The sequence below is a fragment of the Ranitomeya imitator genome, chromosome 1, assembly GCF_032444005.1.
Source record: "Ranitomeya imitator isolate aRanImi1 chromosome 1, aRanImi1.pri, whole genome shotgun sequence".
Taxonomy (NCBI): domain Eukaryota; kingdom Metazoa; phylum Chordata; class Amphibia; order Anura; family Dendrobatidae; genus Ranitomeya; species Ranitomeya imitator.
The window spans coordinates 393674635-393735582 of NC_091282.1; the positions used below are offsets into that span (position 1 = coordinate 393674635).

The window sequence follows — 60948 nt, forward strand, 5'->3', positions numbered from 1 at the left end:
CAGTTAAAAAATTAAATTTAACCCCTTTACCCCCAAGGGTGGTTTGCACGTTAATGACCGGGCCAATTTTTACAATTCTGACCACTGTCCCTTTATGAGGTTATAACTCTGGAACGCTTCAATGGATCCTGGTGATTCTGACATTGTTTTCTCATGACATATTGTACTTCATGACAATGGTAAAAATTCTTTGATAGTACCTGCGTTTATTTGTGAAAAAAACGGAAATTTGGCGAAAATTATGAAAATTTCGCAATTTTCCAACTTTGAATTTTTATGCAATTAAATCACAGAGATATGTCACACAAAATACTTAATAAGTAACATTTCCCACATGTCTACTTTACATCAGCACAATTTTGGAACCAACATTTTTTTTTGTTAGGGAGTTATAAGGGTTAAAAGTTGACCAGCAATTTCTCATTTCTACAACACCATTTTATTTTAGGGACCACATCTCATTTGAAGTCATTTTGAGGGGTCTATATGATAGAAAATACCCAAGTGTGACACCATTCTAAAAACTACACCCCTCAAGGTGCTCAAAACCATATTCAAGAAGTTTATTAACCCTTCTGGTGCTTCACAGGAATTTTTTGAATGTTTAAATAAAAATGAACATTTAACTTTTTTTCACAAAAAATTTAATTCAGCTCCAATTTGTTTTATTTTACCAAGGGTAACAGGAGAAAATGGACCCCAAACATTGTTGTACAATTTGTCCTGAGTATGCCAATACCCCACATGTGGGGGTAAACCACTGTTTGGGCGCATGGCAGAGCTCGGAAGCGAAGGAGTGCCATTTGACTTTTCAATGCAAAATTGACTGGAATTGAGATGGGACGCCATGTTTCGTTTGGAGAGCCCCTGATGTGGCTAAACATTGAAACCCCCCACAAGTGACACCATTTTGGAAAGTAGACCCCCTAAGGAACTTATCTAGAGGTGTGGTGAGCACTTTGACCCACCAAGTGCTTCACAGAAGTTTATAATGCAGAGCCGTAAAAATAAAACAAAATTTTTTTCCCACAAAAATTATTTTTTTAGCCCCCAGTTTTGTATTTTCCTGAGGGTAACAGGAGAAATTGGACCCCAAAATTTGTTGCCCAATTTGTCCTGAGTGCGATGATACACCATATGTGGGGGGAACCACTGTTTGGGCACATGGGAGGGCTCAGAAGGGAAGGAGTGCCATTTGAATGCAGACTTAGATGGAATGGTCTGCAGGTGTCACATTGCGTTTGCAGAGCCCCTAATGTACCTAAACAGTAGAAACCTCCCACAAGTGACACCATTTTGGAAACTAGACCCCCTAAGGAACTCCTCTAGATGTGTTGTGATAGCTTTGAACCCCCAAGTGTTTCACTACAGTTTGTAACGCAGAGCCGTGAAAATTAAAAAAAAAAATCTTTCCCCCCAAAATTATTTTTTAGCCCCCAGTTTTGTATTTTCCCGAGGGTAAGAGGAGAAATTCGACCCCAAAAGTTGTTGTCCAATTTGTCCTGAGTAAGCTGATACCCCGTATGTTGGGGGAAACCACCGTTTGAGCGCATGGCAGAGCTCGGAAGGGAAGGAGCGCCATTTGGAATGCAGACTTAGATGGAATGGTCTGCAGACGTCACATTGCGTTTGCAGAACCCCTAATGTACCTAAACAGTAGAAACTCCCCACAAGTGACCCCATATTGGAAACTAGACCCCCCAGGGAACTAATCTAGATGTGTTGTGAGAACTTTGAACCCCCAAGTGCTTCACTACAGTTTATAACGCAGAGCCGTGAAAATAAAAAATCTTTTTTTTTTCCCACAAAAAATATGTTTTAGCCCCGAGTTTTGTATTTTCCCAAGGGTAACAGGAGAAATTGGACCCCAAAAGTTGTTGTCCTATTTGTCCTGAGTACGCTGATACCCCATATGTTGGGGTAAACCCCTGTTTGGGCACACGGGAGAGCTCGGAAGGGAAGAAGCACTGTTTTACTTTTTCAACGCAGAATTGGCTGGAATTGAGATCGGACGCCATGTCGCGTTTGGAGAGCCCCTGATGTGCCTAAACAGTGGAAACCCCCCAATTATAACTGATACCCTAATCCAAACACATCCCTAACCCTAATCCCAACAGTAACCCTAACCACACCTCTAACCCTGACACACCCCTAACCCTAATCCCAACCCTATTCCCAACCGTAAATGTAATCTAAACCCTAACTGTAACTTTAGCCCCAACCCAAACTGTAGCCCTAGCCCTAGCCCTAACCCTAGCCCTAACCCTAACCCTAGCCCTAACTCTAACCCTAGCCCTAATGGGAAAATGGAAATAAATACATTTTTTTAATTTTTCCCTAACTAAGGGGGTGATGAAGGGGGGTTTGATTTACTTTTATAGCGGGTTTTTTAGCGGATTTTTATGATTGGCAGCCGTCACACACTGAAAGACGCTTTTTATTGCAAAAAATATTTTTTGCGTTACATTTTGAGAGCTATAATTTTTCTATATTTTGGTCCACAGAGTCATGTGAGGTCTTGTTTTTTGCGGGACGAGTTGACATTTTTATTGGTAACATTTTCGGGCACGTGACATTTTTTGATCGCTTTTTATTCCGATTTTTGTGAGGCAGAATGACCAAAACCAGCTATTCATGAATTTCTTTTGGGGGAGGCGTTTATACCGTTCCGCGTTTGGTAAAATTGATAAAGCAGTTTTATTCTTCGGGTCAGTACGATTACAGCGACACCTTATTTATATCATTTTTTTATGTTTTGGCGCTTTTATACGATAAAAACTATTTTATAGAAAAAATAATTATTTTGTCATCGCTTTATTCTCAGGACTATAACTTTTTTATTTTTTTGCTGATGATGCTGTATGGCGGCTCGTTTTTTGCGGGACAAGATGACGCTTTCAGCGGTCCCATGGTTATTTATATCTGTCCTTTTGATCGCGTGTTATTCCACTTTTTGTTCGGCGGTATGATAATAAAGCGTTGTTTTTTGCCTCGTTTTTTTTTTTTTCTTACGGTGTTTACTGAAGGGGTTAACTAGTGGGCCAGTTTTATAGGTCGGGCCGTTACGGACGCGGCGATACTAAATATGTGTACTTTTATTGTTTTTTTTTTATTATTTAGATAAAGAAATGTATTTATGGGAATAATTTTTTTTTTTTTTTCATTATTTTGGAATAATTTTTTTTATTTTTATTTACACATTTGAAATTTTTTTTTTTTACTTTTTTACTTTGTCCCAGGGGGGGACATCACAGATCAGTGATCTGACAGTTTGCACAGCACTCTGTCAGATCACTGATCTGACATGCAGCGCTGCAGCCTTCACAGTGCCTGCTCTGAGCAGGCTCTGTGAAGCCACCTCCCTCCCTGAAGGACCCGGATCCGCGGCCATCTTGGATCCGGGGCTGGAGGGAGCAGGGAGGTGAGACCCTCGCAGCAACGCGATCACATCGCGTTGCTGCGGGGGGCTCAGGGAAGCCCGCAGGGAGCCCCCTCCCTGCGGGAAGCTTCCCTGTACCGCCGGCACATCGCGATCATCTTTGATCGCGGTGTGCCGGGGGCGGTCCGTGACCGCTCCTGGCATATAGTGCCGGATGTCAGCTGCGATAGGCAGCTGACACCCGGCCGCGATCGGCGGCTCTCCCCCCGTGAGCGCCGCCGATCGCGCTGGACGTACTATCCCGTCCATGGTCATAGGGTCCCACCCCACATGGACGGGATAGTACGTCCGATGTCAGAAAGGGGTTAAATAAAATACAAGAAATAAAAATTCTCAATAGTTTGTAAAGAAATTAAAGCCTGTAGGACCTATACTGAAAGGATCAAGTGACGACTGTAGCTTTAAAACACTATTTTTAATAAATTCTATTTTTTAAAGAAATTCATGAATAGCTGGTTTTTAGTCATTCTGCCTCACAAAAATCGGAATAAAAAGCGATCAAAAAATGTCACGTGCCTGAAAATGTTACCAATAAAAACGTCAACTCGTCCCGAAAAAACAAGACCTCACATGACTATGTGGACTCAAATATGGAAAAATTATAGCTCTCAAAATGTGGTAATGCAAAAAATAGTTTTTGCAATAAAAAGCGTCTTTCAGTGTATGACGGCTGCCAATCATAAAAATCCGCTAAATAACCCGCTATGAAAGTAAATCAAACCCCCTTCATCATCCCCTTAGTTAGGGAAAAATAAAAAAAAATGTATTTATTTCCATTTTCCCATTAGGGTTAGGGCTAGGGTTGGGGCTAAAGTTAGGGTTGGGGTTTGGATTACATTTACGGTTGGGAATAGGGTTGGGATTAGGGTTAGGGGTGTGTCAGGGTTAGAGGTGTGGATAGGGTTACCGTTGGGATTAGGGTTAGGGGTGTGTTTGGATTAGGGTTTCAGTTATAATTGGGGGGTTTCCACTGTTTAGACACATCAGGGGCTCTCCAAATGCGACATGGCGTCCGATCTCAATTCCAGCCACTTCTGCGTTGAAAAAGTAAAACAGTGCTCCTTCCCTTCCGAGCTCTTCCGTGTGCTCAGACAGGGGTTTACCCCAACATATGGGGTATCAGCGTACTCAGGACAAATTGGACAACAACTTTTGGGGTCCAATTTCTCCTGTTACCCTTGGGAAAACACAAAACGGGGCAAAAAAAAAAAAATTTTGTGGGAAAAAAATATTTTTTATTTTCTCGGCTCTGCGTTATAAACTGTAGTGAAACACTTGGGGGTTCAAAGTTCTCACAACACATCTAGATAAGTTTCTTGGGGGGTCTAGTTTCCAATATGGGGTCACTTGTGGGGGGTTTCTACTGTTTAGGTACATTAGGGGCTCTGCAAACGCAATGTGACGCCTGCAGACCAATCCATCTAAGTCTGCATTCCAAATGATGCTCCTTTCCTTCCGAGCTCTGCCATGCCCTCAAACGGTGGTTCCCCCCCATATATGGGGGTATCAGCGTACTCAGGACAAATTGGACAACAACTTTTGGGGTCCAATTTCTCCTGTTACCCTCGGGAAAATACAAAACTGGGGGCTAAAAAATAATTTTTGTGGGAAAAAATTTTTGTTTTAGTTTTACGGCTCTGCATTATAAACTTCTGTGAAGCACTTGGTGGGTCAAAGTGCTCACACCTCTAGATAAGTTCCTTAGGGGGTCTGCTTTCCAAAATGGTGTCACTTGTGGGGGGTTTCAATGTTTAGGCACATCAGTGGCTCTCCAAACGCAACATGGCGACCCATCTCAATTTTGCATTGAACAGTCAAATGGCGCTCCTTCGCTTCTGAGCTCTGTCATGTGCCCAAACAGTGGTTTACCCCCACATATGGGGTATCGGCGTACTCAGGACAAATTGTACAACAACTTTTGGGGTCCATTTTCCCCTGTTACCCTTTTTTAAAATAAAACAAATTGGAGCTGAAGTAGATTTTTTGTGAAAAAAAAGTTAAACGTTCATTTTTATTTAAAAATTCCAAAAATTCCTGTGAAACACCTGAAGGGTTAATAAACTTCTTGAATGTGGTTTTGAGCACCTTGAGGAGTGCAGTTTTTAGAATGGTGTCACACTTGGGTATTTTCTATCATATAGACCCTTCAAAATGACTTCAAATGAGATGTGGTCCCTAAAAAAAAACGGTGTTGTAAAAATGAGAAATTGCTGGTCAAATTTTAACCTTTATAATTCCCTAACAAAAAAAAAAATGTTGGTTCCAAAATTGTGCTGATGTAAAGTAGACATGTGGGAAATGTTACTTATTAAGTATTTTGTGTGACATATCTCTGTGATTTAATTGCATAAAAATTCAAAGTTGGAAAATTGCAAAATTTTCGCCAAATTTCCTTTTTTTCACAAATAAACGCAGGTATCAAAGAAATGTTACCACTATCATGAAGTACAATATGTCACGAGAAAACAATGTCAGAATCACGGGGATCCATTGAAGCGTTCCAGAGTTATAACCTCATAAAGGGACAGTGGTCAGAAATGTAAAAATTGGCCTGGTCATTAACGTGCAAACCACCCTTGGGGGTAAAGGGGTTAAAGCACATAAAAGTTAACATATACCTAAAAATGTATGAATTTTACTCAGAGAACGAAGTCCAGCATTTCTTGTCAAAATTATAAAATCAAAAACACGTCTCCCGATATCTTTAGTAACTGATTGCGTGCCTGGGCTATAAATATAATTATGTAATCAAGCAAGTAAGATCGCCGAAAGTTCCAGAAACCTTGAAAATTATTAAAAACTTGCAAGTGTATCCACAATATTGGCCACTAGTTTAGACAGTACATAAGGGCTCATGCGGTCTATAGAAAGGCTGGGTGTGGGCTCATATTGTCTATAGTGGGGCTGTGTTCGGGCTCCTACTGTATATAGGGGACTGCGTGGGCTCTTATTGTATACTGTGGGCATATTATGTAAATAGGGGGTGTTGGTGGATGCGGGATGTGAATGAGAGAATACTTAATTCTCCTCAATATTAACTGATACAATATAAAATAATCTAATCAACATAATATTAAGCAGAATTCATTTCAGCTGATTGGCTCAGCCTCCACAACAGTCACGGTCTCTCATGTGGTCCCTCAGGAAAATCAATTGCCCACTCCTGATTTAAAATGTTAATGCATTTTGGTCACAAAAATGCACAGATTCTAACATTTAAGATGAATTGCATTGTTGAATGACGTATGTATTACTTTTTGACAAGATTAGTATTTTATAACATGCCTACTTCGTGACCAGCAGTTAGAGGTCAGTGGCCATACCATGGTAAGCATGCCAACCCCTCATTCCTCACTCACACTGCTGACATTTTCTACACACAATTTACATTAAACTGTAGTATGAAGTAGCCGCCATACTTACTAGGTCTCCACTAAAAGTATAGGAGCTGTAGGTCACTTCTGCCCAAGGGTGTAAAACAGCACCACTGATGAGCGAACATGCTGGGATAAGGTGCTATATGAACATGCTCGGGTGCTAACAGTGTCTTTGTGGTGCTCGAAAAATATGTTTCGAGTCCTTGCATGTTTTGTGGCTGTCAGAACAGGCAATCCATGCATGTGTTGCAGTTGTGAAACAGCCGCGAGACATGGAGGTGTGGGGACTCAAACATTTTTCGAGCACATTGAAGACACTTGGCACACAAGCAAGCTCGAAAAACGCCTTAAGGTACCTTCACACTGAGCAACTTTACAACGAGAACGACAACGATCCGTGACGTTGCAGCGTCCTGGATAGCGATCTCCTTGTGTTTGACACGCAGCAGCGATCTGGATCCCGCTGTGCCATCGCTGGTCGTAGCTGAAAGTCCAGAACTTTATTTGGTCGGCGTGATTCGTCATGTTTGACAGCAAAAGCAACGATGCCTGCAATGTTTTTTCACAGAGCTAACAACCAGCAAGAACGATAAGTGAGTTACGCCGTTACGTCACTGGATCGCTCCTGCATCGTTCTGAAGTTGCTGTGTTTGACATCTCTACAGCGACGCTCCAGCGATCTAGTTTAGGTCGGATCGTTGTCTATATCGCTGGAGCGTCGCTAAATGTGACGGTACCTTAATACGAGCATGTTCGCTTATCACTAATCAGCACTTTTCCATTCAATGAACTGCAGAAATCTTAAAATGGCACAGATTCCCAGGACCTAGTCCATCGGCCAAGTCACTAATCTGTAGCCACTACAGGAGCCTTGGAACTGCCTTCTACTTCCCGGCATCCACAGCTCCTCTTTTGTTTAGCCGGCCTGGTGCAATGTCATCATTGAGCCATGACACAAATGCTGACAGGACGGTGGTGGCTCTTAGGGCTACTGTCCAGAGGCCACAGATTAAGGATAAGACCGATGGACCAGGACCTGAAAATCAATACGCATCAACTTTAATCAGTTTTGGTTGGGCATTTTTTCTTTAAATAAAGGGTGACCGGATTAGATGAGTTGGACCGCACTAGAACCGAAAATACCCTTGTTTGCACAATCCCTTAATAGGAGTAATAATTGTAGTCGAGAATTGGAGAAGAAACTTTTTTTTCCAGAAACAATACCATGCCTTGCCAATAAAACCTACAGAGGATCAGGAGTATACTCTCATGAATATAGATATAAAGATAGAGCCCAAGTCTTTAACTTATAGTATCAAAAAACAAATGTTTATTTAACAAGGCTCATTAACAGTACAAAACGGCTAAAAGCCAAAATACAAAAGCACATGACGAGAGGATAGGGGAAAGAACTCACATAAATACATACATTTATGGGTTTTTTGTGTGTGTGTTCTTTCCCCTATCCTCTCGTCATGTGCTTTTGTGTTTAGGCTTTTAGCCGTTTTGTACTGTTAATGAGCCTTGTTAAATAAACATTTGTTTTTGATACTATAAGTTAAAGACTTGGGCTCTATCTTTATATCTATATTCATGAGAGTATACTCCTGATCCTCTGTAGGTTTTATGTATTAGTTTGGAGTCGCGGTAGCGCTTTCATGTTTTGGTCCCGTAATTAGGACCATAAACTATTAATGTATCTCCAGTATGTCAGTCATTGTTAAACCCATGCCTTGCCAATAAGTTGTGTTTTCTGAAAGTTTCTTGCAAAATCAGACCCTATTTTGTCTCCCACACAATGCTACCCAACTATGGTGGGAAAAAAACAAACACAAGAGAGATATTGGTCATGAAGTAAATCATATCCACACTTTAATTAAAGCTACAACGGAGCAGAACAGGAGTATAATATGCCTTGTTTATTATGTATCATGATCAGAGTTAACATAAAAATCAAATGCATATTATAAAATGTATGTTATCTTCGTTGAAGGAAAAAAAACTTCACAAAATATATACCTTATGTAAGAGAAAAAAAAAAACATTTTGAGTCATAGATATTCCTTTATATAAAAGCAATATATTTTTCAGTCAAGAGTCTTGTTACAGTTATAAATACAAGATATACACAGCCTCTCGGTAGGGAAAATGTTTCTTACAAATATCTACATATAAAACATTAAAAGCGGCGCTCCGTTAATGATGTTTTATTTACTTTTAATGGTCTGTGTCTGTTTCAGAAAAATACATGTACATCTGTATATTTTCATCCAACCACTCAATCTTCTCAAGAAAAGCAAAACAAAAGAAACAAAACAAATGCGACAAAGTGTCTCAAGACTGAGCTATAAAAAGAAAATATCAATCTGTATATCTCTTTCATCAAAGCAGTGTAGGAAGAGTTTCTTATATGAAGGCTATGATATGTGTCCAATGCACTCTACATAGCAGTTAAGGCTGGGGTGTAATAAATGAGGTGACCTTAATATCTGGACCGAGAATACGAAACTACACATGCCGGGAGCTCCTGGCATCCACCTGGATTAAGTAGGAAGTCTTCCTAATGGTGGTTTCGCACATAGCTTTTTCAGGAGACCACGACCATCAAGTTTGTGATGCAGTCAGAGCCAAAACCAGGAGAACATTCAAAAGGAGAGAAAATTATAAAGAAAGGACGTACAGTTGTGGCCAAAAGTATTGACACCCCTGCAATTCTGTCAGATAATACTCAGTTTCTTCCTGAAAATGATTGCAAACACAAATTATTTGGTATTATTATATTCATTTAATTTGTCTTAAATGAAAAAACATAAAAAGAATTGTCCTAAAGCCAAATTGGATATAATTCCACACCAAACATAAAAAAGGGGGTGGACAAAAGTATTGGCACTGTTCGAAAAATCATGTGATGCTTCTCTAATTTGTGTAATTAACAGCACCTGTACCTTACCTGTGGCACCTAACAGGTGTTGGCAATAACTAAATCACACTTGCAGCCAATTATCTGTCAATTATTATCTGACAGAATTGCAGGGTTGTCAATACTTTTGGCCACAACTGTACACTGCTTTCTTGCTGGATCTAATGCTAGCTTTGGCACAAAAAATGCATCAAAAACTGCAGTGGAGTATTCCCCAAAAAAGTTCCTATGTGAACCCACTCTAAATTAGGAATGTTGTCATAATAATGGCTATATCAAAGCTAAAGGTAAAACACAACTAGGCTGAAACCACATATGCAGCTTTTAGATCAAGTGCATCCAGCAGGAAGGCTGGCTTTGGCTCAAAAAATGCACGTCTGACTGCAGCCTTTAGGGGGTTGCCCAGCTTGAAAAATGGGTGCATGGGTATGTTCTCACAAATGTGTATGCAGACCAACTGCCGTCTGTGAAAAACAGATCAATGTTAGCCAAAGTGGCCTACTTTTCACGTGGCCCTCAGCATGCTCTAGAAAGGTCTAATTTATGGGCCAGACTAGTGCTTGTGAACAGCAGGCAGCACCTGGACCTGTGGATGGGTGGAGGGAGCTGCTGATGTGACTTGACCAATAAATTATGTGGCCATGTAAATTTAGCCAAAGGCTTATACTTTACTAATATACTTAAAGGGGTATTCCCATCTCCAAGATCCTATCTCAATATGTAGTAATTGCACGGTGGCGCAGTGGTTAGCACAGCAGCCTTGCAGCGCTGGAGTCCTGGGTTCAAGCCCCACTAAGGACAACATCTGCAAAGAGTTTGTATGTTCTCTCCGTGTTTGTGTGGGTTTCCTCCGGGCACTCCGGTTTCCTCCCACATTCCAAAGACATACTGACAGGGAATTTAGATTGTGAGCCCCAATGGGGACAGCAATGATAATGTGTGTAAAGCGCTGCGGAATATGTTAGCGCTATATAAAAATAAAGATTATTATTATTATAATATATACGAATATTTACGAATGTAGTATAGTTCTTCTGATTCACTATTGCTTTCCCCATGTGCAGGCATTAAGCAGCTTAAGTATCCATGATTACGACCACACAGCCAACACTATATGAGTTGTCATAACCATGGATAACTAAGCAACTGCACATGGGGGAAGCGACACAGCGAATTAGAAGAACTATACCACATATAGTTGGAGGTAGTTCCTATTATTACCATTACTACATATTGGGATGAGATCCTGGAGATGGGAATACCCCATTAAATTAAGAAAACCGTCATGATTTTCCAAATATCAATTGCTCCATCCTAGGTCCTAAAGAGACTCCTGTGTGGGCAAATCATCAGTGCCGTGTTTGAACGGTGGATTCATTTCAGTAGCTAAGCCAGCCCCATTCGCTGTCCCAGCTGTTTCATAGACAGAAAGGGCAGGTCTAGCTATAGAAATAAGGCAGTCTCCTTAATGCACATCAGTGGTGACGAGAGGACACTGGAAAATCTCTTTACGTGAAAACAAGGATGGAAGTGAAGCAGGACCGACTCTGATGTCTTGAGATTGGGGCACCTTTATTTTTTTTTTTTAATCCAACTATATTAATATGTTTTATCCTTTAAGCATTTCATTTTCCAAGCTGGACAATCACTTTAACATGACCACGCAACCCTTATATTCGATGCACACTAATAGCATTTGAGCATTACAAATAATATTTTATTTTCAATGTTCGGTGCATCATCAAAAAAGAAAAATTTTTTATAAATGTGCGTGTATTATATATATAATACAGAATGTGACCTGGTTGAACATGTGTCAGGAAGAAAGTGGCTTATGTTTGTATGTAACATAGAAGAAAACTGCCATATAAATATTCGCTAACTACTCATAACTTCACTCTTCTTTCCATTCTTTTATTTTTATATATACATACAATTTTATATAACGATTCTCTGTGCAAATACTCGCCTTATGTGACAATGAGGCAGCTCGTTCCGATCCGTCGAGGTTACTTAGGACACAGCACTGCTAGCAATGCCTACTGCTCTACTACCGCACCGCCCTAGCAGCGTGGGCCTAAATATTTGGGGTGCATGATTGATTACAGAGAGGTGGTTTGGGGATTCCTGCGGCATTCTGTTCATCTTAGTACATCTCTGTAAACAGGTTCTAGATAACTTCAGAGTTACTCCAGAAGACAAGGTTACTAGAAAACGCAGCAAGAAAGGCAAAACCAAGTCTTCTCCCCACTTTCCCCAACAAAAAAAAAAAAGAAAAGAAAACAGAAAAAAAGAAAACACAAGACAGAAATGTAATAGCAGGCACTGTAGGGTGAGTAACAACACGGTCTCTCTTTGCATATGGTACCATTCGGAGTCACTGTCACTGCAACATCTAGGGATTCTTTTTTTCGTCAACAGTCAATATAAAATGCACTGACAAGGTTCGAGGTAGCATAAACTGAAAACACCATCTCAAACCTTTAGCTGCTTTACTGCTGGAGATATCCGCTACACATGCAACCTCCCATGCAGTGAATAGTTAACAACTGATATTTTAGACAAAAAAAAAAAATACTAATCAAATAAAAAGTCGTCAATATAACATCTGCATGGTGATCCAATGCCATATTTCGTGGTTGCCGTTGTGTAATGACCTCTTTCTTCAGCAGAATTGCTCCTTTATTCTGACTGCAGGTGACACCTAGGGATGGTTTCGAAGGGTGGTCAGACGCTGGTGTCTTGTAACAAGGGTTCTATGTCCTCACTGCCCCCACGGTCTGGATTATTCGCCTGACTGTTGCTGCCCATGTTGTGCTTTCCACCAACCACATTTTTGGTGTGACTGCTGTGTTCAGGGATAAACAAGGCAACCAGGAAAGCAAGGAGGACAGCAATTGCTCCGAACAAAAATGGTGGTCCAGGAATAATGGCTCCCTAAGAGCAGGGGAAAGAAATCAAAAGAAATCAAAAGTTAGTAATATCTACCAAATAAAACAAAACAAAACAAAACAAAAAAAAGCACATAATCTAATGCCTACCGAAGGCTCAAACCGCCTCTACTATGTGCCAATGGCTTTGCTTTCATTAGACTGGTAGACCAGGAAAGTGTCCTTTCCTATCTATGACTGTCTTCTGAAGGTCACTGATCATCATTTTATCTTCTTGCACAGTCTCATTCAAGCAAAGTGCCTGTTACCGATCCTGCACCCTGCTACCCCCAGTGCTTTATTAGAACTGTGGTGGTGGGGGGGTAAACCGAGCTTCAAGACATAAAATAAAACAACCTTCACTCCCCTTTAAAAGCCTCACTGCTTTGGTGGTCCGTATTAGTCCAGCAGCCATCACATGTTCATCACATGTACATTCTTATAACTAGTACAACCCATTGCTGGCCTGGAAATGTGCGTGCGGCGCATGCCAAGGTCAGTGATCACGGGAAGAATGGACAAAATCCTATTGCCGCTTCCTACTTTTATCATTTTTAAATCTCCAACAACTTTTTCTAGAGGTTTGTCTCACAGGATAGGTGACAAATATGATTGCTGGCGCTCACAGCAGGACTTTACACCATACCTCCTAACCTGCTTTAATCAGTGTGCTTGGAAGAATTCTTTACTAAATTCTAAATCTTCTATGTAACAATCAATTATTTGACACACGACTAAGGCTACTTTCACACTGGCGTTTTTTGCCAGACGTCGCAATGCGTCATTTATGGCAAAAAAAAGTTGTTTGCAGGATGCGTTTTTGCCCCATAGATTAACATTGGCGACGCATTGCGACGCGTCGCAACCGTCGTGCGACGGTTGCACCGTGTTGTGGCGGACCGCCGGGAGAAAAAAACGTTAAATGTAACGTTTTTGCTCCTGACGGACCGCTTTTTCCGACCGCGCATGCGTGGCCGGAACTCCGCCCCCACCTCCCTGCACCTCACAATGGGGCAGCGGATGCGCCGGAGAAATGCATCCACTGCACCCGTTGTGCAGTGCGTCTAACGCTAGCGTCGGAATCTCTGCCCGACACATTGCGACAGGGAGATTCCGACGCTAGTGTGAAAGTAGCCTAAGCGGCACAACATTACTCCACGGCTTTACCTCTTGCCCAGGTTCTTTGCTTGTAGTTTTATCATCTGGCACTGGCACTAATACTCCAAGTTCCACATGGAAGAGGAAGAAGACGAACCCATAAAGTGCTGGACCCAAACCATTGCATAACCCGCGAATACCAGTCACCATGCCTTGTGCAACCCCTGCATTGGTAACAAACAAAAATCTTCATGTTATATCATACATACATTTAGTAAAAGAAATTCTGTGCTTTAGTCCATTCAAGCCTTCTTAGAACAAGATAATATCTAATACATAACAGGAAATTGGTGATTATAAGCAAGAACAAAATAGCATGGTGACAATGGGCGAGCGCGAGACCGAGCGCGAGACCGAGCGCGAGACCGAGCGCGAGACCGAGCGCGAGACCGAGCGCGAGACCGAGCGCGAGACCGAGCGCGAGACCGAGCGCGAGACCGAGCGCGAGACCGAGCGCGAGACCGAGCGCGAGACCGAGCGCGAGACCGAGCGCGAGACCGAGCGCGAGACCGAGCGCGAGACCGAGCGCGAGACCGAGCGCGAGACCGAGCGCGAGACCGGAGAATCTACGCCAGTGTGAGCGAGCCCTGGTGTGGTTTAGTTAACACACCAGATGTGAAGGGTGGATACAATAGCAACACACACACTATCAATGCTCAGATCTTTCTAGGAGAGTCATCTGGAGAAATTTACTAGCACGGCGCACATAGAAGCCTGCATAGATAGAGGAGTGAAATGGTGCGGTACGTTTCTTTTGTGCAGCTGAAGACAATTGAACTGTCTGCAACTTTTGGTAACAAAATCTACCTTGTTGATCCGATTCAGCATTACGGGAAATCAGGGCACTGACAGCAGGGAATGTGATACTAGACATTGCAGCTACAGCACCGGCTGCCCACATCATCCTAGGAGAAGGAGAAAAGAATAAGATACAAGGAAAGGAGCAAACCGCTAATGCCATACAATACTCTTGTGCTGAGTCAGGCATTGATATCATTAAGGGCCTGTGCACACATTGCGTTTGTCGCGCTTATTCTACACAGTTTTGTCACAAAAAAGAAAGATTTCCTAGTACCAGCAAAGCGCAGATTTAAATCTGCAAGGAAAACATTTGTCGTGGGCATAGCTAGATGAGGGCTTGTTTTTTGCAGGACAAGTTGTAGTTTTGAATGACACCATTCATTTAACATACTAGAAAAAAAGAAAAAATTCCAAGAGCAGTGAAATTGCAGGAACAAAATGCAAGTCTGAAGGGGACGGGGGATTTATCTTTCAATTGTGAAGCCATTTTCTCATACCCGTAACGTTTTCATTATTCAGTTGCTTATTGTTTTGTGTGGGACGTGCTAACATTTTTCTTGATACCTTTTTGGTATAGGTACGACATTTTGATCACTTCTTATTACATTTTTTTGAGAAAAGTTGCTGCGACCTGAAAAACATCATTTTTGCGTTTTGATCAGGTTAATTAATTTTGCATTTTGATGTGGGATTTTATGGGCACAGTGGTAAACAGCAGCAGATGATGGCTGTGTAACATAGCTATTATCTGACAGGGATGATGCCACTAGAGTTTGAATCAAAGTCAGGAACTCGACGTCATGTAATAGTACATCATATGTTAGGATGGGGTTAAATGGATCATTTTTTTTTTTTAATATTGCAAGTCTTTCCTTGGGACGCTGTTACTAGAAAACACTGCAATTCCACAGGAAGTCCTGACATAGGAGCGGTATCATAAGCACGCATGCTGGACATGCCAGAAAAGGACTGTAACAGAAAAGAAAAGGCTTCACAGCTGACTAAGCACAAAAGATTTTCTGTCTTTAGCATCAGACCTCCATGGACAGTCAGATGAGAAGATTTATCTCTTCTCCTGTCACAGCCCTTCTCTGGAAACTCCAGTGAGTGCTTACAATGAGGCTATGCGCACACGTCAGGATTTCTTGCAGAAATTTCCTGAACAAAACCGGACATTTTCTGCAAGAAATCCGCATGCGGATTTTTCGCGTTTTTTTCCCCGCATATTTCTCGCGTTTTTTGCGCTTTTTTTCCGGAGGTTCTGCGATGCAATAATATAGTGGGAAATCCGCAAAATTAATGAACATGCTGCGTTTTTTTCCGCTGTGCAAAGAAATTGCGGAATGCATTCTAAACGATGGGATGCATATGTATGTGTATTTTAAGCGTTTTTATCGTGAAAAAAAAAAAATGCGAAAAATCGTGTGCACACAGCCTAAAGTTTCTCTGTCAGTTGAGACACAGGTCTCAGAAGCGGTGTTTCTTCAGGCTGCAGTCTAGCACAAGACTAGGACTGCTGCCTTTTGAATTACGTGATGGAGACCATTGTACTACACTCTTGGAGAATTGACTTACAAAAATAGCTTTTTATAAATATTACTTTTAATAAAATGATTAAGAAGCAATACCCAACAAAAACAAATGTGTGCTAGGGTAGTCAATGTGCAGATTGGAAGGACAATAAACAGAAATCACCAATAGCAGACACCCTGCACTACCTCTCTACCGGACAGCAGAGGTTGTCACCTTAACCCCTTCATGACCCCAGCTTTTTTTGGTTTTGAGTTTTCTGCTCCCCTCCTTCCCAGAGCGATAACTTTTTTTTTATTTTTCCGTCAATATGGCCATGTGAGGGCTTATTTTTTGAGGTACAAGTTGTACTTTTGAACAACATTATTGGTTTTACCATGCCATGTACTAGAAAACAGGAAAAAAAATTCCAAGTGCGGTGAAATTGCAAAAAAAGTGCAATCCCACACTTGTTTTATGTTTGGCTGTTTTGCTAGGTCCACTAAATGCTAAAACTGACCTGCCATTATGGTCATAATATGGTCTCCAGGTCATTACGAGTTCATAGACACCAAACATGTCTAGGTTATTTTTTATCTGAGTGGTAAAAAAAAATTCCAAACTTTGCTAAACAAAAAAAAAAATCTGCGCAATTTTCAGATACCCGTAGCGTCTCCATTTTTCGTGATCTGGGACTGGGTGAGGGCTTATTTTTTGCGCGCCGAGCTGACGTTTTTAATTATACCGTTTTGGTGCAGATACGTTCTTTTGATCGCCGGTTATTGCATTTTTTGTGACCAAAAAAACGTAACTTTGGAGTTTCGAATTTTTTTCTCGCTCTGCCGTTTAGCTATCAGGTTAATCCTTTTTTTTTTTATTGGTAGCTCGGGCGATTCTGAACGCGGTGATACTAAATATGTGTATATTCGATTTTTTTATTTTATTTTGAATGGGGCGAAAGGGGGGTGATTTAAACTTACATATATACATATATACATATATATTATATATATATATATATATATATATATATATATATATATATATATATATATACACACCGTATATACTCGAGTATAAGCCGACCCGAGTATAAGCCGACCCCCCCAATTTTGCCACAAAAAACTGGGAAAACTTATTGACTCGAGTATAAGCCTAGGGTGGAAATGCAGCATTTACCGGTGAATTTCAAAAATAAAAATAGATCATTATTTCCCCATAGCTGTGCCATATAGTGCTCTGCACCGTTCATATTTCCCCATAGGTGTGAACCATATAGTGCTCTGCACCGTTCATTGTGCCCCCTAGCTGTGCCATATACGGTGCTCTGCACCGTTCATTGTGCCCCATAGATGTGCCATATACGGTGCTCTGCACCGTTCACTGTGCCCCATAGCTGTGCCATATACGGTGCTCTGCACCGTTCACTGTGCCCCATAGCTGTGCTGTGCCATATACGGTGCTCTGCACCGTTCACTGTGCCCCATAGCTGTGCTGTGCCATATACGGTGCTCTGCACCGTTCACTGTGCCCCATAGCTGTGCTGTGCCATATACGGTGCTCTGCACCGTTCACTGTGCCCCATAGATGTTCCACATAAATTTGTGCCGCCGCTGCCGCAATAAAGAAAAAAAAACACATACTCACCTCCCTTGATTGCAGCTCCCGGCGTCTCGTTCCGGCGCCTCCATCTTCCCGGCGTCTCTGCTCTGACTGATCAGGCAGAGGGCGCCGCGCACACTATATGCGTCATCGCGCCCTCTGCCTGAACAGTCAGAGAGCAGAGACGCCGGGAAGATGGAGGAGCCGGCCGGGAAGATGGATCGGCGCCCGGCGGCTGGAACGAGGACAGGTGAATATGCTATACTCACCTAGTCCTGGCGATCCTCGCGCTGTCCCCTCCTGTCTTCGGTGCCGCAGCTTCTTTCTCTATCAGCGGTCACCGGCACCGCTGATTAGAGAAATGAATAAGCGGCTCCGCCCCTATGGGAGGTGGAGCCGCTTATTCATTTCTGTAATGAGCAGTCCCACGTGACCGCTGAAGAGAGGAAGAAACTGCAGCGCCGAAGCCCGTGGGACGGCAGGGACAGCGCGAGGATCGCTGGGACTAGGTAAGTATGCCTCAGCGCCCTCAGCCCCTCACCGCTACCGTGACTCGAGTATAAGCCGAGGGGGGCACTTTCAGCCCAAAAATTTGGGCTGAAAATCTCGGCTTATACTCGAGTATATACGGTACATATTTTTTTTTTAAAGATTTTTTTAAAATATTCCTTTTTTTTACTTTTGCCATGCTTCAATAGCCTCCATGGGAGGCTAGAAGCTGGCACAACTCAATCACCTCTGCTACATAGGAGTAATGCATGGATTGCTCCTATGTAGCTGAATTACTGCATTGCTATGAGCGCCGATCACAGGGTGGCGCTCACAGCAATCCAGCATCAACAACCTATCTTCAATAGACCTCTGGTTGTCATGCCGACGCATCTTTGACCCCCCGATCACATGACGGGGGTCAGCAATGCGCTCATTTCCGACCCGATGACCGGAAGCGCTAGTTAAATGCTGCTGTCAGCGTTTGACAGCGGCATTTAACTAGTTAATAGCAGTGAGTGGATTACGATTCCACCCGCCGCTATTGTGGGCACATGTCAGCTGTACAAAACAGCTGACATGTCCCGGCTTTGATGCGGGCTCACCGCTGGGGCCCGCATCTAAGCGGGGGTTCTGACCTCGGATGTACTATCCCGTCTGAGGTCAGAAAGGGATTAACCCAGCAATACAAGTGGCGCCCCCGCTCAATGTGGTTTGTCCTTGTTAAACCCTATCCTAAAGCACCACTAATATTAGAATAGAAGGGTAACAGGGCCAAAGAAATAGATAAACCAGTTTAAAAAAAAACAAACACCTTAATAAGTACGGTAATTACTTTATCATCCTATAATAATGCTAGCTGATCGTGGGAGAAGGCACCCTAAAACTGTCCACACGTGGCACTCCCACTCCAATGTCGACTGTCCCCGATATACCCTACGTAGTCCTAGACATCTCTGCAAAACCATAAGCTGTTGGGCTCATGGGTTAACATACAATGACAGGGACTGCTCAATAGGCCAGGTTAAGGGTGATGACCCACTTGTAAAGGTGTAATTTGTGTAGAATGGCAGTATAACAAGAAACAAACCTCACAGCTGGTAGCCATAACATGGCTGAGCAGCAACAATACAATCATTGGTTAATACAGGATGTAGATGTATCTAGTAATAAGGCAATCCATATGCTGCAAGAGAGAAAGAATCACTCCTTCAAATACGTATCTGGCACATGCCTTGTAACTGATCAGTCCGCGTGCTAAATCGGGACTCATTTTCCCTCCGGACGATGGTTCCTCAGGAGAACTTGGAAGTAAAGCATTACGATAAATGTCCTAGCTGATGGTGTGCACATATGAATGGATATACACACACTATTTTTTGGCCTTGTTATCCATCTATACTGACAATAGTGGGGAGTTTTAGGACAGGGCTTAACAAGAACAAAGCATGTTGAGTGGTGGCTCCACTTGCGTTGCTGACTTAGGGTGACAACCTCAGCGGTCAGGTAGAATGAGAGGTAATGCAGGGTGTCTGCTATTGGTAATTTCTGGTTATTGTCCCCCCAATCTGCACAATGACATCCTTGAAACAAAGTGGTTTTTATGGTGCACACATTTTTTTTTTGTTGGGGAAGGTTTCTTTATCAATTAAAATTGATGTTTTAGGGGATATTCTTGGAGAACTCCTTGAAAAAAAAAATGAGGATCCATTAACAATCTGTATATGTAATTATGATTGCTATGGACAAAATTAAAGGAAAAAATAAAAATAAATTACAAAAAATAAAAAATCGGTCAACCTTATGATAAAAGCATGAGGTTTGAAGACTCTGGATACCTTTGATCTCTGTATTATGATTTTTGTGTTTTTATTCTTCATTAAGTTTTTATTTTCATACAGTCAGTGGCTTACATTCTCAAACAGATATGTATATGCTTCTGATGTGACAGATATTTGGAGGGTGAACACTCTTGCCCAATGGAACCTTACCTACATAGGTAACTACTAGAAACAACTATTAGTGATGAGCGAACCTGCTCAGGTAAGGTGTTATCCGACCATGCTCGGGTGCTAACCGAGTATCTTCGGTGTGGTCGAGAAATGTTCCAGTCCCTGCTCCTGCATGTCTCACAGTTGTTTTGCCTGTTTGTTAGACAATCCCTCATGTGTTGCTGCTGAGACATACAGAAGCAGGGACTGGAACATTTCTCGACCACACCGAAGATACTCGGTTAGCACCCGAGCATGGTCGGATAACACCTTATCAGAGCACATTTGCTCATCAGTAGTAACTATACGTACCATGGTTGTGAACCAAATCCATACCAGGCCAGCTGGAACATTTGGAAACCAAGACCAAGCAGAACAGTATTTTTGTTTCCAATGGAGCGCATCAATATACTGAGAAACACAGTCTGAAAAGATACAAAAGAAAACAGGCATATAGCATATCACAAGAACCGGCTTTAATAAAAGAGTTCAGATGGCCTATATAGAAGAATTGTTTAGTAGGACAAGGAGTGAAAAGGACACCGACCAGCTACATAGTATGTACGTTCCAAACACAGTGGAAAAACGTTCCTCAACTCTGGCAACACCTATCAGCATGGCTGAACTAGTCATCCTTAGCTTTATAATACACACCTGACCTCCAACCTAAGATAATACCTAAGTATGCAAGACGTTAGGTTGTAAAGACTTCTGTAAAAGACACATCCAAGGATGAGCGGGTAAGTGACCTCAACCATGAGGTTGGAGGAAGCCAAGGTGAAGGCACAGTGACCTCACGGTGGTTGCGAATAATGGATGATATAGAATAAACCAAGATAAACACCTCCATATAAAACGCAAGAAAGGTAAGTACGGTACATACCTGAGCCACGATGGACAAAATCCCCACCACTGCTATGAACGCTGCAATGCTACCCTGATTAAAGCCTATGATCTGCAACAAGACACAACGAGCATTACCGCCACATGATATTATATACCAATGGTGACATTAAAAATAGGTTGATTTCAAGACTGTATAAGGGAAATGCACATTTTTTCCCCATGCTCCCAGTTTTTAGGACGAAGGATCATGAAAGCAGTTAAAGAAAAAACCTACCTGCTTAAGATAAAGGAAAAAACTAGAATATTGTCCAGCTTCTGGCAAATAGGAAAAGAAAACTGTGATACAGATTAGCAGGACTGTGGTGTCTTTCCCAATTTTTTTAAGTGACTGAAAGAAAAAGGAGAAAAAGCTTTTAGAAAATAAATAAAAAACACAACACACATCAGGTTTTAGGTTACAGCTCAATTAACAAAGTCTGCAGTAATTCTATGTGCTGCAGAATCCTCACTATGCGGCTTACTGGTACGATACCTCGGTATTTCCGCTGCCAGTAGGTACACAAATTGCACACTTGCGGTTCATGTGCCGATTAGTTACGCCATACCTGATGTAACCATGAGACGATCCAGGCAATATTCCCTTATTTCCAGATCCAATTATCAAAGGGAAAAAAAAACTAATAACTTCTATTAAGCTCAGCATTTTCAGGATTTTATATTCAGACTATTACATAATAACTGCAATGTCTTCTTCAAATCCAAACTCCTGTAGCCTGATTGATGGAGTGAGCCTCTTAAAGGAAACCTGTCGTCAAGATATTGGACCCCTAACTAAAGGCATGTGTGTGAAGTCCCCTTAAAGCTTATTAAATCCATACCTTGCTGTATGCTTTGGAAAGTGCAGGGTGGGGACACTGCACCTCCAGGTCTCACATGGGTCTCCCCATGTCACCACCCGCCGCTGCCCTCCGATATCTGATCCGAACAGATGGACCTGCCTTCCATGCCAGAGATTCTGCACAGGCATTGCCCGGGATCGTCTCTAGCATCATCTGGAGTTTACTATGTGCCGCCCCGTCTGGTGAAACGACCCCTAGTCACGATGGCAAATGTGCAAAGACTTGGGCGGGGAAGGCCGGTCACAGAGAGGCACCTGTACATCAGACACCAGAGGGGAGAGAGGAACGAGCGTTCGATGTGCAGTGTCCATGTCAAGGTTGGATTTCTCTACAATTTCCAAGCAAAATACTACAAGCAAAGTTTGGATTTAATAAGCATTATAGGACCTTTAACATATGCCTTTTATTTAGGTGTCTAATATACTGATGGCAGCTCCTGTAAAAGAAAAAGACGCATTCTGGACTGTTCTAATGGCAGAAAATAAAACATTTCCCTAATGAGCTAAGGGACATTTCTACTACAAGATACTTGCAGCACTGGGGTCCTGGGTTCAAATCCCACCCACAAGTTTGTGTGGGTTTCCTCCGGGTTCTCCGGTTTCCTCCCAAATACATACTAATAGGGAATGAAGATTGGTAGCTCCATCGGGGACAGCTATGATAATGTGTGTACAGCACTGTGAAATAGGATAGCACTATATAAGCAAAGCATAACAAAGATACTCGTGATTGATTATCTTGCCATGTGAACAGGCTGCTGATCACCTGATGAATGTTGGGTGATATAATCATCGTGAACAGGACTCGCACTGCCGAGAACTGGGGCAGCTTATGGCTGGTCTGCCCGTGTAAACAGGTATTTTACAGATTTCCGATCAAAAATTCTATCATGTCACGGGCCGGTCTGTGTAAATGCCCAGGATACATGCCACAATCTGCCCTACGGTAATGTTATTTTACTCCATGCAGCCTGTACTCACTAGTGAGATCTAGGCTACATACGACTCTGCTTTGGCTGTAATTCAACATTATAGAGGACGATCATTGACCTTGTGTTAGTTTTTGGTAAATAAAAAAAAAAGAAAATAAGTTTTGCAAAAGTTACACAGTAATGCATTTTATCATCCACCCGACTACATGGAACAAGTAGGGAACCATAACCAGAACTACTGCACAAAGTAGTAAGAAAGACAGCAGCAGAGTCTTACAGAAAATGGGTCGGCTTGTTCCCAGGAGATCTGTGCTCCCCAGAAATTGGGTCTCATTTTGTCTCGCAGAGATTCGGGCACCACCAGTAAAATGAAGCAGATATCCAGCAATGCCACCACGGTGGCCAGAAGAACGACCAAGTTATCGCCATAAAAGGTGGAAATGTAAGCACCAATCGCAGGACTTGTAACCAGACTCGCTGCAAATGTAGCAGACACCTGTGAACGCAAGAAATGGCGATAAATGTAAATGATCACAAATATTAAAGTCACCAACTGTCAGAGGAGTCTCCATTACAAAAAGAACGCAGAGCCACATTAGATTAAGTTTCAGCACGCTCCAAGTCCCAAAAATACTGCATTTATTGGAGGTATTATGGCACACTTACATTTAAAAACACCACTTTGCCATTGATACAATAATTAGGATGCCCACAGAAACCCCCTGGCTCCGTTACATACTATGAGTATGCCATAAGTCATGATGCGTTTCGGTTTACATCGCACAGACTGCTGTTCTATAACCTCAGACGTAAGCTGCCCAATTCTCCAGTGTCCCAAGGGCGGACTAGTTAAGAGACTCTGAAGATGTTCTTTTCATGGCCATAGGTTTCCTTGCCTGAAATGCAACACTAAAATTGCCCTTTTTAAACCAGGAATGGAAAATGTAATCCTCTATTCCAGGGGAAATAAAGTGGATTACTCAAGATAGGGTACATGGGTGAATATAACGGCAAAATGGACGATCGAACCGAAGGATTGTTGCAACATGACAGAGTGGTCCAAAATAAAGGATGAGTTTTGAGAGTAAAAACCGTAAATAAATCAGGCCAAGGGGTAGTTATTAGTGGGGTGTTTGTAAAATTTGGTCCAATCCTAACCCATGCTTTCCCAAACCCATTCTTGCAATAATCCAGAACTCTAAAAAGGCGCGATATATACCATACAATGAAATCACGTAGCACTATACCCCCTGTAGCGCTACATCTACATCAGACAAAACAGGGATTCTATGAAAACGACACCAAGCCGTCCAGTGATACATCGCTGGAATCAGGCTCCCTGCCCTTACATTATGCTTTTCTCAGATTACATAGCAAAAACCTGCTGACAGACTCCCTCCTAGTTAACCACTCGTATTCTGACCAGTCTGCTTATTACTGTGAGATAAAGAATTCTTGTTCTTCCTACACAGCAGACAGTACAGCGAACACAGGAACACGAGCCAAGTAAGAAATGCTAAGCCTGACATCCCGAGCAGTGGAAACCTCCGATTACTGTGGCTATATCCAGTTCCAGCTATTTGAAAAGTAGAAGACTCAACAATGTTTCTTTCTGAGGGTTCTGCTGGAGGAGTTTTAAAGTTTATTCAGAAAAAAATAATGCCGTATTAATGTTATAATTGTTATTTCCCAAGCACCAGCTCAGTCCCCATGTGGTGGTTGCAGTGGTGAAGACAGTACCTAGAAAAGAAGACGCACAAAACAAAGTTATCATGTTTTTGTTTTCTTTTTGCCAACGATAAAAATAATAAATTTAAACAGGTCATCTAGTAGGTAGCAGTCTGCCGAACAGTTCATCAGATCGAAGTGACTCCAACATACACATGGGCTCTCGGCTGAGCGTTCATGTTTTCAAAAACAGGGAAAGCCACTGCCAGACACCTTTGGCAGCAGCTTATCCCCCTAAAAGCAAAAATAACCCCGAAGACATCCTAAACAAAGTGATGAAACTAATCTGTAGGCCTTTTACTTTCCCTGAGTTACATAATAATCACACTCCAAGAAACCAAGTAACAGATTTTCTTAGAAGACACAGGCCAACAATAGAAAGTCTACTCACCAAGCCATACGCTGTACTTCTTTCATGTTCCTGTGTAATGTCCGCAACATAGGCAAAAATCACAGAGAAAGTAACAGAGAATGCTCCAGACACTGAAATCATTGCAAAATACCACCTGCAGGGAGAAAAGGGATAGATGTCATATACACCTGCACATGCCCCTACAAATCCCATTCTATGTGACCCCACTGTAGGGTGGCATCTGCCATCGGATGACATGTGCCACGCTCACTTACCAAGGGCTTATCCTCATCAGTGGAATAGGGGCACAGGTAAAGAACACCGTTATAAGCAGGAAAGACTTTCTCCCATAAACATCTGATAAAGCACCGATGAGAGGAGCACACATAAATGACAGGAAGCCCTGAAGAATAGAAGAAAACCACAAATTAATGTTCTCAGAACTACAAATACAGGTCTAAAAAAAAAAAACAGCGGTGGAAATAGTCCCTGACGAAGCCGACGCGAAACGCGCGTTGGGGCCACCGTGTGGGATATCCTGGTTACCAATACGTGGGTAAGGATTAATATGGGCTTATTTACAGCGTCTTTTCCCCTTTTCTGTTTGGCCTTTGATCATTGACCGGATTTAGCGGTCACTTAGCCTGGGTGCAGGGCTATTTAGACTTGCACATAGCCATCAGTGTAGATTTATAGGGGAACTTGATATGATCTGGTGCCTTACCCGATTACTCTGTGGCACTGCGCACTTTATTAGTATTAAATTTGGTATCAGGATTACCCACATAGTGTCTATTTCCATCCTTTGCTACTATTCACCCTCCTTTTTCAATTATATGTAATGTCTATTTGAACTATGAGAATTGTATGTCTTTTTGGCTATGGTTGCCATTCGTTGTAAATAATAAATATTTGCTTATGGACTTCAAACTCCATTGTTTTCTTTTTGTTGCTGATTTGAGGAGTGTCCGCTTTGATAACTGGCATTGATTATCTCCCCGGGTGGCTCCCCCACTTGGGGTGTGAGCATGGTGGAGATATTGGCTACAGCATCTTCATATTTGGTCTTTTGTTTCTACTTCCTAGTAACCTGGAAATTATAGTAAGAAATGGTGAGCTAGCCGGACAAATACAGTAGATTGCAAGAGTCAGGGTTGGAGAAATCCCTGGGTGCCCTGAATTCTGCTTCTGGCTCTTATTTTAGGATGACGTCCATGAACCATCTATTGACCTCCCTAAATCTGACATCTCCCTCTCCGTGGGTGGCACCACAATAACGCCCTGGCAGTAGGCACGCGGTCTGGTTGTTATATGCTTAACACCAATGTCTCCTTCACCTCCCACATATAATCTCTTGCCCTCTCGTGGCTTGCACTTAAAGAACATCTCTACAATCTGCCCCTTTCTCACCATGGAAACAACAAAAACCCTCATTGTCCCCTGATCCACTCCCGCCTGGACTACTGTAATTATCTACTGATTGGCCCCCCTCACTCTCAAGTTCATCCTTAAGACAGCAGCCAGGGTCATCCCTCTGGCTAATCGGTACTTGGACACCTCTGTGCCAGTCATTGCACTGGTTGCCCCTACATTTACACTGCTTGTTCTCACCCACAAAGCTCTCCACAGTGCGGCACCTCAATACATCTCCTCCCTCATTTCTGTTTATCAGCCTAGCCGTCTTCTATGGTCCGCAAGCGACTCAACCAACATATTTTTCGAGCACCCTGAAGACACTCGGGTAGCACATGAGAATGCTCGGATAACACCTTATCCCCACACGTTCGCTCATCACTTGTTACTATCACTTCTACTTCAGCTCCGTGGGACCACTAGATGCCAATTACTACCTGGATGCTGGGAGTTGTCCTGGCATACAATGTTGTGACCGGTATATCCTCTTATTACTGGCATTACCTAGCTGCTCCTGCACCACCGCGTGTATAAAAGGGTTGCCGACACTTATAGTAGTCAGTAATAAGCGGAAAACAATAGTAACCTCTCTATTACCATACACAGATAGAGGATAGGACAGTTCCCCAAGGTGTGACCAAGTACCGTAAGTGAAATACTGCGGAATATGGGAATACGTCCCGCGACGTCTACCAGACTGGATTACTTGCTATATATTGATAAAAATCACAAAATTATCACTAGAGGACTAGTAAACCTCCGGCCATGTAGTCTTCCATATTTATGAGCTTGTTTAACCCCGCCCTCACCACTGATTGGCAGCTTTTTCTGCTCACAGTGTATACGGAGAGCTATCAGCGGTGTGGGCGGGGCTATCAAAACTGCAGTAAACAGCCCAGTAAGTGATACATCAAAGGAATCAGGGTCTCAGTCTCTACATCACGCTGCTCTCGGATGAGGGTAGCAAATACCTGGTATCAGTCAATGTCTTTTATTGTAATTATTCCATTTTCTAAAATAATCATAACCAAAGCTTCTCAGCAGACCTGTGTGCCTCCATGGCTATAGACTACAAACCAACCTCGTGTAGACTGATCCCACATCCCAAACCTCCTTTTGTCTTAATCCCCCTCCAATGGTAGATTATAAGCCCCGATGGGAAAAGCTCTCTGTCACCAACAAGACTGAGGAATTAGAATTCATATTGTTGGAAGAGAATTCGGATATAGTGGGATAATGGAGACATGGCTAATTTACAGGGCTACAGCACACGATAATCAGTGATATACCATTAATTCTCCATTACATGTCACCTGCTCAACCAGCAGGAAGTACGGTGCCGCGCCGCAATCACTAAAGTAGTCAAATTCCCGGCCCGGATGGCATACACCCCCCCCCCCCCCCAAAAAAAAATAAGAGAGAGAGACTGGTGTCACTAATTACATACAATATCAGCTTTTAATACCCGTGGTAGAAATAAGACATCTCATCCTTCAGAGGTTTGAGGGGAAAGATGACAAATTCTCTGCAAACCTTATTTATCAGCAAAATTTGTCATGCCAACTAATACAACGTTGCGGCAATCCGACTCGAAATTTGCTTCCAATCCATAACTTAAAGGGCATACATATAACAACGGATCATATTTGTGGAAGCCAGCTGGCACCCACAGGAGCGCCCACTACCAAGCTGTCACAATATTAAAAGAAAAATACACAAACAGCCTTATTAAAGCTACTACCGGTGGCGCAGAGTGAAACGCTCTACTTGTACGTGTATTTTTCCTTGTATTGGATTGAACGGACACGTATCTCTACTATATTGTGCTGTGTCGGTGTTCACATTTAACAAAACTAGGTGTCCAGCCTCAGAGCCCTCCAAACCTTAAAGGGAACTCGTGTAGCCATACACACAGCCCTGAGTGTGAGGTAGCGAGGATATTCTGGAGCAGATTCATATATAGATTTGTGGGGAAAAATTCACAATAACTTCTATTTTATTCATTTAACTGGGAATTTTCATTTTTGTGCTTTAGTTTTTTCTTCCCCTTTTCGTTTGACAAAGCCATGAGGGCTTTTTCTTTGCGGGAGGAGTCATAGTTATGACTGACACTATTCATTTTATCGTATCGGATCCTGAAAATGAGCGAAAAAATTGCCAAGTGGGGCGAAACGATAAAAAACATTAGAAAAATAACGGACTTGCATTGTGGGTTTTTTTCTTTAAACAGCATTCAGTGTGTGGTAAAATGACCTGACAATATGACGGCGTGTCGCCATTTTTCCGAGTCAATGTGGCTGTGAGAGGGCTCGTCTTTTGAGCACTGAGCCGTAGTTCTTCCTGATACCATACTGACCTACATAAAATCGTTTTGACTTTTACGGACATGAAGATACAACATTTGTACAGATGACATTGATCTGGGGACAAAGTACTGTTAAACACTGACCACAAATCCCTAGGACAGTTCATCAATATGTGACTGGTGGAGGTCTGACTTCAGCACAAGAAAGCACCCACGGCATCCTATGGAGTACGATAACACTCTTCATACATCTGTCCGCCTGATCAGTCGACTTTATTTCAATCTTGCTTTGATTTCCACCACAGAATGTGAGAGACATCACAAGCGTCAGACCCCATACCACACAGCACTGGAGGGTTGATCCTGTCAGGCATGAATAGGCCGGACTTGAACACCGGTGATAGGGATACCTCAAAACTGTGAGGGAAATTAAAAATCTCATTTAAAGCAAGCCTGTCGAAAGAACGGCCAACAGGCTAGTCTATGTGTGGTAGAATGCTTTCCAGCAGGAAGACCTGGGTAGGTTAATGGAGTGTCTCATTTATTAAATCCCTTCTGGGCAATTCTACTCAGCGATTGACAGTCTTCCCTGCACGTATACCAGGACCAGCCATAGGACAGGACTGCCCACCGGACTTGTGCATCAAATGTGCAGAATAGGATTTAATCATGGCAGTGTATCTGAGTAAGGTCCCACAGGGACCTGCAATGCTGCTTGAGTCATCAGATCTGTGGTCAGGAGAATCTTAACCTCGTAACAGCCAAGCGCCATAAATTTACAGAACTTGATCCTGGCCTTTAACCCCACGCTATTGAAAATTTAGAGCTCCTGCACCCTGGCATAAGGTCAGACAAGCGAAGGATCTTGGAGAACATGTTACCACGTCTATCTCCTATTTCTTCAGCTGCATAGTCGTCGTTTTTTTCGTGACACAATGTACTTTATGTTAGTGGTAAATTTAAGTACGGTAGATATATTTTGCGTTTGGGAAGACTTGTTGAATATTTTGAAAAATTCACAACTTTCAATCTTTATATCCTTAAACCAGTTAGTCAGTCATACAGTACAAAATAATTAATAACATGTCTACTTTACCTCTGCATCATTTTTCAAGTGTCATTTTATTTTGTAAGGATGTTAGAAGGGTTAAGGCTGTGTGCACACGTTCAGGATTTCTTGCAGAAATTCCCTGAGCAAATCCGGACATTTTCTGCAAGAAATCCGCATGCGTTTTTTACGCGTTTTTTGCCGCTTTTTTTCCCGGAGCTTCCCAATGCATTAAACAGCAAAAAACGCGGAAAACCTGCAAAATTAATGAACATGCTGCGTTTTTACCACGATGCGTTTTTTTGCGGGGGGAAAAAAAAAAAAATCGCATCATGTGCACAAAAATTGCGGAATGCATTCTAAATGATGGGAAGCATAATGTATGCGTTTTTATAGCGGGGGAAAAAAAAACGAAAAATCCGCAACGTGTGCACAGAGCCTAAAAGTTTAATAGCAAATTTTTTTTTTTTTTTTTCCAAGAAATTTACAAAACTTACTTCTTAAGGCTATGTGCCCACGTTGCGGATTTCTGTGCGGATTTTTTGGCTCAGTTTTTTAAAAATCCGCAGGTAAAATGCACTGCGCTTTACCTGCGGATTACCCGCGGATTTCCTGCGTTTTTTGTGCGGATTCCACCTGCGTTTTAACGCAGGATTCCTATTGAGGAGCAGGTGTAAAATGCTGCGGAATTCGCACAAAGAGTTGACATGCTGCAGAAAATACAACGCTACGTTTCCACGCGGTATTTTCCGCATTATAGCACTGTAAACTGGTACAGTTCCATCATGACCCTTACGGACCTATTCAGATTGAAATGGACTCGGAGGGGCCTATACATTAGAAACGCCAAGAAAGTGATGCCATTTTAAAAATCGCACCCCTCAAATACTTAAAAACTGTTGTCAAGAAATTTCTTAACCCTTCAGGTGCTGCACAGGAATTGGCACAAAGTGGAATGGGAAAGCAAATCGTACTTTTTACTCTAAAATGTTGCACTATCCCCAACTGTTTCACTTTTGCAAGGAATAGGACAAGAAAACAGACCCCACTATTTGCCAGCTAGCTTCTTCTGAGTGCGCAGTTACCCCACATGTGGTCAGAAACACGCTTCAACATAAGGCAGGGGCTCGCAAGGGAAGGAGCAAAAATTGGGCTGAAGACTGCAGATGCCATGTCGCATTTACACAGCACCTATAGGCACCCAAACAGCAGAAAACCGCTACAAATGACTCCGTTATGGAAGCCGCACCCCTCAAGGATTTTATCCAGGGGTATAGTGAGCATTTTGAACTCACAGGTAATACACAGAATTTCGTACCATTAGGTCGTTATATTGAAAATGTTTAGGCTTTTTTGCTTTAGCTCCAAACTTTTCACTTTTGCAAGGGGTAATGAATAAGTGGACCTACAGTTACCCACTTTCTTCTGAGCATGGCACTATCCCCACAGGTGGTCAAAAAGCTCTGCTTGGACACACGGCAGGGCTGGGACAGGAGGCAGCATCATTTGGTATTTGGACGGTAAATTTGTCTGTCATAGATTGACAACACCATGTCTCATTTGCAGAGCCCCTGGAGGTACATTTTGGAAACTAGAAAAATCAAAGAATTTATCTAGGGGTGTACTGAGCTTTTTTATTAAAAAAATACTACAAATCTCACCTCCCAACACAGTACAAGTCATATGAAAGTGCAAAAGATGGACCACAGTTCGCCAAATGAGAAGATGTCTTGCCTAGTTTAAATACAGATGAATACGAGCATGCTAGATAAAGTATCGCCAAAAAATGTAATGCATCAGGAATAGATATACTGCATAGTCCTAGCTCTTCAGAATATACCTCAACGTTATCGCTGTAACTCTCTCGATGCCAATCCTGGTCCACCAATCCATGGTACTGAGCCTATTTGACCTACAGGTGATTCACAAAACGTTATAAACATCTAGATGTGAAAAGTCCCTGAGGTGCTAGAATAGCAGAAACACCCACAAGTGACCCCATACTGCTTAAGGCAGTGGTCCCCAACCTTTCTGACCTTGAGAGCCACATTCAGCTCTACAAGAGGGTCGCGAGCCACATCCAGCTCCTGTCCCCCCTCAGCAACCAAAGCCCCCATTACGGGTATAATGATAACCAAAGCTTTTCCACACAAATCACCCAAAAGCAGTATACTAAGATCCAGGGGTTCCCACCACATCCCCATTCAGTATTCTCCCATCACGCACTCTCAACAGTCACATCCATCTTCAAGCACCTCCTCTGACCGGTAGTATCATACTGTCTCCAGTGTACCATATTTAAATTATCTCTAAACCCCCAAGACCAGTAGATGTGTATCCAGATCTGCTCTTCTCTGCAGGGATACTCACAAAGTTCACCATTTTGAGATGTGCTCTTCAAACCAGTTTGCTAAATCTGGGGCTAATGCACCAAGCTGGCAGACAGCCGCGAGCCACAATTCATGGGACCGCGAGCCACATGTGGCTCCCGAGCTACAGGTTGGGGACCCCTGGCTTAAGGAAATCATGTAAGGGGTGTGATGAGTATTTTGACCTCACAGAATTTTATAACATTGAGAAGTGGAAATATAGCATTTTAGTGGTAAAAATTACATTTTTTTTTTCTATTTGTTGAAAATCTGTCATTTACACAAGGGTTAATAGGTGAAACTGGACCCCACAATTTATTGCCCAATATGTCGTCAGAAACCACTGTTAAGCCACACGTCGGGGCTGAGAAGGCAGGAGTGCCAATTGGCTTTTGGAGCACAGATTTTGATAGAATTGTCTGTGGGCGACATTTCGGAGCCCCGAAGGTGCCAGAACAGCAGAAAAAAAACCCAAACTGACCCCAATGTAGAAATTGCACCTCTCCATGAATTCATCTACGGCTGCAGAGACTATTTGGTAACATCCATGTCATGCTTTATTCTGAAGACTTGCAAATATGCCAGTCTAGTGCCCATACATTGTGCCACCCTACAGTATAGAGCCCCCATACATTGTGCCCAGCTTGGGCATCTGGAGACATGCACCACATAAATTGTTAAGTGGGCTCTCCCCGCTACAATAATGTCAAAATGTGGCCACTTACTGAGGTTTAGGCACAGTGAGGGGGAAAGAAGAGGAATTTGGGGGAGCAGATTTCACTGGATTTTATTTGAGGGGCCGGGAGCCATTTCGCTTTTCCAGAGCCTTTGTTCTAACAGTAACGCGAGAACCTCCTATATTTCCAGTAACAGATAACGCACCTGAGTGGGGGCTAGATGTGTGAGAGAAAAGTTTTATTTTTCTTGGTAACGTTTTGGGGCACATAACATTTTTTGATCACTTTCAGTATAAGGCTGGGATCACAATCTTGTGTTCTACGCTGAACACTTACTAGGGGGTTTCCTTGTAAATCTCACAAAAATGTACCGTATTTTGCAGATTATAAGACGCAGCGGACCATAAGACGCAACCCAAATTTTCAGGAGGAAAACGGGGAAAATGATTTTTTTTTTAATAAAATGGTGGTTCATCTTATAGTCTGTTTTTAAAGGGAGTTTAATAAGGGGTAGGGGGCGGCTGCGGTGGAGGGGGGGCTGCTGCTGCAGGAAGCTGGCAGCGGCAGGAGTGGGGCGTTGCTGTGGGCCCAGGGATGGGAGGCGGGGGGCGTTCAGTGGTGCGACGCCGTGGCGGGCCCCAGGGTATCACAATATGCCAGTAGAGTCCCCTCGGCTCCCAAGATCTCAACCTACGTATGCACCCTCCTCCCATCCAGGGCCCACAGCATCGCCCCACTCCTGCAGCTGCCAGCTTCCTGCAGTAACGACACTGCCTCCCGAGACCCCGCTCCATGGCAGCCGCCCCCACCCTTCATCACTGGTCTCATATTGGCCTTACTCGCGTAGTGCAGTGACTTACTGACAGAGCCTGGGAGTGCTTATAGCTGGATCTCACAGGTCACCATACCTGGGATCACCAAAAGACCTCATGATACCATGGCATCGATTGGCACCTGCGCTAACAATCGTGGGTAGTCTATCCTGCCATAGGGGGTCTTTTAACCACTTAAGATACCATTGTCACAAGTAACAGCGGTATTTAAGGGGTTATTCGTACCCTACTGGCCAGTATTTCAACCAGAGCCTAGCTGTTGTGTACCGCTGACACCAGCGGAAATTGCACCAGTGGAGGGGGGGGGGGGAGGGAGATAATTGATGAGGGAATAAGGTAATTTAACGCCTGCCATTTTCTCACGTATTGACGGTTGTCAAAAGGTTAAAAATAAAAAAAATAAAATCAAAGTAAAAAAAATACATTCGCCAGGGGTCCAGCAATGTTTGATGCGCTCTTGGACAACAAATTATGTAACAAAAGCTACTTTAAAAGGTATGTGCACACGTTTAGTTTTTTTCGCGTTTTTTTCACAATAAAAATGCATTACAAACCGCAGACATATGCATCCTATCATTTAGAATGCATTCTGCAATTTTTGTGCACATGATGCGTTTTTTCCCACAAAAAAAACGCATTGCGGTAAAAAAAAGCAGCATTCTATGCATTTGGAAAAAACGCGCAAAAAACGCGTCAAAAACGCATAAAAAATGCGAAAAAAAACCGCAAAAAAAACCACATGCGGATTTCTGGCAGAAATGTCCGGTTTTTGTCAGGAAATTTCTGCTAGAAATTCCTGACGTGTGCACATACCCTAAAAATCATGTGTAAAATAAAACAAAAAGTCCCCTTTGCAAAACAATGCAAACAAAATCAGTATCCACCACATAAATCACATTTTATTTCATTATTATTCACGCAAATGTAATAACTTGCACAGTCGCATTCATCAGGTTATTTGTTCAGAAAAAAATCAAATTAAAAAAGTATGAAAAAAAAACTAAGTGTAAAATTCTTTTGATATTTGTGTAACAAAAAGTAAAATTTCACAGTATTTTATGCTGAATCTGAAAAAAAAAAAAAGCTACAAAATAATACAATTTGTCCTGCAGAAAAAGCGTCATGGAGTCCTGTCACGCTCTCACACCATGCGTCATGTTACGGGTCCACGTTAACCATATGTGAGCATTCTGTCAGGACTTTAAAGTGATACATTTATGTACTGTTTTAAGGCGTCCAATGCACTCTAAGATATGGGCATACAGCAATACACAGTCACAAAGGGTTAACATCATTTAGTCACCAGATGTTCTACATTCACTTGGAGGACTTTCCCATGTGCACTGTTCCAAGGAAAAAAACTTCAGGGAGTTCATGCCAACAACTTCAGCATCCAGCTTCTGTCGCCTCGATGAACTGAACTTCACCAGTACATTGTCGTACCGCTAACACAAAGATGGGATCTCCAAAACAGTTTAGAGAGTATTTTATTATTATTTATTCGCTTCCAGGAACCCCGCACCGGCCGAGACAGGGGACCCCCAGCTACCTGAACCGACCGGCCGGGCCTGGGATCCGACAACTCCTCAAGTATCTGTAGGAACAGGGTCACCGTCAGGGACAGGAAACCAACTGATGCCTGGGGGAGGTGCCTGTAGGTTTCCTGTCCCTGAAGAGTGGATCCCCTCTCTTGTGGTGCTGTCATGGGAGACCAAATAAAAAGGGTATACAGAATAAAAATAAGCACAATAACCTTAAAGCACTAAATACCTTATAAACCCAAGTCTATATTTGCAGGCTGCAAGAGGAAAACCGTTGAGGAACAAGAAAGCCATTGCACATAAACATTCCCACAACAGAGCATGAAAATCTCTCGATTTTCCTGGTCAGTAATGCGCCGAACGAAACAATCAAGAATGACATGGAACAGATCCCAGTGACCACATCTGTTCTAGAGGAGGGTGGAGAGAAACACGCGGCCCCACAGCTGCTCCCGACCTGCAACTCCAGCAAACGCACCACAGCGGCAAAAGCAGGTCGCTGCTTCTCGGGTGTAGGCGCGAGAACGGAAGAAAATGTAATCCTTTAAATTATTACACAACCAGAACAAATTAATTCCTTGAGAGGAGCTTAGCAAGAGCGCTATAATCAACGTGCCGAGCCATTCCCTGCCTTGGCCCATTTCACTAGCATTAAATCCTGTAACCGATGCATTCAGAGCAGCAGGAGGGGACGCGCACAGGAAAAAGGCCTCACACTTCTCACTCAGGATGTGCAAATCTAAAGTGATTGTGTATAGAATAAAAGAAATCAAACACGTAAAAAAAAATAAAATTAAAAAAACAAAAAAAACAAACAAAGAGGTGGGGGATGGGAGGCAATGACATCCACTGTGCATGTCCATCTGTTGCCTGTTCTTTAAACTTTAGACTCAGAGCCTGTCCTATTTTCATCCGTTCTGTGAATCAGTTTTGGACATTAAAAGTCTATAGGGGTCCAGAGAAATCTCTTCTGTCGCTCTCTCCTGGACCACAAGCAAGGAATAAGCAAACAGGGCCCCAAAATATAAAAAATAAAAAAGGGAATGGGGGAAACGTGATATGTCCTCTTAAAGACACACAGGGTATCTTCATCCAACATGCTCACCCTGGATTGGAAATGACCTTTCTGCCGACGAGAATGACTTGGATAAAGCAGGAGCATGATGAGAAATCCTACGTGTGTTATCCAATAAACAAAATGGAGAGTAGGTGGCGATTACTCAGCGGTAATACTGCAGTTGCCATAAAAAGGATATGTACCAGCTGACAATGAAAATAGGAAAACTAGTAACAGATCGGCATGAAATGTAAGCGAGCATGGTCAGTGATCGTGTGAGATGAGTGCAGGCCATCGGATCGCACAATGTTTTATCATTACACTTCATCATCTCATCCAACAAATCCTTAGTAGATGCAAAGACGTCTTTATTATCATCTTCTTAAACATCCCTGGATATCCTCCTTCTCTACTTTGAGTGAATTTTGGGGTTTTTTAAACCTTACTTTTTTCAGTTGCCAATCAAGACCTCCATCGTTAGGACCCACACTTGCCTTGATTTACCTTGAGTTTTAGCAGTGAAGTCCAGATCAGCGCTAGGAAAGCCTACTGTTCCTCCTTCCTGAGCACTCCCATAATAATCAGACACTGAAGCATCTAGAGACCCAGACGTAAGCGCATTAGCTTACACCAAGTGTGCACATGGTAGAGTGCAGCACATCTACCCAATCCTACCGAGACAGCCCATCTAAAAGTCCAGGAAAGTGAAGCTGTCGGGACGATCCTTCCTACTCCAGAGCCCAGAAATAAGGAGGACCATCACCACGGCATAGGAAATAGTAAGACGGCATTGGTGACCTACATTACATACAGTTATTTTAGTCATCCCACATTACATCCGCTGCTTGATCACCTCGCAAATGCTCTTTTGGATGAACGGGCAAAAATTCCCAGCAAAATTTTTGGGATAGCTTTTTTTTTTGGTGCAGTGAAAACGGATGTTGTGTTTTTTTCTCAAATTTGGAGACACGGTCATGGAACTTTCTAGTAACTATAGAAGCACTTGTCAATACATGTAGACACCCTGGTATTGGACTGCGCACCGCTGCTACCTGCTCATTAAATCTGAAAGGTCTGTGATGGAGTATACGGATATCCATATCCAAGGCAACAGATGGGGGCTAGCCTTGGTGGACCTGTATGGTCACACAGGGCGACTTCTGATTCTGAGGACCTGCACTCGTCTGATCCCACACCCAGCGCCTGAACCAATGAAAAGAACGACATCTCTCAGTTTATTGATCGAATACTATTATATAGACGCACCATTAGAACTCTGGTGGGCACCGTATGAGCGCATTATTGTAGCTAGCCCTATATGGCACACCACATTCCAATATCATATGTAACACAATACATAATTAGCAATATACTTTATTTTTTCCACTTTATGCTTTTTTTTTTTCTAATTTTTGCTTTACTTTTTTACATTTTTATTCCTATGGAAAATAAAATGTGGTGTGCATAATGTGGATACTCATCACGACTAGCTGTATACTTCTGAAAACTAATCGGGTGCATTTGGCAAGGAAGCGGAGAGCACAAGCCATTACATGTGACTAGCAGCTTGTCAGAATTAAGGCATGCCAACTATTTATCCCAGCGCTCCGTCACCTTTGACAACTTAACACTCCTCGATAACGGATGATCCTCTACAGAAACATGCCACTCTGGTAAAGTATGCTGTATTATTCACCTGTACTACTGTTTTATGCAAACGTATTCAAAAGGACAGTGATCAAGTAAAGGTATGGCCACAACCTATTCGCATAAGAACATAAACGTTTTCTCCATGACTACCCAATTGCTCCTCTTAGCCTACGAACTCCTAAAAAAAAGGTCTGTGCTTGTGATACAAATTGCAGAGAGGAGTCTCCTTTTAATCATTAGAGAAAAAAAAATGCTACAAGAAGTTAAGCTCTAGCCCCGGCAACACGATTTGTTTCATGTCAACACTGAACAGCTTTAGGCAAGTATAAAAAAAACAAGGGCAGAGGTCCCCTTACCTTAACTCCTTGAATGAGACCGTTCATTAGAAAGGTATGTTGGGGAAAGGTTTCATGTAGCACCTGCACAAGAGAGAAAAAAAAAAAAACACTGATGTGACACTAGATCACCCGAAAAGACAGACTGTGATAGATTACAGATGAGCAAACCGATCTGCAGAGCCCTGGTCCAGCAGCCAAGTAACACGCCCGCGGCCACTAGTTCAGAGCCCTGCAACACCTCCTATTTGCAGACATCCCAACTCTTGATTTATAGCCCTTGCACGTCTTCATTGTTGCAAAGCGACATGCGCATGACATTGTGCCATGGGTACAAATCAAAAGTAGTCTGGAAGTATGTGACATCTCCAGTAATGAACACGTAGCGATAAGGGTAAGATCAAGAGAGTAGAGTACCCGGAGTATCTGTAGATGCACCTCACCGCACATGATCTGTTTCCAGCAGAACTCTTCTTTGGTAATCTATAGAAGTATGATGGCGAGGGGATGGTTTAGGGTAAAAAAAAAAATATTGATTTACTGCAGTTTTTAACTCCCTGCATCAGCTGGGTGCATGAAGAGAGAGAAACAGCTGGGCATGAGCAGCCACCTTTCCATAAAGTGACTGCGAAACAGAAGTCGCTTGGCTGTTTCAAATGTCTCGGCAACCTTAACTGCCCCCTATAGAGATAGATTTTTCAATCTACCATATATACTTGTGTATAAGCCGAGTTTTCCAGCACATTTTTTTTTTTGTGCTGAAAACACCCCCCTCAGCTTATACACGAGTCACGGTATAGAAAGCCGGAGGGGAGGGGGAGGGGGGGGGGGGCGGCAAAGCAGCAAGTGCCAGGAGCCGGCACACACATCATACTCACCTACCTGTGCGCCCTGGGTGCTGGCACTGCATCTCGTTCCAGCCGCTGGCGCCTGCAGCTCTTCCTGTGCTCAGCGGGCACATGGTACCGCTCAATAAGGTGATGAATATGGACGCTCCTCCACTCCCATAAGTGTGGAGCGCATATTCAACACCTTAATGAGCGGTACCACCGGACCGCTAAGCACAGGAAGAGCTGCAGACAGGCGCCAGCGGCCAGAACGAGATGCAGTGCCAGCACCCAGGGCGCGCAGGTAGGTATGATGTTTTTTTTCAATAGGAAACATGCACACAGGGATAAGGAATAAGGAGGCATGCATACAGGGACTGGAAGGGGGAGGCATGCATACAGGGACTGGAAGGGGGAGGCATGCATACAGGGAAGGATCGGGGGAGGCATTCACACCAGGACAGGGGAGGCATGCAGACAGGAATGGGGAGGCATTCATACCCGGACAGGGAAGGGACAGCCATGCATACAATGTCAGGGATGAGGGGACAATGCATAACCGGCTTATACTTGAGTCAATAAGCTTACCCAGTTTTCCATGGCAAAAGTAGGTGCCTCGGCTTATACTCAAGTATATATGGTACTGTTTATTTATTTTACTCACTTATTTAGTGCCATTAATTCCCAACACTTTACAGACATTATATCACTTTCCCCATTGGGGCTCACAATCTAGATTCCCTATCAGTATGACTTTGGAATGTGGGAGGAAACCGTAGAGCTCGGAGGAAACCCAGGCAAACATGGGGAGGACATCTAAAGGAATACACCTCCAAAGTTGATGTGCGAATCGTAGCGCCCTTTGTGTGTTTGTAGTCTTGGAGTCCACAAAGGTGGCTCAGTGGTCAGCACTATTGCTTTGCATCGCTATGACCCTGGGTTCAAATCCCACCAAGGACAACATCTGCAAGGAGTTTGTATGTTCTCCCAATGATTGCATGGGTTTCCTCCAGGTTCTCTGGTTTCCTCCCACACTCCAAAGACATACTGATAGGGAATCTAGATTGTGAGCCCCAACGGGGACAGTGATGATGATGTCTGTAAATCGCTATATAAGCAAAGCATAATAGTAGCACCACACCATTCATATTAGTCTTTACATAAATAAGCTATTCATAAAGAACAGAGAATACTGCAGTAATACTCACTACAAGCATTGGCGTTGTTAACAGACCCCAGGCAAAAAATTCTAGGAAGATGACCACGACCGCATGATACACACTCGGCCTTCCCATTCCTTGCTGCTGTATTCAATGAGAAAAAAAACACAGATGTATTTATAAAGTGCTGTAATAGCATACACGCATGATGGCGGTGCAAGCATAGCGCCACACGCAGCAGAGGCCAGATCTCTACAATTAGGAGGCAGATTGTATTCATAGCAAGTTACTAATATTTTACTAAATAGGAGCTTTTCCACCAACCCAACCTCTGTGTGGCCATATCTCCAGCTCGGACTGCTAGAACAACGTTCACACTGCTGCATTTTGGGGAGTATTTTGCACCAGTATTTGTGGCCAAAAATAGAAGGGGGTCCGAAAATACAGAGGCAAATAGGGGAAAGGAAAGATACCTCTTCGCTGAAGATCCTCTCCTGGTTTCAGCTGAAAATAATGTGTGAAAGCGTCCTACGGACATATTTCCACAAAGGGAAATGTTGCAATTTCCCCGCAGGTCTCGCCCCAAAAGCAGCAATAGATAGCTTGGTTTTTATGCTTTTTTTGCGCATATGTGATGCAGTGGGGTTTTTTCATGCATTTCTTTATCGGGTTCCTGCGCTTAAAAACGCAGATTATATATTTTTTTCTTACATGCACTTAAAATCGCAGAGTGCTGCAATTTTACTTTGAACTGAGATGACAGTCACCTAGTCACACCTATGAGCGAGTGGGAACCATCAGGCTGCACTCGGATGACATCTGAGTGCAGTTTGACTTCCCACACAATGGAGATATTTTGGTCTCCATTTTGTCCTTGCAGTGTGCTCAGATTATCGCATCTGGGAGAATCGGATCACACTATTCTGACACGGAAAACCCTGATCAGAGCGTTGTTTGCATAATCGGCCCAATTCTATCGGATCACAGAATCTACGTCTGACCATAGATTGAAGCAAAATTATTTTTTAGAAATCTTTCCATGGGAGGTCATATTGGATAAATACTTTCTATATCGTCTGTATGGCCGGTGGAGCAGGGCAATTGCTCTTTAGGGCAGCAGAAATTGATGTGCCAACTGACAGAAGTGTCATATTGACCCAGCCTCCGAAAAGTAATAAAGCCCCTCTCAGAGACCGCAGAGTGACAGGAAAGCTAAATCCAGATCATTATCTGTGAGTACACCGTTATCATGCTATACCTATGCATCCAGCAGTACAATACAGCTGCAGTAGTAATGAGAGGACTCTGCTCATTCACACCCAGTCTATACAGCAAAGCTGACAAAAGCGTAACAAAACAAGAAATATGATATTATATATATATTATCACTATATCATGATTACAAAAATGCGATTTAGGGAAGATGTCATTTTTTACGATACCCTAAGGTATCAAATATTTACAGCACAGTCGCATTTACAGTGCACAAAAGATTTCTTTTTTCTTTATTTGAAGAGTGAGCTGGTGACAAGCATTAGCACTGGTGACGTCGCTTGTTGCTAAGCAGCAATTGTGACCTACAAAACTACCAGTCTGTTAGATATGCAAAGCTCTGTGGACAGGAGCGAGGTGGAGGAAATCTACGCACTTCGCCCAGTTCCTCATTGTGAACGGTGTCACAGCTTTGATCTTTCTAACGTCAGATTAACGACAAAAATTAAATAAATAAATAAATTAAAAAAAAAGTCAAATCATCCAAAAAAATCTAATTAAAAATTAACCCATTGCACTGGGACCAGTTTAGATACTGTGACATGGTGTCCTCAAATGTCATCCCTGGGCATGTCTGTGGAGCTTTCTGCACTAAACATAGCTATGGCCGGATTGTTTACATGGAGCTGGGTATTTCCGGAGCGAAGGAAGACTGGGCGCATTTTCGCCATCTTACAATTACAAGATGGTTCTGATAAATAGCAGCTTGTACGGCAAAGCGCGGTGGCTGCAGCAGTCCGACGCACACAGGCTTCTGCTTCCACTACAGACACAGAGCTAAGGAGATTACGGCAGAAAATCAGGTTTCCCAGCCTCGCAGGCCTCGCTCTGGAACAGGTTCCACCGGGCGAGATCCTCCCTACCTCAGCCTCCTCTCCCATAGTTCTCCACAGTCATGGAAGTCATGCAGGAAAATGGGGACTAATGGAGACAAATATAACAACAAAGTCAAATCATAGTACATGGGTCTGATCCCATCAGGAGGCTGAAACCAGGGCTGTGGAGTTGAAGGAGTCGGCGCCCATTTTGGTGGAGTCGGAGTCATGGAAATTGAGGAGTCCTGGCTGAAATGGCTAATTCTTTCACTCAGAAAATATAACCCTTTCAATGCCTAACTTTGGATATTGTATTTGCTTAGGGGACTTTTTTTCTTACCTTTCCCACATTCTATTACTTATTATTATAGCGCCATTTATTCCATGGCGCTTTACATGTGAGTCTATGCCCATTTACGTTGTTATTTTAAAAGTGAAGTTGTGTTAAGGGTCCACGTTCTCCTTTACAGCTCTAACATACATCAAGTCATAGAGCGGGTAGTCGGCCTCACCGCTTCCGCTTGGGTCTCGGGTTTTGGCTGAGGTAAACTGTCGAGCCTCTAAGCTCAGCGATTGGCTACAGTGGTGATGCCCGTTGTCAATGTCACGTCACCGCTGTAGCCAAAACAACGAAACCCGAGTGGTCAGTTATTATTCCTGAAAGTAGAAAACACCTTTAAGGCTACTTTCACACTAGTCAGTCGGTACGCCCGACGGACAGTGTGTTAATGTAGAACAACGTGGGCAGCAGATGCAGTTTTACAACGCATCCGCTGCCCCATTGTGAGTACCGGGAAGGAGGGGGCGGAGTTTCAGCTGCACATGCGCGGTCGAAAATGGCAGACTCGACACACAAAAAGTTACATGTAGCGTTTTTTTGTGCCGAGGGTCCGCCAAAACATGACGCATCCGTCGCACGATGGATGCGACGTGTGGCCATACGTCGCAATGCGTCGGTAATACAAGTCTATGGAGAAAAAAAAACGCATCCTGCAGGCACATTTGCAGGTTGCATTTTTTCTCCAAAACGACGCATTGCGACATACAGCAAACAACGCTAGTGTGAAAGTAGCCTAAGGCCGAATTCACCCGACTGTGATTCGTGCAGGACTATGCCTACGAGGCTGTTATTTCTGATTACATCTGTGGAAGGCACGGACATTGTGGTCCATACATGAGTTATACACAGATGTGTGAATTCACCTTAAAGGGGTATCCCCATCTCCAATATCGTATCCCAATATGTAGTAGGTGTAATACAATTACCAAATACCTCCAATTAGAAATGTAGTACAGTTTTTCTGGTTAGCTATGTCTCTTTTCCTCATGTGCAGGCATTGCAGGACCTTAGGTGTCCATGGTTACGACCACTAATATAGTGGCAGTTGTTAATGGTCGTAATGCTCTCTACCACTGCCTCAATCTGTGTTTGGCTGCAAAAGGTGAAATCACATCAGCAGAGCTGCAACCAATCATTGAGTTCAGCGACTCTGCCAACGTAGCGTGGACGAGCCGCTGAACACCGTGATTGGCTGCAGCATTGTCGATGGGAAGGCACCGATGCAGCTAGAGCCTGGGGCAGCAGCAGAGACTCAGCGCTTAATCCGAGAAGGACAAGTGAAGGAACTAACCATATGGTGGAAAAGTTCTCAAAGGGGACAACTCCTATAAGCCTCATCAGAGATTAAAGGGAAGATGTCAGGGCAAATGTCTCCAACCATTACTTTAGCAGTGTGGAAGATTTCTTTAATATGAAGGTGCTTTAGGTGACATACTAATGCTTCATAGTGTGATGAATGAACTATTACCCGGCAGCAGCATGTGTGCTAATTAAGCAGAACTAGTCCTGCTTGGGATCTTACAATCATAACACCCTGGGAGGATCCTGATCATCAACACATTGCGCATGCACATTAGCTCCATCAATTAAGGAGTTCCGATTGATTGATATAGCAGCCGGGGGTCTACCGAAGACCTCGGTGTTTGTCATGATGCTGCTCTGTTGAAAATTAGCATGTGGCTGGCGTTCATAAGAGACCGTGTTCTTTACTATATATTGTAATACTGTGGTACTGAATTATATAAACTGTTCAAAAAAATTAAAGGGAACGCTGAAATATCGCATCCTAAATATCACTGAATGAAATATTCCAGTTGCAAATCTTTATTAACTACATATTGGAATGCATTGAGAACAAAAAAAAACATAAAAATGAACAATGTAAATTAATATCCCACGGAGTTCTGGATTTGGAATGATACTCAAAATCAAAGTAGAAAATCAAATTACAGGCTGATCCAATTTCAGTAGAAGTGCCTCAATACAAGGAAATGATGCTCAGTAATGTGTGTGGCCTCCACGTGCCTGTATGACCTCCCTACAATGTCTGGGCCTGCTGCTGATGAGGCAGTGGATGTTCTCCTGAGGGATCTCCTCCCAGACCTGGATTGAAGCATCCGCCAACTCCTGGACAGTCTGTGGTGTAACACAGATATGCTCGATTGGATTCAGGCCTGGGGAACGGGTAGGCCAGTCCATAGTATCAATACATTCATCATCCAGGAACTGCTGAAACACTTCAGCCACATGAGGCCTGTCATTGACATGCATCAGAAGGAACTCAGGGCCAACCACACCAGCAAATGGTCTCACAATGTGTCTGAGGATCTCATCCCGGTACCTAAGGCAGTCAGTGTACCTCTGGCTAGCACATGGAGGGCTCTGCAGCCCTACAAAGAAATTCCACTCCACACCATCACTGACCCACTGCCAAACCGGTGATGCTGCGGGCAGCAGAACGTTCTCCACGGCATCTCCAGACTTTGTCACATGTGCTCAGTGTGAACCTGCTCTCATCCGTGAAGAGCACAGGGCACCAATGTTGAATTCGCCAATCTTAGTGTTCTCTGGCAAATGCCAATCACCCTGCACTGTGTTGGGCTGTGAGCACAACACCCACTTGTGGACATCGGGCCATCCATACCACCTTCATGGAGTCTCTTTCTGACAGTTTGAGCAGATACACGGATGTTAGTGGCCTGACGGAGGTCATTCTGCAGGGCTCTAGCACTTCTGTTCCTGCTTGCATAAAGGAGGAGGTAGCAGTCCTGCTGCTGGGTTGTTGCCCTTCTATGGCCCCCCTCCAAGTCTCCACGTATCTGCTCCATGCTCTGGCCACTGTGCTGACAGACACAGCTACCCTTCTTGCCACAGCTCGCATTGATGTGCCATCCTGGATGAGCTGCACTACCTGAGCAACTTCTGTGGGTTGTAGACACCGCCTTATGCTACTGTACCTCTAGGAGCGAGAGGAATAACAAAATGCAAAAGTGACCAAAACAACAGCCAAAAAGGATGAGAACAGAGAATGTTTCTGTGGTCACCCCCTGCAGAATCACTCCTTTATAGTGGGTGTCTTGCTAATTGCCTATCATTTCTACCTGTTGTCTGTGCCATTTGCCCAACAGCAGGAGAAACTGTTTCACAATCCGTGTTGCTTCATAACTGGGCAGGTTGATTTCACAGAAGTGTGATTGACATGGGAGTTACATTGTGTTGTTTAGGTGTTCCCATTTTTTTTTTGAGCAGTGTAGTACAAGCAATCAGATGATTGCAGGTTGAAGTCCCCTTAGGGAAGTAAAAAAAAAAAAAAAAAGTATAAATGTTTTTAGACAAGCTAGGAAACAAAAATAAAAAATATAAAATTTGAGTCACCTCTCTTTTACTCCAATTAAAATAAATAAATAAAAAGAATACTTGGCATGTATAAAAATAAAAACAAATGGACTTAAAATGCCTTAATGAGAAAAATTGATACGTCAGGATTGCAGCGTTTTCATTGGTTTTCGCTGTACTGGAAAAAAAAAATGCAATAAGTGATCAAAATGTATCTCTACCCCATAATGGTATCAATAAAAACATTAGCTTGCTCAACAAAAAAATTAGCCCATTGATAAAAAATAATTAAAAAGTTACCGATATCAAAACAGTGACAGAGGCAAAATATTTCAATTTTTTTTTAAATTCAGAAAAAAAAAAAATGGAAAATGAAATTGCCTGGTCATTTTTAATGCATACTGAGAGCCAAATAAAAAAAAAATATATAGGAAAAAGAAAACAACTGTGGAAATGCACAATTTCAACACACTTGGAATTTTTTCCTGTTTTCCAGTACGCGATATGGCAAAATGAATGGGGTCATTCAAAACCTCAACTCGCCCGACAACAAACAAGCCCGGCTATGTGCACGCAAAGATGGGAGAAAAAAATAAGTTATTGCTCTTAGAAGAAAGTTACGGATATTACCAGAGCGGTCTTATTACATGTACAATTATAGTTTTAGAAACGTAGATTCCCCTGAGACTGTTACAGCACGCAGACAATGCCTTTCCTCACACACCCTTCTTCTGACCTCCAGGACGAATACACCTCTTCCTTTATTTCACCGTCTTAAAGGTGTTATATTTATACCTATTTTTAAGCTCTAACCAATCTTGTAATTACCTTTACTTTAAAACTCCTACTATTCTCCCTAGCCTTTAAAGGGTTAAAGGGGTATTCCCATCTCCAATATGTTGTAATAATGATATTAGCAAATGCCTCCAATTAGAAATGTAGCATAGTTCTTCTGATTGCTGCATCTCTTTCCCCATGTACAAGCATTGCAGGACCTTAGGTGTCCATGGTTACAACCACTGATATATGTAGTGAGTTACTTAGCTAGTTGCTAGTGGTGATAACCATGGATACCAGAGGTCCTGTTGAGGGCAGACAAAGTACTGCAGTGCGCAGGCGCCGGAAAGGTCAGAGGCCCGGTGCCTGCGCACTGCAGTACTTTGCTCTGCCTTCAACAGGGCAGAGCAAAGTACGCCTGTGCCGGAGCCGTGGCTGAAGATCAGAAGAGGACGTCTTGTAATGAAGATGGGAGGCGTCGCAGCGGACCAGAGACGCCCATCTGACCTGACCAGCAGCGGAACCGCCCCTGGGTGAGTATAATATAACGTCTTTTTCTCCTCTTTCAGGTAACATCGGGGGCTTATCTACAGCATTACAGAATGCTGTAGATAAGCCCCTGATGCTGGTGGGCTTACCTCACCCGCGAATTTCGGGGTGACAGATTCCCTTTAAAGATAACCATTTACAAATTGCATATAACTAACGGACAACCCATTTAAGCCCCCAATACATACATTGGGCTAGTCTCAACCGAGCTCACCAATATTGGCACGTTTGGCCAACAGCCTAATGTGTGTGGGAGCCGCGGATAAACCTCCGACTTCTCAATTTCCACGACACCGACTCCACCAAAATGGGCTCCGAATCCACAGCCCTGCCAGGGCTATGGAGTCAGTAAGCCAAACCCCCGACGACTCAATTTCCACAACACCATGACTCGGACTCCACAACCCTGGTTTACTGTTAGATGAAGTATTGATCCGACATGTCCAATTTCGGTTCCCGGAGAGGAGCCACAAAAGGAGATACCAGCCAACGGCTCTCTCATAGAGCGCTTAGCTGAACAAGTGCTCCCGTGTATGGGAGAGCCCATCAAGAGAGCTGTCGGCTGGACGATCGGCTGACGGCTATCTAATGTGTATGGTGGGCACAGATGGATTCATTATATCATGGGGAGAATACAGCCACTAGCTGCACGCTGTATATACTGGTGGTGCTAAATCTAACAAAAGTCAGGTAATGACGAGGATGGAACGTTTTACAAAGCCACAGTCCCATACTTAACAATACGGACGAGTGATGTACAACACCTGGTAAAGTGTGAACATTAGAAGTTGCCTTAATTCCCCCATTAATGGCAATTTGCCCCCTTACCTTCTTAATATATCAGTTCAGTCTGGACAACTGCTGTCTTAAAAAACCTGAGTAAATCTAATTCATCCTATTGCTTGCCATGCTTTACCACAGAATTCAAAAACTAAAAATAATGCTAAAAAGGGTAAAATGACATAACATAAAAAGGGTCTGAAGTTCTATACTCGCAGTCATGATATAAAGGGGTAACACTATGTCATATCCAGCTTCCTTATATGCCTGGGGGTCAAAGCTCGGAATGGAGTCACATGGATAGCCATTTGTAGGAACTGTCATACGACCATGAAATACTTTACAACGCACAAAACTACATTAGACGGCCTCATTGTGAGTCATAAAGACCAAGAAATACTAAGAACATGATTCATTGTTTGCAGATTTTTTTCATTTAATTTGTATTCCTAGTTTTATGGCATTTGTTGGCTGACTGCACACCAAATTCTTTAAAATGGAGCAGGCAGGATGCTGAATCTTTGTGCAAAATCAAAGGTTCTCCTTTTTATGTCTGTCTTTGCACTGTATTAGAGGAAAACGGTGCATGCTGCTTTAACAAAGTAGCAGAAAAATGTCTGATGAATAGAGGAAAGAGGGACTGGAGTACATTTGCACCAAAATTTTGCAGGCGTTTAAAAAGTCGCAAAAGACAAATCAGCTACATACAGCTGGGTAACAAAAATAGGCACAAGTGTAATAAGTGTTAAAAGGGTATTTTCAAGTTATTAAATTGCTTCACTTCGTTTGGCAACATGAATATAAGCAAGGTGGCAATTGACTCTTTTCCAATCTGCTGTCATTCTCCTGCAACGGGAGCTTTCATCTATCATAATGTACAGCTTGTTTCCATGGATGACGACCACAAGTGCCTGCCCAGAGCCTGGCAGAGTGTGTGCAGTAGAGGTGTTAATACTTAATATCCCAACCAGCCTCCTCTCTCCAGCCAATGATTTCTATACAGCAGTTATCAGCTTACATCCCTCCCATTCCCTCTTGGAATGCGGTTATTAGTCTTGCAAAATCACGTGACTCCATAATCTGTTTCTCCAACTGCAATTGGGGCTCATGCAGACATCCAGAGCGCAATGCAAGGAATGGATGCCGGTCTACAGACTTGAGCATGACAGCTTCATAGAAATAGATAAAGCTGTCATGCTCTGGTGCCACATCCAGTCCATGCAGTGCGATACGTGATTGAACCAAGATCAACAGACGTCTGCATGAGTCCTCAATCAGGCCTCTTACTGTCCAGATGTCACAACTCACAAGGGTCGGGCCAGCTGACAGCACAACAAACACCAACAATGGGGATGGAAAAGAGGGAGGACCTAACAATAGGAAACGAGGGATGGGACACCTCCTAACATAGCCTGTGCCTATCCCTAAGCTCCCCCTAATGCCCTATACGAGTCCTTTCCCCCGCCTCCATCACATGCCTTGTCCCTAGCTATCACCTTGTTATGCCCTGGCTAGTGCATTGGCCGACGCTAGTCTCACCACTGCAGATAGTGTAAACACAGCCTGGGGTAGTGACAAGTACAAGACAAAGACAGTGAATAAGGAAACTTAGCTTTCAAGCTTCTCCTGCAAACTCCACACAGCAGAGGCTTCGAAACCAGGACCTCAAGCAGCTCCTCACACCAGAGAGCTCCTCACTCATCGGCTGGTCTCCAGAGAAAAACTGTTACCAACAGTCAGCTGATGCGTCATGTGACTATTTAAAGGGTGGTGGGAGTGGTCACCACCCACATCAGCTTACCTAGCAATGCAGCAGCTACCAGCAAGGAAACTGACATGAACTCTTGCTAGCCTGAATGGAAAAAACTACGTTTAAATAATAGCGGAACCAGAGCTGCCACAAATCCATTAATGAATCGTGACACCAGAGCTGTGTGCTTCTTCAAATGTTGTTATCTACGTGTAAATATAGCGTGCACTCCACAACAAAACAATGAGAGCTGAATGTGCTACAGCAGAACTTGTGCTGAGCCTTAGGCTATGCTCCCACGATGAGCTTCGGGTACGTTTTTAATGCTGCAGAATTTTTGCACCATTTCTTAAACTATTATTTAGATTAGGCTACTTGGGGTTCTTCACTGCGGTTGTTTTTTTAACATGCGTTTTTAGCGCTTTTTTTACACTACGTTTTTCGTCTCTTGTTGGTGTATCATGCTGTAAATAAAGCTTCTTTGTTTTGATACTTCCTGCTATTATCGATATGCGTGGGTGCTGATCACATGCGTTTCCGCAGATTAAAATGCATTTACTTTCTTTACCTGCAGATTTTCTGCATCTAATACAAGTCTACAGAGAAAATCCGGAGAGAAAACTCAACATCTCGGCAAGAGAAATTGACAAGCTGCGGATTTGAAACCCGCACCGCAGCTCAGTTTACGCTCCGTAAAATAAAAGCACAGTCTGCATGAGATTTCTATAAATCCCATCGACTTTGCTGGAACTACAGCATCAAAACTCACCAAAAAGCTCATTGTGGGAACGTAGCCTTGTAGCTGTCACTCAGGAAGGAGGTCCTCCCTGCCAGAAATCAGGAAGGAGGTCCTCCCTGCCAGAAATCAGGAAGGAGGTCCTCCCTGCCAGAAATCAGGAAGTCAGGAGACTTCAGAACCCTCTACTAGAGACACTACTTGAGAACCACCTTTTAAAGGGAACCTGTCAGCAGGATTGTGCTTAGTAACCTACAGACATTGTCAGGTCAGCGCAGTTATACTGATTACAATGATTCCTTGGTCCATGAAATCCTTCTTGTGGTTGTTGTTTAATCTTTAGTTTCAGTTTTGAGTTAATGATATACTCATGCTCTGACTATGTTGTTTAGAGAGCAGGAAACTAGAATCAAAAGACAAAGAATGAAAACATGCAAATAAAATAGAGCTAAAAACTTCAAAATTTTGTGCTATTTATTTTTTCAGATTTTTCATTAGTTAAGACTAAAGATGAGGCCGAAGCATCTCCTTGATCAGGCAAGTGGGGAAGAAGATGGAGACCTTTCTACTATAAGGTTGTTCATCTAGGTATGGCACAAATCTAACAGGAGACGGAGCAAAAGTGGTTGCTTCTTTCGAGCGTACATGTTCCCCCTTCATACACGATGGCGCTACACTACCACATCTACCAGCGTCCTGCATTCTGCCATCCCACCGCGCAGAATAGACGTGTCCTCCAAGATTAACCAGGCTTAACCTGCGCTTATGAAATTACTTCTAGATCTATTTTTACGTCAGGATTAAGTAACAATTAGTGTATGATGGAGCACGGGTCCGGGGCCAGATTACTGTATGTGTATTCTACAACCATACAATGCCGAATCTCACATGTATATACAGAAGTCTATTCCAGGGCCGGGTGACAAATGTGTCACTTCAGTGTCAGCCCCAAACTAACAAGCCTCCTGCTGAAGTATGAGGAATGGAGGAGAAAAGGGGCGACCTGGATCCTAAAGTAGCAGCAATGCTTCATCATCCCCAGGGCCGGGCACCCTGCAAAACTACCCCATATCCTATTTCTATAACACACAAAACACACCAGCCAAAGCCCCCTCCAAAGAAGAGGCTAGGGCCAAGTACAACATAGAAGGATGGAATTGTATGTGATTGTATTGTGACCGTACACCACAGAAATGGACGGTCGGTCGATATCTATTCCTTCGGACCACGTATACATTCTCTCCGCGGAGAGGGGAGAAAGCAGCTAGTAGACACCTCCGCCAGCAGCTAAGGCTGCAAGTGCCTGAAATTCATCATGCCGGGCCAATCCGCCTTCCCACACCATGACATCTATCAAAAGCACAATAGACACCCCCTAACTCACTTTCAATGGTCAATGGGCCTGGGCAACACTGAGTTAATAAGCATAAGGCTATGTTCACACGTTGCGTTTTTGCAGCTTTTTTTTTATCCAAATTAATAGCTGCTCTTTACAGGACCAGCAAAAGCGATGACATTTCAGAAATCCCATGGCCACACTTGTTTTGTTCTCCTCACTGACATCTGCGGCATGTCAATTCTTCCAGCTTTTTTTTTTTTTTTTTTTTTTTTTCACCATAGCATGCAATGAGTAGGTGCAAAAAAAAAAAAACTCTGCATTTTTACTGCGTTTTTGATGAATAAAACATGTAATTTAGAAAAGGACATACAACTTGGAGCAAAAACGCTTTTTAATCAGCTTCTTTACTGCCGAGAGGTTTGATCTGTAGAAAAACTGATGCAAAAACGCAACATGTGAACACAGCCTAAGGGCCTTGGCGCGACATGCTGACCCGCTGCAGTGAAGTCACATTAGTCATCGTCACAGTCATTAGTCATATTAGCGATCGACGAAGAAGCCCAAAGATGTCATCTTCTGACATGTCCCAACAAAAGGAATCAGAAAGACCGGGCATTTAACTCGTGTGATGGAAATCGGCCAGTCCCCCACCCCGACCTAACTATCTGGAAGAGTCAGCAGCCCCCTAGCAGGGCAAATAATGGCTGATGGTGTCGTGCCGACATTTCAGCATCTAAACACAATGCCTGCGGTCGTATTCCGGACTCGTCTTCTCGGTCGTTGCTGTGGTGGCTCTGAGGACGGCGTGTTTGCTCTACTCTTTCCAGTATATAGAGCCGGCCCAAGAATGATCATTACTTCTTTTAACCGCTTCAAGGCTTCCAAACCCAGAAATGAGACGGGTGCGCAGCGATGTCATTTACTCATGGCCACGCATCATGTTGTTTGCCGCGTGCACCTACCGTACAGCGACCACTGGATGAAGTGCTCAGTAGCAATTAATCAATCCTGAGAAAGGTCCTCTAAATGGCCTGCTAGGGGGGATTTATGTGCTGGAACTAGAGATTGCCGTGGTCTGTCTAGCAGCGGCCTTCCTGGCCTGATCAGGAAAGTCTGCCACTCACAGAGGCTGTCTGAATTAGAAAAGCCTACAAGTAGGAAGCTACACGTCTAAATCCGTGTGCACGTCCTGCTACTCCTACATGGGGATTCTGCAGTTACAAGCCGTGCGTATGGCGGATAGGAAAGACAAACAGGAGAAATTCCCCACTGGCGGCCTCCTTCCTGCAGTGTCTGCCTCGTCCAGAATACCTGCCTTGGCAGAGACACTAGATTATTATAGACAAGCGCTGGCTTAGGAATTACTTGTCCCCAGGTTCTGTGTAGACTTCAGCCACTGTGTACAAAGCAATAAGACATCCCGGAGGGGAGAGGAATGAGTGGCGCGAGCACTCTTGTGTAGCAACCTCGCGTCGCTCCTACATAACAAGCATAAAGCACCGCAATCATTTCCAACTTAATATTAACAGACCTAAATAAAAGGAATGTAGAGTCCAGAATGAAACTCCTTCAGATATAGTAGAGGCCATCTATCTTGAAGAACACAATAGCTATAGGTAGACTTAAAAAGAAAGAAATTAAAATGAAGACATGTGAACAGATCCCAGAAAATCCTCCACGGTATCTATACTATTACATGGAGAGAGTAAGCGACCATGAATAACAGTCCTGTGGTGCCGTAATCTTCTAGGAAAAGGCCTGGATGGGTATTTTTGAGGGGAAAACATGACTTTAAAGGGAATCTATCACGAGTCATGTTACCCAAAGCATAGTGGCAGAGTCCGATGAGGACCCAAGCCGGCTTCTCTCCGCCCCGGGTGACTTACAACTCTCTCCCTGGGTACACAAGGAGAGACCGGTCAATCACTTGGAGCCCTGTAGGAGGAAGCCGGCCAGGGTGGCCCTGGATAGTCAGGTGTCTCCCTATAGTCCCAGGCTCATATTATGATGTATCTGAAACAATGCAGCGTTTCAGAGAAAAATAAACCTGGCTGCAATCACTCAGCAAGACCTCCTGAACATCTTGGTGTTAATGAGGGCGGCCATATAGCCTACCACATCCTTACGGAACCCACTGTCACAGTCACTGTTTGTTGGGCTCTCTATCAGGGCTGTGGAGTTGGAGCCCATTTTGGTGGAGTCGGTGTCATGGAAATTGAGGAGTCGGAGGTTTGGCTTACTGACTCCACAGCCCTGCGCTCCATGCATGTCTTGTGACTGTCACACAGCCGTGACATATGCAGAGCCGAACAGCTGATTATCGGGAGCGCTCCAAGTATCTGGGTTCCCGATGCAGCTATTCAGTAGGCACTATAGCTGTTCGGATAAGGAGGGAGCCGAAGCTATAAACTCATCCCTAATTATAATAAACTAGATGGCAGCCCGATTCTAAAGAATCGGGAGTCTAGAATCCATATATACTTTATTTATTCAAATGTAAGAATAATACAATTAATAAATAATAGTAAGAAAGAACAAAAATAATAGGCAGTATATGGAGAAAACACCAAACAAAAGTTCAAAATTGGTGTGAAAATGTCACTGAACCACTTCACAACTAAATATATATAGTTTTGGTAAATGGTATTATCATTTTTTTGACGAAATTCGGCAGGAGCTTGAAGAGCAACGTCACTGGGCCCGCCTCCACGCAGTAGAAACTTGCTGTGAGGTAAAAATTCAAAAATCACACCAAAATGGCGGGCGGAGTGTGTCACAGTACGGCACGTTTCTGATTGGTCGCTCGCAGCAGGCGGCAACCAATCAGACACTGGACACTGTTGACGTCACTTATCTCCGGACATTAGCTCCGGACATTAGCTCCGGAAGTTGGCAGAAATTGCAGGAAGTAGTATTCTAGGCAATTAATCTCCGGACATTAGCTCCGGACATTAGCTCCGGACAAAGCCACGGAAGTTGGCACAAATTGCAGGAAGTAGTATTCTAGGCAATTATATATTAGATGAAACCCGACCCTAGTGTGGGATCGGCCATGGAGGGAGAGACCATAATCGGCCGATTTCACTCAACTCGACTTTTGAGATAGTCGGGTTTCGCGAAACCCGACTCGACCCTAAAAAAGTAAAAGTCGCTCAACCCTAGTTGGCACCGCCTGCCGGGCATGCATGAGACCTCTGTCAGCCACTTGCCAGGTGCTGGCACCGCCTGCCAGGCATGCACGAGACCTTACAGCCAATGGACACCACAATAGTAGCATCTAACACCATCAGAGACGAGAGGCGCTGGACAACCCCTTTCTGGTCAGTCACTAGTGTCGCACTCCGAGTACCTAGGGATCAATGGGAGCTAAGACATCTAGAGCAATCAATATTTTGGAGGATCCAAAAGAAGTAATACTGACAAAATCTTCAGCACATTTTTCTATTTTCTAGAAATTCCCTGTTCCCCCCAATCAGCGCTATTACTGACAACTCCTGACAAATCCTGAATAACAAACTAAAAAGTCGACAAGTGTGTCCATTTGTCAACGGTGTGCGAGCTAAACCCTCTGAAAGAATGTTAGGGCGGCTCCAGATCTGGGGTCCTGTTCACACTATATCCATGTCCTGTATCCCACAAACAAAAGGGGTTCAGACACACTCCTGATGGAGCCAAAGAGGCGAATAATGGAAAAGAAGCTTTATGTAGGAAACTTTGGGCTCAATCTGCACTCCTTCCCGGTGGTGTCAATCTATCCAGGGGGGAACAAGGACGTATAAGTAGACTGAAGGCTCATACTGACATCCGTGGATCTCAGTCCGTCACACAGGCCGCAATGTTTGCAGGTCTCTGGACCAGAGCGTGACGGCCCTCTAGAAATACACGATGCTGTCACGATCCGGTTGGGAGTCTGTACATTGCGGTGTGTGATCACACTGAGATCCACGGATGTCTACATGAGCCTTAAGACCGCCATTCCAATGGAAGTCCTGGGACAGAGACATGGACGTACTGCCAGAACCAATGTGAACAGGCCCTTACAGACTACACCGGGGAGAGCCGGGCAGCAGGGGAAGCCAGGGAGCCAGATGCCAGCGCTCCAGAACAGGATTACACATCCCTGGGCAGGGTCTGGCTCGTCCGGGCTTTCTCTACTGCTGCCGCCCAGCAAATAGTATAGTCCACTGACTGGACAGTGTTAGGGCGGACTCAGACATCAGTAAGGCTACTTTCACACTAGCGTCGGATTCGGCCCGTAGCAATGAGATTCCGACGCTAGCGTTTGATGCGCCACACAACGGGTGCAGCGGATGCATTCCTCCGGCGCATCCGCTGCCCCATTGTGAGGTGCGGGGAAGTGGGGGTGGAGTTCCAACCGCGCATGCGCGGTCGGAAAAAGTGGTCCGTCGGCAGCAAAAAACGTTACATTTAACGTTTTTTGCTCCCGGCGGTCCGCCACAACACGGCGCAACCGTTGCACTTTGCAGGATGCGGTTTTTCCCCTAAACGACGCATTGTGACGTATTCAAAAAAACGCCAGTGTGAAAGTAGCCTAAAAAAAAAACGTCTGTGTACAGACTGGTCCCAGGTATCCCAACCTGAGCTCCACTGCCTCATATAAGCCAAACTCTGGTCAGGAGACCCATGGCTAGTCCGGGCACCTGAGCCTTGCTCCACCGACGTCTCAATTCACCCTTAGCGTTCAGATTCACGCTGGGCAGTAGGGACCACCAAATGTAGCCAATCTGGCATGGAAAGTACAGGGGCACCAAAAACAAATGCATATGGCAAGGCGGCATGTTCCACGTGCGGGACCTGAGGCCAGGGAGTCCGCCTGTGGCCACCTCACCACAGCACACACTCAGAACTAGCCACAAAGGATCAGCCGTAATCCCCAGCTAATACTGTGGTCACACCAGGAGCCAAGATCACACAGCGCCCCGTCCAAGATCAATGCTCAGTGGCCAAACACTGCCCTAAGCCTCAGGTACCAGCCCCACACTGGCAGAGCAGCCCACCTGCGGCCCAGCGACCACTCACCGTGCCCCCATCCTTCATCAGGATCCTCTTGACCAGCATGATCCTGCTGCCCGCCGCCTTCTTCTTCTTGCCCGGGCTCATCTTGCCCTCGTCATCCTGCCCTCCGGCTCCTGTCACCACTGATGCCCGGGTCACTATCAGGGGACCGTCGGCCGCACACTCCGCGGGGTCCAGGGCTGGGCTGGACGAGAGATCTATGGTGGCCACCAGCACCGGGTGGACCGAGTGCAGGGCTACCGGCTGCGGGGCCACTGGCAGCAGGGGCACCGGGCACAGGGCGGCCGGGCTCAGCAGGACAGGGTAGGCAGCACAGCGCACTGCTCCCGCCGTCTCCTCCGCGCCGGCAGGGGGGCACCGGGACACACACTGGCGCGCTGGTCCGGAGGAAGGCTCGGGCCGGTCAGCTCCGGTGCCCTCTTCCGGCCTCCTCTCGTCCTTTGAGGGATCCAGACTCCAACCCCGGTCCGATTGGACCTGCCCGCCTACACACTCACAGGCCGGCAATCTCGGCCTCTTCCAGCTGCGACTGCGCACTCCGCTCTACACTCCGGATGCGCGTCACCAGCCGTCCATGGAGCCCGACTCTTGCCGGGAGCTGCGTCACAGCGCTCAGAAGGCAGCCGGCACTTCTCTAGGGGGACGCAAGAGGGCGGCAGAGACACAGCAGCTTGACTGGGAACTATGGAAACGACGCACACGCATTCCTGGGGAACGTAATTGCGCTGTGGTGACGGAGGCTGAGTTTAGAAACGGGCATTATTTATCAGTCCTCTTTTTGAATCCAAATGGATCCCTATTGAATACCTGATCAGGCGCTTGAAACCCCGCCCACCTACCGCAGAAACTCCGCCCACCTGCTAGGACCCAATTACATTAACGAGTGGGTGGAGCTTTGCTTAGGTGGGCGGAGTTACAGAGTCCTGGATTTTACGCCCAGTGAGAGCCAGTTAGGGATTTTAGTGGCTCACTAGGGTGCCGGCTGCCATCGTTCACAGCAGGGAGCCGGCTCTTTGTGTCAGATCGTTGGCCAAGGACACATCATTCCTGAGAGCGCCGAGTAACAGCAAGTTAGCGTAGTAACCCATAGCAACCAATCACATTCCAGCTCTCATTTCTCAGGGACACTTTTTTTGCCTTTTTTTTCATTTGCGTTCATTTGCATCTGTTTTGGAGTCACTTTGCGACAAATCACAACATTTGTCAGCACTATGCTCCAGTCCGCCACTCCTGGGATGATGGGATCTACACTAGGAAATGTTTGCGCAGTGCTTACTGCCAAATGTGCAGCTTTTGTGCTGTGGTAGATGTGAGTGCAGCGCCAGCACTCTGCTTCTGTCTCCGCCTCTGCTTGTAACTGATAGAAGCCGTCGTCAGGTGGCACCAGTGCTGTCCAGCAGCTTCTAGCATCGCTCTCAAACTAATCGTCAGCAGATTGTAGCGCTGGTGTCGCTGCTTCTATCACCAACCCCTGCTGACGTTTAGTTTGAGGCCACTGCTAGAAACTGTGAGGGTATGTGTCCACGGGCCGGATTACATCCGGATTTGGTGCGGATTGGATACTGCATACAACCGCAGCGTCCAGATGTTACAGCATAGTGGAGGGGATTTTATGAAATCCCGTCTCCATTATGCGTGCGAACACATCCGGCGGCCCTGCGTTTACGGACATGCGGCCCGTCTTTTTAGAACACAGTATGTCTGTTTACCTCACGGCAACGCTCCATTGCCGCAAGGTAAATCACAGGGTCCTATGAATGGGGTGCAGAGATTCCGGATGTGTGCAATGAACACCTCCAGAATCATCGCACGTACAGAAGGGGGCGGCGCTTTGGGTGGAGCTGGTTTTCCGCTCCGTCCAAAACACCGACAATCCGGACCATGGACAAGCACCCTGAGGCAGCAATGGTGTCAGTCACTGCTTCTATTTCTGCCCCCTGGCAAGGTCTTCTTTCAGTTAGAAGTTATGGCTGTGACAGAGACAGTAGTAGAGTGCCAACACTGCATTCACATCTGCCACATCATCCATCGTCCAGGATGTCTTCAGAAGGGGCAGCAATGCAAGTGAGTAACTGCAGCGCTGCCCCTGATGACGTCCTGTTTTAGAAGGGGTGATGGATGCTCCAGGAAGTGAGTGCAGTCCTAGCCTCCTGTGACATCACGTTTGAGACTCCCCTCAAAGGAAACATCACAGGAAGTACAGTAAAAAAAAAAACAGGGATTAGATACAATGGCTTGCGAAAGTATTCACCCCATCCCCTTGGCTTTTTACAGGCACTCTAGCACGCCCCAGCCCCCACAAGTTGCCAACATGCATCCTGGGTGTAGGTGCGGATCAGCAATGTGCAAGTAACTGTCCTGACGGTCTCTGGAGCAAGGCATGGAGACAATTGCTCCCTCAGTGATCCGGCTACCGGATCCTGCGCCTCAGAAGGAGGCAGTCTTTGCAGGGCAGAACTCCTTCTGGTTTTCCTCTCCTTTTGCTATGACTTCGTTTCTCACCCTCTACAATACAATTCTCTTTCATGTCCTTCCTTAGGAGGCTGCCGCACGCCGGGCCAACGCAGCTCCGTGGCCTTCTGTCAAGGCCTCTGACAGGCTCCCACCCCTGCCAGGGACCCTCTGTCGGCAACTGCTGGATGTTACTCCTTCCTCCTGTCTGCCTGACAGGTGCTGCCTGGGTGAAACCCAGTCAGCTTCTGACTAACTTCCTATCCAGACTACCAGTTTTACCTAATTGTGAAGAGTGCCCTACTAAATAGGAGCATAGCTCCCCCTGGTGGACTGGAGTGTGAAGTGTATTGAATGGTTTGTGATACCTGGTAAAGTGATCTACTTTATTGCCTTCAGACGTAACACCAGTCCCCCTGGTGGAAGAATGACATTACTGCAACGGCCAGGACCCTGGGGCGCTGCACTTCCCTATTGTTAGGGCCTTCCTCTCCCTTTTTCCATCCCGTTGCTTGTGTGTTAAGCCATCCGTTGGACCGACCCCTGTTGGGTCATGACAGCCTCCTTTTGCAGCAATAAACAACAGCCAATAGCTTTGGATATGTCTCTGTGAGCTCTCGACATCTTGCCACTGGCATTTTTGTCCATTCCTCAAGGAAAAATTGTTCCATCTTCTTCAAATTAGATGGTTTCCTCTGGTAAATAGCAATCTTCAAGTCTGACCACAGATTCTTAATTGGATTAAGGTCTGGGCTCTGACTAGCCCACTCAAAAAAATGTACACGTTTCCTCTTAAACCACTCGAGTGTTGCTTTAGTAGTATGCTTTGGGTCATTGTCTTGTTGGAAGGTGAACCTCCATTCCAGTCTCAAGCCACTGACAGACTGAAACAGGTTTTTGCTCAGACTAAAACAGGTGTATTTCACACCATCCATCTTCCCCTCAACGCGGACTATTTTCCCTGTCCCTGCTGCCAAAAAACGTCCCCACAGCATGATGCTGCCACCACCATGTTTCATTGAAGGGATTCTGTTCTTGGGGTGATGAGCTGTATTTGTTTTGCGCCAAACATAGGGTTTACTTTGGTGGCCAAAAGGTTAAATTTTTATCTCATCTAACCCCAGAGCTTTTGTCTCTGTGCTGCCTCTCTGATTAATGCCCTCCTTGCTCGGGCTGAGAGTTTTGGTGGGCGGCCCTCTCTTGGCAGCTTTTTGTGGTTTTTTATTCTTTCCATTTGATGATAATGGATTTGATGGTGCTCTGGGGAATCCTCAGAGATTGGGATATATTTTTTTATAACCCAACCCTGACTTGTACCTCTCAACAACTTTGTCCATGACTTGTTAAGAGATCTTCTTGGTCTTCATGGTGTTGTTTGGTTAATGGTGCCTCTTACTTAAAGGGGATATCCAGGACTTTAAACAAAAAAAATGTGCCTAAGCACTAACAGGCAGATAGTTGCTACCTACCTTCCCGTTGTGCCCAATGCCATTCTCCACCGGCACAGAGCGGTCACTGACTTCCACTGATGTTATGTCAACAGAGGGACAGTTTGTCTTCCTACTGACAGGGTGGGACT

At 44.2% G+C, this 60948-nt stretch overlaps 1 protein-coding gene across 2 annotated transcripts; it reads right to left on the reverse strand.

The window, feature by feature from the left end:
* Window positions 1-11335: 11335 nt before the first annotated feature.
* On the reverse strand, window positions 11336-57432 carry LOC138674228 (hippocampus abundant transcript 1 protein-like). Of its 2 annotated transcripts, none has more exons than XM_069762128.1 (12): window positions 56922-57432; window positions 40236-40331; window positions 38222-38284; window positions 25248-25375; window positions 25012-25126; window positions 23170-23388; window positions 21337-21450; window positions 21100-21171; window positions 20529-20641; window positions 14632-14729; window positions 13834-13988; window positions 11336-12673 (listed from the first exon to the last, which is right to left on the reverse strand). In XM_069762128.1, the coding sequence occupies exons 1-12, from the start codon at window positions 57000-57002 to the stop codon at window positions 12464-12466; spliced, it is 1464 nt and encodes a 487-aa protein (XP_069618229.1). In that variant the 5' UTR covers window positions 57003-57432; the 3' UTR covers window positions 11336-12463. The 2 variants fall into 2 exon arrangements, with proteins under 2 accessions (XP_069618229.1, XP_069618235.1); XM_069762134.1 differs by having other exon boundaries at window positions 40236-40328; window positions 56922-57150.
* Between the last annotated feature and the right edge of the window lie 3516 nt (window positions 57433-60948).

Bases quoted from the DNA above. Each gene is read 5' to 3' on its own strand.
- LOC138674228 (XM_069762128.1), bottom strand. From the start codon at position 57,002: ATGAGCCCGGGCAAGAAGAAGAAGGCGGCGGGCAGCAGGATCATGCTG. The intron at 38,285-40,235 runs GTGAGTATTACT...TCTCTTGTGCAG, and splicing joins TAACAACGCCAATGCTTGTA to GTGCTACATGAAACCTTTCC. The intron at 25,376-38,221 runs GTAAGGGGACCT...TCTATTCTTCAG, and splicing joins GTCTCATTCAAGGAGTTAAG to GGCTTCCTGTCATTTATGTG.